General features: G+C 36.9%; 11 protein-coding genes and 1 long non-coding RNA gene across 22 annotated transcripts; 5 read left to right on the top strand and 7 right to left on the bottom strand.

Annotated features, from left to right (window-relative positions):
* Window positions 1–669: 669 nt before the first annotated feature.
* Window positions 670–5,545, bottom strand: LOC103835320 (mitogen-activated protein kinase kinase 5). The gene has a single exon (XM_033281112.1). The coding sequence runs from the start codon at window positions 2,952–2,954 to the stop codon at window positions 1,959–1,961; it is 996 nt and encodes a 331-aa protein (XP_033137003.1). The 5' UTR covers window positions 2,955–5,545; the 3' UTR covers window positions 670–1,958.
* Window positions 5,546–5,774: 229 nt separating this feature from the next.
* LOC103835330 (RNA-binding protein with multiple splicing) lies at window positions 5,775–10,135 on the top strand. Of its 3 annotated transcripts, XR_004451833.1 has the most exons (10): window positions 5,775–6,052; window positions 6,311–6,490; window positions 6,567–6,642; window positions 6,779–6,908; window positions 7,041–7,155; window positions 7,436–7,527; window positions 7,638–7,707; window positions 7,802–7,884; window positions 7,990–8,215; window positions 8,472–8,686. XR_004451833.1 is itself a non-coding variant. In XM_009111488.3 (9 exons), the coding sequence occupies exons 1-9, from the start codon at window positions 5,891–5,893 to the stop codon at window positions 8,090–8,092; spliced, it is 1,011 nt and encodes a 336-aa protein (XP_009109736.2). In that variant the 5' UTR covers window positions 5,775–5,890; the 3' UTR covers window positions 8,093–8,412. The 3 variants fall into 3 exon arrangements, 2 of the variants coding, with proteins under 2 accessions (XP_009109736.2, XP_033136999.1); XM_009111488.3 differs by lacking the exon at window positions 8,472–8,686 and having other exon boundaries at window positions 7,990–8,412; XM_033281108.1 differs by lacking the exons at window positions 7,802–7,884; window positions 7,990–8,215; window positions 8,472–8,686 and adding an exon at window positions 10,015–10,135 and having other exon boundaries at window positions 7,638–7,730.
* LOC103836504 (ATP synthase subunit epsilon, mitochondrial) lies at window positions 9,217–9,907 on the bottom strand. The gene is made up of 2 exons (XM_033281124.1): window positions 9,644–9,907; window positions 9,217–9,446 (listed from the first exon to the last, which is right to left on the bottom strand). The coding sequence occupies exons 1-2, from the start codon at window positions 9,825–9,827 to the stop codon at window positions 9,418–9,420; spliced, it is 213 nt and encodes a 70-aa protein (XP_033137015.1). The 5' UTR covers window positions 9,828–9,907; the 3' UTR covers window positions 9,217–9,417.
* Window positions 10,136–10,542: 407 nt separating the features above from the next.
* Window positions 10,543–12,133, bottom strand: LOC103835340 (glutamyl-tRNA reductase-binding protein, chloroplastic). Its single transcript, XM_009111499.3, has 5 exons — window positions 11,702–12,133; window positions 11,510–11,590; window positions 11,280–11,384; window positions 11,060–11,209; window positions 10,543–10,966 (listed from the first exon to the last, which is right to left on the bottom strand). Exons 1-5 carry the CDS (start codon window positions 12,083–12,085, stop codon window positions 10,718–10,720), a joined length of 969 nt encoding a protein of 322 aa, XP_009109747.1. The 5' UTR covers window positions 12,086–12,133; the 3' UTR covers window positions 10,543–10,717.
* Window positions 12,134–14,043: 1,910 nt separating this feature from the next.
* Window positions 14,044–16,413, top strand: LOC103835351 (protein MANNAN SYNTHESIS-RELATED 1). The gene is made up of 6 exons (XM_009111508.2): window positions 14,044–14,400; window positions 14,654–14,804; window positions 14,892–14,962; window positions 15,079–15,164; window positions 15,247–15,826; window positions 15,909–16,413. Exons 1-6 carry the CDS (start codon window positions 14,299–14,301, stop codon window positions 16,185–16,187), a joined length of 1,269 nt encoding a protein of 422 aa, XP_009109756.2. The 5' UTR covers window positions 14,044–14,298; the 3' UTR covers window positions 16,188–16,413.
* Window positions 16,414–16,578: 165 nt separating this feature from the next.
* Window positions 16,579–23,445, bottom strand: LOC103835362 (calcium-transporting ATPase 9, plasma membrane-type). The gene is made up of 32 exons (XM_009111519.3): window positions 22,504–23,445; window positions 22,303–22,419; window positions 22,169–22,211; window positions 21,966–22,084; window positions 21,755–21,886; window positions 21,578–21,667; window positions 21,413–21,482; window positions 21,236–21,306; window positions 20,993–21,154; window positions 20,850–20,921; window positions 20,693–20,776; window positions 20,526–20,608; window positions 20,336–20,444; window positions 20,208–20,263; window positions 20,079–20,121; window positions 19,915–19,998; window positions 19,699–19,836; window positions 19,561–19,626; window positions 19,382–19,480; window positions 19,179–19,289; window positions 18,880–19,047; window positions 18,748–18,807; window positions 18,507–18,671; window positions 18,317–18,433; window positions 18,130–18,228; window positions 17,917–18,054; window positions 17,726–17,826; window positions 17,603–17,648; window positions 17,365–17,502; window positions 17,176–17,283; window positions 17,012–17,103; window positions 16,579–16,937 (listed from the first exon to the last, which is right to left on the bottom strand). Exons 1-32 carry the CDS (start codon window positions 22,690–22,692, stop codon window positions 16,832–16,834), a joined length of 3,276 nt encoding a protein of 1,091 aa, XP_009109767.2. The 5' UTR covers window positions 22,693–23,445; the 3' UTR covers window positions 16,579–16,831.
* Window positions 23,445–26,363, bottom strand: LOC103835371 (GATA transcription factor 24). 2 transcript variants are annotated; one of them, XM_018654220.2, is made up of 8 exons: window positions 26,055–26,363; window positions 25,188–25,475; window positions 25,015–25,107; window positions 24,796–24,929; window positions 24,569–24,700; window positions 24,062–24,167; window positions 23,889–23,960; window positions 23,445–23,768 (listed from the first exon to the last, which is right to left on the bottom strand). In XM_018654220.2, exons 2-8 carry the CDS (start codon window positions 25,470–25,472, stop codon window positions 23,718–23,720), a joined length of 873 nt encoding a protein of 290 aa, XP_018509736.2. In that variant the 5' UTR covers window positions 25,473–25,475; window positions 26,055–26,363; the 3' UTR covers window positions 23,445–23,717. The 2 variants fall into 2 exon arrangements, with proteins under 2 accessions (XP_018509736.2, XP_009109780.2); XM_009111532.3 differs by having other exon boundaries at window positions 23,562–23,768; window positions 25,021–25,107; window positions 26,055–26,292.
* Window positions 26,364–27,686: 1,323 nt separating this feature from the next.
* Window positions 27,687–30,407, top strand: LOC103835389. The gene is made up of 10 exons (XR_004451836.1): window positions 27,687–28,006; window positions 28,108–28,710; window positions 28,794–28,859; window positions 28,956–28,996; window positions 29,094–29,174; window positions 29,253–29,369; window positions 29,445–29,599; window positions 29,694–29,808; window positions 29,889–30,039; window positions 30,111–30,407. It is a non-coding gene; the product is annotated as an uncharacterized LOC103835389 (long non-coding RNA).
* Window positions 30,408–35,095: 4,688 nt separating this feature from the next.
* Window positions 35,096–37,476, top strand: LOC103835405. 2 transcript variants are annotated; one of them, XM_009111570.3, is made up of 9 exons: window positions 35,096–35,537; window positions 35,663–35,869; window positions 35,969–36,071; window positions 36,208–36,287; window positions 36,373–36,450; window positions 36,534–36,625; window positions 36,707–36,818; window positions 36,927–37,052; window positions 37,146–37,476. In XM_009111570.3, the coding sequence occupies exons 1-9, from the start codon at window positions 35,280–35,282 to the stop codon at window positions 37,260–37,262; spliced, it is 1,173 nt and encodes a 390-aa protein (XP_009109818.1). In that variant the 5' UTR covers window positions 35,096–35,279; the 3' UTR covers window positions 37,263–37,476. The 2 variants fall into 2 exon arrangements, with proteins under 2 accessions (XP_009109818.1, XP_009109827.1); XM_009111579.3 differs by having other exon boundaries at window positions 35,112–35,537; window positions 35,714–35,869.
* A 29-nt stretch (window positions 37,477–37,505) lies between these two features.
* LOC103835439 (kelch repeat-containing protein At3g27220) lies at window positions 37,506–39,540 on the bottom strand. Its single transcript, XM_009111618.3, has 7 exons — window positions 39,299–39,540; window positions 39,032–39,205; window positions 38,731–38,960; window positions 38,478–38,648; window positions 38,283–38,388; window positions 37,984–38,190; window positions 37,506–37,894 (listed from the first exon to the last, which is right to left on the bottom strand). Exons 1-7 carry the CDS (start codon window positions 39,470–39,472, stop codon window positions 37,724–37,726), a joined length of 1,233 nt encoding a protein of 410 aa, XP_009109866.2. The 5' UTR covers window positions 39,473–39,540; the 3' UTR covers window positions 37,506–37,723.
* Window positions 39,431–42,501, top strand: LOC103835420 (phosphoribosylaminoimidazole-succinocarboxamide synthase, chloroplastic). The gene is made up of 14 exons (XM_018654493.2): window positions 39,431–39,607; window positions 39,727–39,786; window positions 39,883–40,217; window positions 40,308–40,409; window positions 40,505–40,634; window positions 40,723–40,815; window positions 40,909–40,997; window positions 41,085–41,165; window positions 41,308–41,397; window positions 41,510–41,599; window positions 41,698–41,748; window positions 41,833–41,879; window positions 42,087–42,144; window positions 42,251–42,501. The coding sequence occupies exons 3-14, from the start codon at window positions 39,888–39,890 to the stop codon at window positions 42,314–42,316; spliced, it is 1,227 nt and encodes a 408-aa protein (XP_018510009.1). The 5' UTR covers window positions 39,431–39,607; window positions 39,727–39,786; window positions 39,883–39,887; the 3' UTR covers window positions 42,317–42,501.
* A 93-nt stretch (window positions 42,502–42,594) lies between these two features.
* Window positions 42,595–46,813, bottom strand: LOC103835449 (zinc finger CCCH domain-containing protein 55). 7 transcript variants are annotated; one of them, XM_009111667.3, is made up of 9 exons: window positions 44,822–46,813; window positions 44,247–44,417; window positions 43,992–44,171; window positions 43,828–43,922; window positions 43,502–43,750; window positions 43,270–43,381; window positions 43,057–43,189; window positions 42,927–42,970; window positions 42,595–42,835 (listed from the first exon to the last, which is right to left on the bottom strand). In XM_009111667.3, the coding sequence occupies exons 1-7, from the start codon at window positions 45,577–45,579 to the stop codon at window positions 43,063–43,065; spliced, it is 1,692 nt and encodes a 563-aa protein (XP_009109915.1). In that variant the 5' UTR covers window positions 45,580–46,813; the 3' UTR covers window positions 42,595–42,835; window positions 42,927–42,970; window positions 43,057–43,062. The 7 variants fall into 7 exon arrangements, with proteins under 7 accessions (XP_009109915.1, XP_009109900.1, XP_009109893.1 ...); XM_009111652.3 differs by having other exon boundaries at window positions 43,502–43,753; window positions 44,822–46,812; XM_009111645.3 differs by having other exon boundaries at window positions 43,828–43,925; window positions 44,822–46,811.
* Between the last annotated feature and the right edge of the window lie 5,132 nt (window positions 46,814–51,945).

The raw sequence follows: 51,945 nt of genomic DNA on the forward strand, positions 1-51,945 counted from the left end.
TTCAGCAACTGTTATGTGATCTCCACGTCACTGTTACATGTCCAACAAAGCTTTACTGTGACAACAAGTCTGCGATCCACATAGCTATGAATCCAGTTTTTCATGAGCGGACGAAACACATTGAGGTCGATTGTCATACTGTTCGTGATCAACTCAAAGCTGGTAAGCTCAAGACCTTTCATGTCTCCACCGGCAATCAACTTGCAGACATCCTCACTAAACCACTCCACCCTGGTCCTTTCCATTCTTTTCTCTCGAGAATATCTTTGTCAAGTCTTTATCAACCTCAAGATTCACTGATAAAGACTTGAGAGGGGCGTATTAGTATAGTCCGGTTCAATTCCCGGTTTATTATATTGGTTAAGTTTCCGTTTGCTTAACCGAGTAACTATATATAGAACATAAGCATGTACATTTCAGTCTACGAGAAATAACAAACTTTCATTTTATCCTTTTCTCTGATTCATCTTCTCAGCTCAAGCTCAAATCATCATCTTCATCATCTCTGATTCTAAACGTTAATATATACCACAAGCAGCAGAAAAGATTTTGAGGACGGAACTCCGAGCTAAATTGGAAACCAAGGACCCTAAACAGATACAAGAGACTTTTGAATGCATGTGTGTGCTTGAACATTAGTCATTAATTCAGAAGTAGTTAAGATGCAAAATCCGATTTGGTTTCAAGACATCAATCCTGTAAAGTCAAGGGCGCTTCTATAGTTTATTAATTAGTAGTACTATAAAGTTTTAGTTACGCGCTAGTTTCCATGTCTTGTTTGTACTCCATCTGTTTCTAAAAGGTCCATATTTTAGTTTTTTCACACATTTTAATAAAACACATTAAATTTGCATAATTTTTTGTGTTATCTTCTTTCCACAATTTTAAGCCAATAAAAAATAAATCAGTGCAATTAAGATTTTTGAAGTTTGCAATTAGTTAATAAAACATGCATTGAAAATGTAAAAAATTGAATATTTTAGAAACAAAATTTTTCTCCAGAATATGTATTTTAAGGAACGAAAGGAGTATTTGGAAGTATGGAATAACCTAAAGCTAAAACTACCTTCAACAACGTAACATTCCTATTATCATTTCACGATCCTCCTAAAAGAAGAATTACAACTATTTCAGATCAATAGAAGATTAAGGAGCAGAAACATACCCACTGTTGTGGTTAGAAGTCGAGATCAAATAAAGCCCCAACAGGTTCGTCTAGGTTATGCCAACAGAAAAGTTCATCTCTACTATCCCATATCTGTACTGAGAGAGTTTAAAACAACAAAGACTAGTTCTAGAAACTAAAATATAGAAGCAGTCATATACAAGTTCACAAATCATTAAGCTGAGAGTATAAGAAGGGGAAGGAAAGGGCATCACACCAAAAAGTGGAATATGGTAAAAGAGAGCAATATAAATGTAAAAACCTTTTGTTCACTTTTATGACCAACATAATAAACATGAAGTAGACTGTCGTAGTAGATACAGGTTGAGAAGCTAGAAACCTGAACTGGACACTTAAATTAGATTAGATTCCTAATCGCACTAAGGCAAGATTAGAAGAAACTAGGTGAAAGCTGAGGTCAAAAGACAAGCTTTCAACTTTTCCTCAATTATTATACAATCAACACCATAAAACGACAAAGCAAAAAAGAAGAAGAAAGCAGAACTGAAACAAAAGAAGAAGCTTTATTAATTAATGATAGTTTAAAACAAATGATAGTGTTACAAAAAAAAAAAAAAAAAAAAAAAAAAACAAATGAAAGATGTGAAACAATAATAATAATAAAGCTACTACAGGCCATGCAAACTCAATCTTCATCATTCATGACAAGACTCAAAACTGTGTCTCTTCCCTAATCAAATCATTACCCTAATCACAATCACCACAAAACTTATGTAAGCAAAAGAATATAGGAAAAAAAGAAGATGATAAGGGCAAAACGGGAAAGCAAAAACTAAGACCCCGGAGCTCTGGTTGATTTGAGTATGAAAGGATGCTGCAGAAGCTGTTGCGCAGACCATCTCTTGGGAGGATCACTCTGCAAACAACAAGACACAAAGTGACGAAACTCCTCAGACGCCGTGGCCGGAGCTTCAGGCGGCTGAGACATACAAATGGCGCACATTAGACTCGCCCAGTCACCTTGTCTACTCACAGCAAAAGGAAACCTCCCCAAGTAAAACTCCAAAATGCTAACACCAAGACTCCACACATCTCCAGCGTAACCGTTGTAACGTCCATGATTCAGGTCGGTATTAATCCTCTCGGGGCTCATGTAAGCAATGGTACCAACCGAGGAGTTACAAGGATCCATGGTCTGCGCCAAGATCCTACTCACTCCAAAATCAGCGATCTTAACGTTCTTCTCCGAGTCGATCAAAAGATTCGACGGCTTGATGTCGCGGTGGACGATATGGTGACGGTGGAGATAAGCCAAACCGCTGAGAATCTGCCGAGACATGTCCGAGAGCTCCTCCTCTCGTGACACGTGCACTCCCTCTAGACATCCTCCGTCCATGAACTCGAGCAAGACTTGAATCTCCCCGTTGTGGTCGAACATGTCGTGGCATTTCACTACGTTGGCGTGATCGACGCTTCGCAAGATCTCTATCTCGCGGCAGATCTGGCGCCTCACGTTGTCTTCGTGGTTACCGTAGATGACCTTGAGAGCGAAGGGTTTCGAAGTCGGACGGTGGATCACTTTGTAAACCGTTCCTCCCGCGCCGCTTCCGATGCGGTTGACACGTTCTAGCTCGGACAAGCTTTTCGCGGCGGAGACGTTGGGGGAGATGGCGGAGCCTGACGTGGGCGCGGAGGTTGTGGAGGGAGGAGGAGGGAGGGGGAGAGGCACAGCGAGGGCTACGTCGCGGTGTGGGAGTGGTAGGCTGAGGTCAGGACGTTTGCGGAAGCGGTTCTTCATCGGAGAAGGAGGGGGCTGAATCGGGTTCATGGTGTCTCTCTTTATATATATAGTCGCCGTGTAGGGTTTGATTCCTGCTTTTGGAGTCAGATCATATCGAAAAAGAAAGAGGAAGATGAATGAAGAAGAAAAGTTTTGGTTTCCAAAAATGGAAGACGAGAGATCATATAGGCGCGTGTGGAACAATCGCGGGATCGGCTGTGTGGTTCTGTGTTGTAACACGTTGACATGTTTTTGTTGTTCGGTCTGTTATTGGCGTGTCAGTGGGTTTTTTTTCCAAAGCAAGACATGCTCATCAAACCAAATAAAACAATCATTATCATCATCATGGTGGGTTCATTATCCACGTCTTCGAAACTATAGATTGAATTGTTTGTGTAATCCATAGAGTCCCATAGCTGATTGATTTGTTTTTGTTGCGGGGATATGTAGCATAACGAAGCATATTTTGAATGCATTTTTATATTATACAAAAATAAAGTGAAATTGAATCCAAGTGTTTTTAAAATAACATTTTTTATCTCTATAATGTTATTTGAGAAATCAGTTTAATATGTACCGTGTTCACGTTAATTCTCACAATGACTTATTATATTGGTAACTTTAACGAATTAATACTATTTTTTAATTATCATTATCAAAATTTCTATTTTAGTTTTTATGAATATTTTTAAATAAAAAGGGAAAATATCTGTAAACTATTTTTATTTTCGTTTTTAATATATGTATAAATATAATCATATCAATATCATAAAGAAATATAGAATAAAAAAAAATTTAGTATCAAAAGGAACTATCTTAAAAGTAAAAATACATAGCAATTTGTTATATTTAAAACATGTAATTTGACAATAAGAAATTTCATTTTATATAAATCTCATAAGCTATATTTTACTAATTTCCATTACTAATATTATCTATATATATTTTCGTTTTTCTTAATGTTTTTTATAAAATCATATATCATATTGGAATTTAGTATCAAAAATAATCTTAAAAAAATACTGATTTTTGATATTTAAAACATGTGATTTAAAAAAATGAATTTCCTTTTATACAAATCTCACTTTCATAAAAATTTATGGATTCTTTTTGTTTAAGAACATTTTCTACGATTGTTAATAACGTTAGTTAAATATTTTTCATTTAAAATATAATACTTTTTTCATAAGAAAAATTCAATTTAGTTACTAAATCAGTATTTACGTTAATACAATAAAGAAATTTATTTTCTTTTGATTATAAATTTTCTAAAATAATATTTATTTTTTGGATAGTTATTCAATCTCTTGTTTTTTAAAAATTCTATCACAATTTCATATAATTTTTCTTTTCATAACTATTGATTCTCAAGCCTAATACTACGTGAGTGTGTTTCAATATCTATAAAAATAAACAAGTAATTATCTCAAGAACCTCTGCTCCAAATGCGGAGGAGTGTTAGTTAGGAAATTCCAATATCCTAAGTATATTCTTGTGTATATCTTTACGTAGTTATGATACGGTAGATATCAATAGATATGAATCCTTGTATAAATACATTCTTGTGATCAGTGAGATAATCATCGAAACATTCACACTTTCAAAGCATTCACTGCTCCTTCTTAGAACATGTGTGGCCATGTCATAGCTAGGCCTAGTCATATCAGCAACTCGAGGTCTCACCAAAGGAGACTTTCAATATTTCTAAGTCCCGGAGACTTACTTGTTCACATACTCTGCCTCATTTGAGTCCCTAAGTCTAGATAAGCTTATCCAGATGTTTGATCTCTCTGAGCACCAAGTTCAGAGCATCATCAGCAATATGATGGCCAATAAATAGTTCCACAACGTTTTTTCATAAAGAAATTACATCTCATTAAAGAAGACAAATTAATTATATGTTTTGGTTCCTTCTACTTTATATGTATCTTTTTAAAAATTGTTTGAGATTGGATCCTAATCAAAGAAACATATAATTGTGTTGGCTCTGTACTGAATGATTCATAATACTCAGTCACCATGTGAATAAAGAATAACCTTTTCAATCTTAATATATGAAACAACTGCTGCAATAGAGATACCTTAAAACTTCAGACGTCAATAAGTGAGTGCACCTCTTCTAATGACACTTCATACAATATAAGTATATAACATCATCAGAATGAAAACATACAAAACTGAGACTTTGTTCGACTGGGAAGAGAACTTTAACCAACAAGCATGTTTTTTCTGTTAAGTGATTTCAGTGAAACACATATACAGAGCCGATTTTCTTATTGCATTATAATGTTCAAGAATATATTGAAAGAATTATGGTTTAAAGACTGGATAATTCATGTACAGTATAACCTCTTTAAATTAATATTCTATAAATTAATATACACTAAAAATCTCTATAAAATAATATAATTTTATAGTCTCAAATTGAATTTTTGGTTCAATTAGTATATCGATAAATTAATAATCTCTATATAAATTAATAAAAAACTAGTTCCAACATTATTAATAGAGGTTTCACTGTAATATGTATTTCAGATGGTTTGGAATCTGATGATTCATACATGAACACACGTAAATATGAAAGTATACACATGTATCTCACCTTGATGTTTTCAGGAACATGCTAATCCTAAGATTATGAAGCTTTTTAATAGATTTAAGATCAAAACATCATTTGCTATATATATATCCAACATCAATATCATTATATTCACATTCACTCTAATCACTTAATCAGTAAGAACGGATAACTCGAGATTTTTTTTGAAATTTGTTTCGATTTTTGCCGAATAAAAGAACAAATTTTCAATTCAGCCCACTAGGCCCATCACGTGCGTAGCATGTGACTTACTTAGAAAAACAAGTCTAGGCACACTTGTCCTTCGTTAATTCTTCCACCCAGCAAATCGCTCGCTCTCTCTCTCTCTCTCTCTCTCTCTCTCTCTCTTCTCTTAGGGTTTCCTTTCTCTCTCTCCATCGCTCGCATGGCCGGCGCCGGAATCCACCCTTACCACCAGCAGTGGCCGCCTACAGGAGCTCCGCCTCCCCCGTCCGCAGTATCATCAGCTCCTCCACCACATCCCCCTCCTGTACATCATCATCACCCTCCTCCCCCTGGTTTAGCTGATCGTTCTCCTTATGACGAGGTCACAACTCTCTCTATCTATATATATACATGTCAGTATTGTTTTTTTGTGATATGTTGTTAAAGACAATATTTCTTGATGTTGTTAAGACCAGCTTTCTTGATCTTGTTTCAAGTTGAGATTTTTCTTTAATTCGCGTGCTGTTATTTATTTCAATGTCTGCATATGATGGACATGGTTTATGTATTACTTGTTTTATCGATTGATTTGATTTGGGATATGTAGATTCTTACACGAGTTTGAATCTGTTGTGTTCAGCTCCGGACAATCTTCATCGCGGGTCTTCCCGATGATGTGAAAGAGAGAGAGCTTCTGAACCTCTTAAGATGGTTGCCAGGCTACGAGGCATCTCAGGTGAACTTCAAGGGAGAGAAGCCCATGGGTTTTGCTCTCTTCTCCACTGCACAGTTTGCATTGGCTGCCAGAGATGCCCTTCAGGTCTGTTTTACTTGTTCACTCTAATCCTTGCCCCTTTTCTCAGTTTATGATGATTTATGTTGTTTTTGGCATGTAGCATCTGGTGTTTGATGCGGAGTCAAAGTCTGTGTTACATGCAGAGATGGCCAAGAAGAACCTCTTTGTTAAAAGAGGTTAGCTTAAACTTTTATTATCTCAAGCAGGGTTCATGTTGCTGAAGCTTGTTTGATACTGTTTTGTGCATTTATATGAGGATTTTGTATACTCTCATGTTTCACCTTTGAAACCCCTCTGTTGTTATTCTGTTAGGAATCGTTGGGGATTCAAATGCTTATGATCAAAGTAAGCGTCTAAGAACTGGTGGTGACTGCACACACTCTGTTTATAGTCCGTCTCCCTTCCACCCTCCACCACCTCAAGTTTGGGGTCCACCTCATGGGTGAGGCATTTTATTCTTCTTCATTTATATAATTAATTTGAGATGTTATGTAAAACCTGGGAAGACGCTTTTATTTTGGTATATTGTTTTCTGTTTAGTTGTTTATTTGACAACAAATACAATTTGATTCAGGTATTTGTCACCCGCAGCTCCACCATATGATCCCTATGGAGGTTACCATGCTCCCCCTGTACCAATGCCTCCGTCTGCACCTATAGCAGCTCCTAGTTCTTATGTTCCTGTCCAGGTGAAGTTGCTCTTCTTTCATCACTTTACTTTTATAGTTTTGCTACTTTCTACGTGGAATCCATGTGGCACTCGCCTAATATTTTCGTTCTACCTATCTTGCATACTTTACTCGCTGGTGTAATCAACTGTTACCAATTCTACATACATTGTGGACTGCTCTGAGTTTGCTATAGCTTCTTATTGTTTGATAAATGTTTTACCAGTTTTTGAGGTTTTCTAACCTTAGGTTTGCTGATCTTATATCTCATTCTGTTTTCTATCCTTCCTTTTTAATGCAGAATGTTAAGGATAACCCTCCTTGCAATACCCTATTTATTGGTAATCTCGGGGAGAATATACACGAAGAAGAATTGAGGAGCCTGTTGAGCGCGTGAGTATCTGTTTGCTTTGATGGCACTCCTTCAGTACATTGCTTTCTTTGAGATCTTCACTTGTCTATTACTGTCTTGTCAAGTGTTCAACTGTACTTTCATCTTGCAGGCAGCCTGGTTTCAAGCAAATGAAGGTTCTTAGACAGGAAAGGCACACAGTTTGCTTTATTGAATTCGAGGTTACTTCTTCTCACCTGTACCTATCTGTGTGTGTACGCACTTGAGAACATTTTACAGCATATTGCTAAACGGTTCTGTTATGATTTTTGTCAGGATGTGAATAGTGCCACAAACGTTCACCATAATTTGCAAGGCGCTGTCATTCCAAGCTCTGGTTCAGTTGGCATGAGGATCCAATATCCTTTTTAACAAATCACTTACTGTTACCGTTTCTCTTATATTCCAATATATGCTCAGCTGCCTTTTCTAGTTCAGTTTGTTTCTTCTTAACCCAATGATACATTTTCCAAGAATCCATATGGGAAAAGGAAGGAAGGTGGCGGCCATTCTTTCTTTCCTTCACCGAGCGCTAATGGAGCTCAAGGAGCCCTGACGTATCAGTAGGCAGGCCTTGAAGGGGGGATGTACTCTCTTCTCTATCTTCCAACAACTGCACGAATAGGATGCATCTTGCAGGCAGTCTGCATTTGCATCCATTTCATCATCGACATTTATAAGCATCAGCATGTGATGGATTCATATAGTGTCGACCTCATCAACATATAACATATTAGCTTTGCTACATGCATTTTCAAGTGTGGTTTTTAAATCTCTAGGAGTTGGGTTTACCTTTGTTTGTCTTCTTGATGCTTTAACGCATTTACGTTGTGGGATCCATTTTCATTATGTTTACGCATTTACTTTGTGAAACTCCATTGTCACTACATTAGATCGTAGCATGTTGACATTCATCAAACATCGTTTCACTGCATGGCAAAAAACATTGCTTGTTGCCATGTGATGGATGAATATAATGTGTCATCATCAACATATAACATGGGCAGCTCGTATTAGCTTTGCTACATGCATCCTCATGTGTGGTTTTAAAAGTCTGTAGGAGTTTGGGTTTGCCATTTGGTTGTCTTGTTGCTTCTTTAACGCATTTGCTTTGTGGGATTCATATGACCAATCCATCCCAATGAAACTCTCATTTGATATGTTAGCTAGGCATTAACATAACATGAAGACATTCAGATACTTAGTTTTACGCATGGCCTATCACATCAATGACATAACGTTACATTTTGTTGAATGCGGCTCTAATGATCTTCTCTCACGTCGGTGTCATTCTTCATCTTTTCCCATCTTGATCATTCTCTCTTCCATTAGTTATATAGATAAAATTTAGTTGAGATAGGCACTCCATAACATTGTAGATTTATAGTTGAGCAAATATATATAATATCCACCCCCAGGTCTGGCTTGGCCTTACGCAGGGACAGTCAGGTTGGAATAGTATTTCACGGTCAAAGGTGAGGTATTACTTATCTTGTGGCATCCAGGTTAACAGAGCTCGACACAGGACAGGACTTCCTAAGAACCAGCGTGGAGTCTTATCTATCATATTTGTCCAAAGAACCCATCTCTTCTCTTACTGATGTCAGTGCCCTGTTTTTTTTTTCCATTGTGATCTTTCAGAACTCAAAAATGGCCTTTGTTTTCTTATCAGATTTTGGGAAACTCGCAACTTAATCAAAGTCTTTGATTTTGAACCAATTTAGTATACTGCAAAAAAAAACAGAAGCCCCATGTTCATCATTATTGATTGGAAAGTATTTTTCGTTACAGACAAAGGAAACAAAACAGACGTTCTTGCATTCCTTTTTACTCATCCATCACGAGAAGCAATACATCATAAAACTTGGAAACCATATCTTGCATTCAAAGTCTCAAACTTCAGGTGCATCTGAGCGCAAAACTGTTAACAAAGAACACGAAAAAAACATGCGTTCAACAAAAATAAGTGCCTTGTCTAAAGATTGAGCACATAAGACCTAAAGCTATCATTGTAATTGGTTTTAATTAAAGTCAAAACATTTATCATCTCCCAAGTAATCTTGCACACAAAGAAGAAGCTAGATCAAACTGGAAGGAGAGTGAAGAAGAAGAAGAAACCTGGTTTCTGAGGCTTTCCGTCAGCCCATTTGGAGAGGGAGAAGTGAACCTTCTCGCGATTCATTGATTCCGCCTTGAAAGGTTCCTTTAGACATTTCCTCACCAGATTCGCGCATATGTTTGAGTACGTTATGTACGTCATCCCCGCCGCTCTCCAGAACGGAACCGCCGCGCTCGATGCCATTTGCTCTTTCTTTCTTTTTTTTTTTAATCGATCGAAAGCTATCTCAGAGACTTGCTGCAACTGAGAGAAGAAGAAACCTAAATGATTCTCAGTCAACCCCCTCAAAATCAGTGTTGGCCCATTGGGCCCTTTCTGAATTAGCCCATGTAATTGAGTCTCTGACCCGTGACTAGCCATGTGAAGTTACATCTTTACTCAAAAGGTTTACACTGGCTTTTTGAGTTTTGAGACAAAATTACGTGAACATTTTTATTTACTTCTTTTTAAGAAACATAAGAGAGAAGGCATATATGAAGTTCTTCAAGACTTTTTTAAAACAAATTTAGAAAAATTTAACTATTACATAATCCCTTGTTTGATAATAGGTTCCCAACAGACCTGGTAGTAGAAAACAATGATGATACTTATAACAAATACTCACAACAACAAAAATGATGATATACTCATTAACATTTAATAGGGTTCAGGTGCAATATTTTGGCATCAACTAGTAAACAAACAATGGGTCCAACAACAAAACTGAATAGAAACATTGTTGTCGCCTTCTGCAACATCTTCAAAAGGACTGGGACTTGCATTTTTATGATCTAATGAAACAGTTATCTTAGCCTACACACCTGACAGCTATTGAAAAAAACATGTATATGATCCCTAATCACAGAGATTGATCGCCCTAGATATGTATAGTCGTCTTACTCGCAATGCAATAATAATCTTTGTCAAGGAAAAATATAGGAAGAGGAAAACTGAAACAGGTACTAAACAAAATATATTAAGTGAGCACACGGCCCCTATTACTCAGAACATATACTATTCCAAGAGATACAACAGAGGCAATTTCTAATTTTGGCATCAACTGGTAAACAACAAAAAGAAGTCAAATAGTATCGTTATTGTCCTCCCTTGTGTGATGATCCAACTACTTGCTTCAGTAATTTAACCTTGTTGAAATCTGCAGGGCAGTAGCTTTTCTCTACTTCCCAAGCAAGCTGTGACATTCCATTAAAGGATGATTTTGCTCCCTTTTCATCTGTTACTTCCATTGGAAACGGAATCCTCACGTCATATACACCTCGTGGAGACCATACTCGAAGGTCGAATCCAAGCCTATCCATCCATATCATCTTTGTCTCTGAAACCTAACATTAGGCAGACCAAGTATAGTTCATAAACATCTAATGTGATTGTGCATTCTTAAACTAGTATCTGCATAGCATGTCGAGTTTACTAACCACAAAGTCCAGGTCAACGTATACGTTGCAGAAACGGAAGATGTCCTCCATGTTGTTGGCATTAATCTGGTTGACAATGTCTTCTGCAACATCACGTAGAGGATCAGGACTCGCTTTTTTATAATCTGATGACGCCACCCAAACACCATCCTGCAAAATTTTGTTTTAATATATTTGTTATTAAAAGTTTGGATCACAACAAAGAGACAAGGGTGTGTACCTCCATAAAGTCTTCAATTTGGAGTACACGGTCAACTGCAACAACATATAAACTGTCTTCCTCAACTTCTTCCCCAAACTTCTTCCTCCATGTAGCACTAACACGCTACCACAAAAACATAAAGACTTGGGTTCAGGTCAATCAAGAAACCTTATAGTCTCTCATAAAGAGAGAAAGAATCATACAAAGAGGTGGTGTTGTGCTCTTTGGAGTGAGAGTGATTACAGTACCTTAAGAGCATTATCGTCTCCAGGTCGAGCAATGCTACCTTGAATCGTACACTGAGGAGTCCTCAATCCACATTGCTCCAACTGATACACCAAAACACAATTCCACATCATTCTTCAAACCAAAGGATCAAACTTTCTCACTTTTATAGAAGAAAGGATCAAACTTTCACATTTTTACAGATGATGATTGACCTGAACATGAAGGGAAGACCTTTTGTCGGGAGAGAAACTGCGACTGAGGCAAAGAACAGGGGTGCCGTCTTGTTCAACGGCGAAGCGAACTCCGACGCCGAGGGGCCAGCCGTCGTGGGTCAAGGTGGAGAGAGTTCCGACGGAGGAAAGCTCCATGATGCTCCTCGAAACCTCCGCCGGGAAGGGCTTGTGGTTTGTAGAGAGATGATGGTTGGTGGCCGTCGACGGAGTGTCTGAAGCGGTGGAAACGGAGCATCGGAGGGAGATTGGAGGAGATGGGTATCGTTTTGGAGTGACGAAGCCGCGTTTGTCGATGGGTTTCGTGAAATTCGGAGATGGGAGGAGGTTGAAGAGAGCGGAGGATTGGGTTTGGAGGAGCTTCATCTTTTGATTGCAGAGACAATGGACTCTTGTGTTGGAAAAGAAAAAGATAAAACTTCAGAAGAAAATAAATAAATATAACAAACCGGAATCGTAATCGATGAAAACCAAATTAATTACAGAATTTTATCCGGTTAGAGTTAAAGAGAGAAATTCATATCTGACCAGACATTATACCCTATAATTGATTTCACATTTATCTTTTCAATTCAAAATTGCTTTTGTGTGCAACTATTTAGTGTAGATAACCGTATAATCAGTGTTGGTTTAGTATAGGTTAGTTTCTGGTTAATATATGCTCACTATGTAAGGGAAAATGTTGTATTTTTACCTCGATTGATTGGTGAATTTTTCCCTATCGATCGATCTTTCTTAGGTGTTTTGTGGTCGTTTTCTTCAGTTATTCGACCAAGATTTTGGGCTAACCAGAAGATAAACCACACTAAACCAACATTGATTATACGATTATCTACACTAATAGCAACAAAATAGAAGTATAAAATTATAAATCTGTTTGGATGACTAAATCTTATAAACCAAAAGTCATGTTGAGAAAATTGTTGTTGTTTATTCTCTTAGTTACACTAACTTAAGATGAGAGATTCACGAGACATGATTTAGGTCGGGATAAAAACTTATAATAATGCCATTCAGCCGGAAGAATGGTGCGATTAACAATAACTATTCTTAGAAAACAAAGAACAAATAAATGCAACTTTTTTTTTGTAATAAATAAATGCAACTTTGGTTACAGGGAAATGTGGTTTTAGGGCTAAGAAAGGAAAACTTCAAACGAAGATTGGTCTAATGGGGTTTCTCGGACTATGTAGCGTGAAAATAGGGTTATGTTCATCATCTTTATTGGCATCTTTTTTTGTCAATTAGTGTTGCTTAGATGTGTTCCGAAATCATATGTAACGGTAGATGAGTTGTTAGTTATTATTGGCTCTGTCGTCTATTATTCTCGAGTGGTGTAGTTGCATCACACTGCGTTACGCTACCATTCAACATTCAACAATCAAGTGTTCATCTGTGATCCCCTCCCACAAACTTAGAAGACAAGGAAAGCAAAATATACAGAGTCATGCATAATTGTAATCATTTATCAACATGTGTAATGTATCTTTCCCACTAGTTTTTGGTTCTTTGGGTAAACCGGTATTCGACAGATGAACATACAAAATTGACCATTGTTGTACTAATGATGTGGTAGGCCGCCGATATAAACAATGTGTACGTGATTAGCAAAAGTCGAGAATTTGAACTCGTATACGTATACGTGGCCTCTAACGGAAGCTGTATCATTACAATTGCTTTCGAGTCTTTCTCAACAACAACAAAAATGCTTCCGAGTAACATAATTACCAAATTAGTCACGTCAACCCAATAACACGATTATAATTTGTTTTAAACCTATCTGTAATCCCGTGCTTTATCATTTGCTCATAATTAATTTGTCTGTTAAAGTAACTACTCTTATTTTATTTTATTTTCACTGAACTTTAATTACTCTTATTTTATTGGCAAGGGAATTTTAGGATATTCTTAAAACTTACTTTATCATCAACGATATAAGATTAAATATATATTCTGTATCATTAGTGAGATTATTTTCTTGGTATGACTAAGTGATATAAGTATGTGATTTCAAACTTTATATCAATGATTTGAGAGTTAAATTTGTTAATATCTACAACTATTTTAGCTAAAATAAATTTTTGACTCGCATTTTTTTTTAACATTATAGTTTATCTGATTAAAGGATCCATTTTACTTACTAGCTCCTCAGTAGCATTCTCTAAACTGTAGGATAAAGATAGTAAGTAATGTTTAAAAACAAAACAATCAGCATGTTTTGGTCTAATTGGTTTGGTACCGGTTTTATGAAACCACCGGTTAAAAATTATACCAAAATTCACGTCAATAAAAAAGTGTCGGTGGCTGAGACCATGCCCAATGCTTTTGTTAGCGTAAGACTTCAACTTCAACAATCAATAGTGACAACAACACTCGCCTAGAGATAAACTTTCACTACAAAAGTAATCACAAGGGGGAAGTGAGATTTCATATTTGAGGAAGATACCTTGTCTCTATCTGCCCCCACACCACACTCTCTTTGTTGGACTTTCCTTTTCTTTTTCTTTTCCTTTTCCTTCCTTCCTTCTCTCTGTTTCAACTCTGTTTTCACGATCCAGTTTTGTAAGAAAGTACTAGAAATGGGTGTGGATTTGAGGCAAGTGGTTGCTGGTATTCTCACCATCACCATGTTTGTGATGCTCGGACAGATGCTTCATCGAGATTACTATGATTCTCTTCAGGTATCTTCTCTGCCGACAACTTTTGTCTTTCAAGCAGATCTAATTCATTTGATCAGTTGCACTTTCTTGATTTGTGCGTTAAAGGGTTTTCTTGAAAAACAAAACTTTCCATTTTTAGATAAAAATGTAGATTTGCATGAATCAAGTCAAGAGTCAACAGTGAAGTCTTTCAGCTGATCATTGATTTTCATCTCTTTTAATTTGGTGTAAACTAATAGTGCATGAAACTGAACCTTTTCTTCTCTACTCACAGGAGAAAGCTCAGGGAGATGCACATGATATCGAATTCGAAGGATCAAGAGTATCTGTGAAAGATAGTCTTGTGGGAGCCTTAGAAGGAAATAAAGGACCTTGGATGGATGATAACAATGACCTTAATCCTTGTTGGCCAACATTACTATCCGGTATGTGTTTGTTTTATAATCAGACTCTTTCTTATTTCCATTTGTGTAGTTGATTCTGGACTATTTACTAAGGACTAAATGTTGCAGATGAAGCGGTATCATCAAAAGGGTATGTTACATTCTCTCTAACGAATGGTCCTGAGTACCATATCTCTCAGGTATGCTTTATGAAAAGTTTGATTCTCAGTTTGTTAAGTCAACCATGGTTTTATTCAGATGTGTTGTGATCTTCTTCTGTTTGTGTTTGTGTGGTTAATTCTAATTTCATGTTTAGATCACTGATGCTGTAATGGTGGCAAAGCATCTTGGAGCCACACTAGTGCTTCCTGATATAAGAGGAAGCAAACCTGGTGATGAAAGGTTATAAGAGTTGTTTGTCTATGGTCATGATGACATTTATGGTTTTATAATTTGTTTCTAAGATCATTGTATGGCTTATCAGGAGTTTTGAAGACATTTATGATGCTGATAACATAATCAAAAGCTTGGAAAACGTCATCAAAGTCGTCAAACAATTGCCTGAACAAGTATCTCTAAGAGACATCGCCATTGTTAAAGTCCCTACAAGAGTTACAGAAGACTACATCAAAGAACACATTGAACCCATCTTCAAGTCCAAAGGAAACATTCGAGTCGCTACATACTTCCCTTCTGTCAACCTGAGGAAATCCTCACAAGACGGCGAAACCGATCCTGTGGCTTGTTTGGCAATGTTTGGTTCCTTGGAGTTGCAACCTGAGCTGAACGCAGTAGTTGAGTCCATGATTGAGAGGTTAAGGACTCACAGCAGGAAATCAGATGGCCGTTTCATAGCTGTTGACCTTAGAATCGAAGCACTCGAGAAGAAAAATTGTCATTCAACTGGTGTGGGAGGGTCCAAGACTTGTTACAACGCACAAGAGATTGCTGTGTTCTTGAGGAAGCTTGGATTTGCTGGTGACACAACCATCTATCTGACTCAGCCTAGATGGGACAGTAGCCTCAATATCCTTAAGGATATCTTCCCAAAAACGTTTACAAAGGTGTGTAAGAAAACAAACATTCTTTACTCCAAAAAGTTCTCTTACCATGTTGCTAATGTTTTTGTCACTTAACAAATGGCAGGAGGCAGTAATGCCAGCAAGTAAGAGATCAAAGTACCTTGAATCAGAGAGTTCTGAGTATGAAAATGTTATTGACTTCTACATAAGCTCAAGAAGCGATGTGTTTGTTCCAGCCATATCTGGTTTGTTCTATGCAAACACAGTTGGGAAAAGGATAGCTTTGGGTAAGCCTCAAGTGCTAGTTCCAGCAGAGATCTCTGAGACTTCTTCCCTTGCTACAGATTTCATCTCTCCTTACATCTCAAAGAAGAACCACTTGGCTTATTCATGCTTTTGCTGAACCTTGTCACCTTTTCTAAAGTGATCTCTCCAAACATGGGCTTTCTCAGTTTTCACCAAGTGTAAGCTATATTTAATTTGATGTTTTCTCTGTTTTTCTTTATTTAAGGTTGCCTTGTGTAGGAAAGAAAACAATTGAGGTTTACAATTTGATTTTGTTGGCTTATATCCTTTTGCATTTTATATATTTTGTTCAATAGTATGAAACACACAATATTTGTTTGTAAGATTGATTTTAGTGTGGAGGGTTTCTGATGAAGGAAGAATAACCATGTGATCTTTTACTATGTCCATTGGTCCTTAAATCTAGTGATGCCATGTGAAAAGTAGATTGAGCTTGTTTACAGACAGAGAGCAAAGAGTTGTGGTTGGTATGAACACAGAGAATCCTCCATGTTAAACAACACTTTTTGAAAACCCAAAGACTGAGCCAAACTCCCATTAGTACAACCCCAAATCAAATTCAATTCAAAGTTGCACCTTTACATCATACAAAAAAAAATCTGAAAAAAGGGACAAAAGAATTGGATACATTTGTAATATACTATTACCATTTAAAAGAAAGAAAGAAAGGTTTAGCCATTGTCACTTGTTATTGCTTCTGTAGTTGCAGTATGAGGAAGATGAATATCTCTAGTAATGTGTTTATGCACTTCTTGAGGCTCTGTATTTACGGAAGGGTTTCTTGAAGTAGACGCTCATCGGAGTCCTGGGTACAGGAATCAGCTTCCCAACAACTGCTAGTGGCCAGCTGCAGAGAGACAACAAATTAGTGATATTTATGGTTTCTACATTTCATTTCAAGTTGGAAAAAAATGGACATACCTGACAAGTCCAATAACAATAGAAGCAAGCCATAGCTGCCAACTCAGTGCAACTGTATGAGCAAACTCTCCAAGGAAAGTAACAATGATTATCTGCATTTCAACCACAAGAGTTTACTATCATATGCTATCAAGTGTCAAAAGACTTTTGTGTTATTGTCTTACCTGAAGTACAAAAGTGACTCCAACAATTGCAACAAAGAGAGGGTTCTTAGATACTCCACTGAAAACATTCATTTCATCAGGTTTCCTTGCGTTGAACTCGTTGAATATCTGAAAGACTTGCATGATTAAACCCAATTCCATATGATTTAAAGAATAAAGGAGACGATAAAGAGGAGATGGTTTGCTTACTTGACACATAACAAATGCATTGAATATCATAGTGTTCTTCACTTCCACAGCATGTGCATGGTTGCTGTCTTGGCTCAAGCCAAGCACGCTCAAGCCTGCAAAGTTAAGAACTAGGAGGACAGCCACTTGGTAAAATGACTGCAACATCCCCCAAAATTATAATTTCAGCAATATGCACTCTACAAAATGTTTTAGTAATAAATCAACATCAAGATAGTTTTTTCACTGAACAAGTCACCTGCACAAGCAAGTTTCTCCACATGATGTTTGTTATTAGAGGTTCCCTGCAAATCAAGAACCATACATATAAACCACAATATATCTAATTTTGTTTCACTAAAATTTTCATGATGTTATATACCTTCTTCCAACAGGGGTTCTGTGCATAAGATGATCTGTTGGTGGCTCTGTAGCCAGTGCAAGTGCTCCAAGAGTATCCATAATAAGGTTGACCCAAAGCAGCTGTATCAATGAACCACCATTGTATTTCTTCTGTACGCCATCTTCAAAGTATCTTAAAATTTCTACCATCCAGGGGGAAGGTTAACTAACCTGTACAGCCTTTAGAGGAACGTCACCGGAAGACATTGCTGCTACAACATTGATTATAAGAGCTGCAACATTCACAGTAAGCTGGAACTGTATGAACTTCTGAATATTTGCATACACAGAACGGCCCCAACGAACAACCTGAAACAGTACAAGAATTGGCATTATAAGAAAAAGGCATAAAGAATAGCTATGGAGGTATACACTAAGACAAACCTTTACTACTGAAGCAAAATTGTCATCCAAAATGATAATGTCTGAACTCTCTTTAGCAACTTCTGTTCCTGATATGCCCATAGAGAGACCTATGTCTGCCTATAACACAAAGCAAAAAAAGATAAGTCAGATTTGGAAGTGGAACACAAAACCTAATATAGCCTGTATCATCACCAGTGATTCTAACCTCGTGGAGTGCAGGAGCATCATTAGTACCATCACCAGTGACAGCAACAACATCTCCGTTTTTCCTTAGTGCTTGAACAAGTAAAAGCTTGTCATTAGGAGAGGACCTACCCATCACCTGCATTTTACCCCCCAAGTTAATATTTGAACTATAGCATCAGTAAGGTCACATGATCCTTGAATGTTCATACCGTGATTCTCTTGGCTACTTGTTCTCTCTCTTTCTCAGATAGCTCACGGAACACTTTTCCTTCAATGATAGTAGGCTCAACAGCTTCTGTATCTGAAGCAAGTATACCACACTCCAAAGCAATTGCTTTTGCTGTCTGAAGATTGTCACCAGTCACCATACGTACCTAGATAACACTCATGTAAACATCAATACCATATTATAGCAACATTTAACTGCCGTTATAGAGGCAAGGAGCCTACCTTAACACCAGCACTGGTGCAAATTCTCACTGCTTCTCTGACACCAGGACGACAAGGATCCTATACAGAGTAAAAATCGTCACATAGTGAACACATAAAACAAACCTCAAGTTAGCTTTTCAGCATGCCTACCTTTATACCAACGATAGCAAGCAAAGTCAACTCATCTTCTGGTAAACTCCATTTATCCAAGTCCTCCTGTTCCTTGGGAACTTTGTTCAGCTCTTGTGTTCTGCATGCAATAGCCACACATCGCAGGCTATTTTTCGCCATGGCATCAATAGCAAGTCTGAAAAACTCCTGTAAAAGTAATTTCCAGAACAGAAATGTTATTGATGTTTGAGATGAGACCAAAGTATAGGAAAATGTTTTAGTCCTCCTAAGCTAGAGTGCCTTTCAAGTGAAAATTTATAGATTTTGTGTCACCTAACCTTCTGGCTATCAATGGGCTGCAGAGTACCATTTGAGTCCATGTATTGTGTACAGCAACCCAGAACTATCTCCGCTGCTCCCTTCCAGTGAATGAAAACTTCAGAATCACCCTGCAGTGAGTTAATATATAATCTTGATCAGCTCCATATGATACTTTGGAGACTTTCCTCATTGAATGGCGATGAGAAGGACAAGAAATTACTCTAAGAACAGCAACACCTCCACGCTTTTTTTCAGAGTTGAAAGGAAAAGCATGGATGATAGCAGACTCCGACCTGATGGTATCAAACTTCATCCCCAACTGTAACGATAGCTTTCTTTAAATATATATATGCACATACATAAGAAATATATGTCAAAGAGTAAGCAAACATGTGATACCTTGTACGCCCAAGACAGAATAGCCTTCTCTGTAGGAGATCCAGAAATCTCCACCTCTCCACCATCCTACAGTAAATTACAACATGAGCACTAACCATCCATCATTTGATATCCTCAGTATGAGCTTAGAGACACCACCTTGGGATGAAAAACGTTGCCTGTAGTGTTCTGTGCCACTCCTTCACTTATTAAGGCAACAAGTTTAGGGTGGAGCCCAGAGGGGTTGTCTGCTACATCCATCTTTGATCCTCCAGCATAAGTCTCAACCACGGTCATCTGTAATTTTTTGGAAAGTGGTAAAATTAGCTATCTACAAACATCATTGATGCTGAGTTTTTTTTACTGGATACTGACCTGATTCAAAGTCAAAGTTCCAGTTTTGTCACTGCAGATTGTTGTTGCTGAGCCCATGGTTTCACATGCTGAAAGCCTCCTAACCTGTTAGCAAATGAAAGGTGGTCAGACAACAATCAAGAAGAAATAGCTAAAGCTAGAGAAGAATTATATTTGATTCTTACCAAAGCTTTGTCTGCCATCATTTTTCGCATTGAGTAAGCCAAACTATTCACATGGAGTCAAGAAAAGTGTATCAATAACTACAATGTAGTTAGATACTTTCTGAGTGGATTATATTAAATAAAACTTACGTGAGGGTAACTGCTAGGGGAAGTCCTTCAGGCACTGCCACAACCACAATAGTGACCTAGACAAATGCTAGAGTTATTTGAAATGTCTTTATGTATAACATAATGACGAATGCAGAATGAATACTTACTGCGATTGTAAATATCTTTACACAATCATCTACAATGTCACTGATACTAGTCGTCCCTTTAACAAACTGGGTTGCTCCACTAGAATCTTGGGTAGTTCCGGTAAAATATCTGAAAAAAAAAACAACTCAAGATTATAGCTCTCAACATGCCATGAAGTTGTAAGCCAAAACTTTTGTTCACCAATATTACCTCACAAGAAGAGCTACAAGTACAACAAGAGCCACCGTGAGCCCCACTATACCGATGAAGGTTGCAAGACCATTTAGCCGCACCTGTTACAAGATTACCAAAAAGGAATGGTTAGGCTTCTTCAAGACATTGTGGAGACCATAAACAAAGTCATCAAAATAAAATACCTGCAAGGGGGTTTCTTCACCAGTATCCTCTGAGATACTTGCCATCAACAATCCCCATTCAGTGTTGATTCCAACACCAGTAACCTGTTAAAAGAGTCCGAATGAATAACTACTAGAAAAGAAGTCAGGCAAAAGGACAAAGGCCTCAAAGATTTACCAGCATACTACCGACTCCGTCAGCTACTTTACAGCCAGACATTAGAAAAGGAGATTTTTGATCCTTGTTGACCTGCAACAATGGCAAATGTTAGCAAGTATAAAGAGAAAATGAGGCACATAATTGAACAAGGATGAGCTCACAATCTTGCTTTCACCGGTCATGCTAGATTCATCAATAGCAAGAGAATGACCACTAATTAGCACTCCGTCCGCAGGGACCTGGTCACCTATTCTAAGAGGTATAACATCTCCCACAACAACATCATAGATTGAAATCTTCACTGTTCTCCCTCCTCTCATGACCTGTAAGAGTTTTCATGCATCAAACTGTCAGCTCCAAACCATATAATTTGCAAACAATCTATAAAATGTTAAAGCAAGCACCTCTAGTTGTATATTCCGTTTTTCATCATTGAGGTTTTGAAACTGAAGAGATTGGCGATAGTCACTAACAGCTGAAAGAATCAAAAGATAAAGCTTTAAAGAAAGAATCATCCTCAAAGGATCAAGAACGTAAATAAAAGATGTAGGCAATACATAGACGAAAAAGAATGGTCATACCTGTAACAATAATAACAAGCAAAACTGCAAAAGCAATGCTTCCACCATCAAGCCAACCTTCTTTCAAACCCTGATGTAAGTAGTAACCAAAAGAGATTTAAGCAGACTAGAAAATGAGTTAGTTGGTAATTTGGAACATTAAAAAAGGAAAAGAGAAACATATACTTCTGTCTTTATTCCCAATGCCAATGATGTTACAGCGGCTATGATCAAGATGATGAGAGTCAAATCCTGCCATGCTTCCCAGAGGAACATCTATTGGACAAGAGAAAGTTATAAACGTATGAGTTATGAAAAAAAAGTTAAGGAAAGAGTGTTAAAGAAACCAACACAAATGCTTACATAGAAGCTCTTCCCCTTCTTCTTAGGATAAGTGTTGGATCCAAATGCATTCTTCCTATCTATCACTTCTTTCTCATCTTCCTCGATTCCTTGTTCCAGATTTGACTTCAACTTCTCTGCAACACCTTTGACCTAAAAAGGTAGTAGTTAAGTAATCATGAAGCCTTGCCATTTATAGCATACAAATGAATGAATGCAATATGAGACTAACCCCTCCATGTTGCTGCAAACTGGACATGTTTTGGTTCCTGGTCATTGACACAAGTTTCTCAAGGTCAATGTCGAAGTTACCAGTTGAAGCTGATGGAGTTGATGATGATGATGCAATCGCTGAAATCACAAAAAAGAAAGAATGATTATTTGAGGAAACAAAAATAGAATCTGATCTGACTCATCTGGAAGAGAGTCACATACCACCAATTTGTTGTTCTCCAGCCAACTTAAAAAGCAATGCTGCCTGATTCAATAAAGCAATTTACTGATGTATGAGATCAAGAAACATGGTGATGAAATCAAAAAAGTTTCATCAAAAATAAGAATATATATACCCTAATGACTTGAGCATGAGCTCTGATCATCCTTCTACGACTCTCATAGTGTTCTTCTTTATTGAGATCCAAAGTGTATCGAAACCGACGTGATGCGTTCAGTACAAGTGCCGCTTGCTGCACAAAATGTAATTAATAAAGATCGAATCTCTCTCAAGCCACGCAACCATTTTTAAGGAAAGAGAATCAGGATGACATTACCCTCCAGCGACGGAGAGATTGGGCGGAGGCGTTCTTGGTGTTATCAAGGTCGAAAGGATCATCAGGATCGTGTTCAAGCTGTTCGTGGTGCTCATCTTGTGTTCTGGCTGATCCTCCAGCTTCCACGTCGTCGTGTCGTCCTGACATTGACGTGGGGAGCAACCCATTGCTCGAAGACGTAGTGCTCATCCTCCCTTCCTTGCTCTCTCACCCCACCTCTTTCTCCCTCCTCTTTTCAAGAAAACCACAAAAGAAAGGAGAAAATAGAAACAACCTTCTTCTTCTGATAAAGGTCAGGTCGTTCGTTATTAGTTTGGCAAGAGAGAAAGCCAAACTAGTGAGAAGGAGAAGGCAACAAAAACCTAAAAAAATATCTCTCTCTCTTAAGCTTTTTCTCTGTCAATCACAGAGAAAAATAAAAAGAGAAACTAACTTCAACAACAACAACAAAACTCAAAAACAAAAGAGACACAGAGAGACAGAACTCAATTGAATGACGACATTGTCTATATTTGGTCTGGTTTTCGCAAAAATAGCGGAAAGTTCGTTTTTCTTTTTATGGGAAAGAGAAGCACATGAATGAAGAAGAAGAAGGATATTTTCCCGGGGGAAAGAACATGGTACCATTATATATACTAACGTGGCTTATCTTTATACAATCTCACATTTCATTTACCATTCTTTGTTCTCAGATCTAACTACATAAAAAAAAATATTATTTCTAAGCTCTATTTGACTGAAAAGAAAAAAACATTTTATCAAATTAACTTAATAAGAAAACTTATCAAGAAAATATAAAAATGATAAAGAGGATAGTGAAGTTGGAGAGAAAGTTCGTCCATGACAATGACATGGTGAACGTGTGTACGACGTAAATATCTCTTGGGTTGCACGACATATAAGTATAACCAAATCGTTGTTTAAATTATCTACTAATTAAATATAAAAATGTTTTATTGTGTGTCAATAAAATTTAAAAAGCTACAAGAAGTTCACTGTTTCTACCTGAGGAAAAAGATAAATAAAAAGACTTGTGAAACAAATCAAACATACAGAAGAGACTGAGCAAATATGTTTTATTTGTATCTCTTCTCATGAGTGATCTTTCTAAAAATTATACAACAACAGATTATGAGTGTCCCAAAGAACCCTCATCAACCAAACTCACATCGTTTTTTATTGCGTACAATGGGTTTGTTAACTCACTTACTCTCTCACTGTGAGTTGCTAATGTCCCCAGCTAGCTCAGCCTCAAGAATTGATTCCTGCAACAATGTGATCGAGAAAAAAAAGTTGGTATCTTAAAGAGCAATTCACTCTCGAAACTTATCCAATTCCTTTCAAGCGATATAGTACAGAAGAAAAAACTGATGTTTCTCACTCACATCAATTTTATTTGCAGGCAGATTCTGGGCTGTTGGAGGAGGAGGGGCCTTGGATAAGTCCCTAAGTGCCCCCTGAAATTATCAAAGACAATGTTACTGTTTTGTTTATAAGTGATCACTGAGACAACCAAGTGTTAATAGAAAATGAATAACGAAAGTGTTATTTAGCTTACCTTGTTTGCCCACATTAGTCCACATGCATTACAAAGTGTTCTTGGCCCTTCAGGTCCACGTCGCATCATTGGAGTTGACTTCTCACTGGTTCCACAGTGCCGACATCTTTTTAACATGTTCACAACCGTTAGAAGATGGCAAAAAGATCAGACATGAGCTTTTGTCAACCAAGTACACACCAAGCTATAAATAACTTCACCATCTATAAAGACTTAAAAAGGTGACAACCGTTCTAATAACTCCAGGTTTGAAATGGGTGATGCTTTGATAATAACTATATGATTCAGAGTTGAAGCATCTCCCAAAAAGTTTATGCAAGTGAAAAAGAAACTCCCAAAAACAAAAACAAAAACAAAAACAAAAACAAAAACAAAAACAAAAACAAAAACAAAAACAAAAACAAAAACAGCAAACAGCAAACAAATCAAATTATTTCTATGTTTTAGTGTTGGTTGAAGCTAATCTAATAACAGTTGTAAAGAGTTTACAGAAGTTATTCAACTTACAAAGCCTCTGGCTTCTGAGCCTCAGTCCCTTCCAAGGCCCAGCTCTGGCCTGATCCCCAATCCGATCCATTGGATGCAGAATCCTCATTGCTTGACTTGGCAGATGTAAACTGACCTTTCTTACGTTGCATTCTGCATGCGGAAAACCAAAACCTTTTATAGTTACAAAACAGTGTATCTCAAAAGATGGGGATATAAACAAACCCTATTTGTTGATTTAGACTCACCTCAATGCTACCTCCTTCCTGACAGTGTAGCGAATTGTCTTATCAAAATTCCTCCCTTTTCTTTTCTCCCTGAATCTGAGCAACGAGGCTTGCCGCTGCGGGGCACTAAACCTTTGAGGAGTACCAGATAGACCCTGGTACATACATTTGTCAGGCGATAAAATCGAGTAGTAAAACTTATATCCTCCCATATATGGTATTAAACAAGTCTTTTATTACCAGTACCCTATTGTTCTGATGAGGTGATCCTACGTTTGTCGGGACTGTATTTGGTACTTCCCTTCCTCCAAGTAACAAAAGCACAGCTTGAACCTGCAGTAACAAATATCAACGAGAGCTTTATTACACAGAAAAAAAAAACACCAACCAGCTGCTAGAAGAAGGGAAGTCACCTTCTCAGGCAAGACACGGTCAAAAACATAAACTTGTCCCTGAAAGGACAAGGTCAACTGATCTCCATTTTCACTGCCACGGTCCACAACCTCACCGCGATGATCAGATGTGTTGCCAAGGTGAGAAGGAATGTCTGCCTCCAGTCCCTCGTTCATCACATCATCAGCGTGCTGCTCATCCATCATACCGTGATGATCATACTGCACGTGCATCGAGTGATTTGGATCTTGAACTCCACCGCCATTGTGCATTCCACCGTTGTTTCCATGAAGGTCATCATCCATGGTCTTTTTTTATTCATCAAGTGTCACCCCCAAAAAGACATTCAAAGAAAAAAAAAACAGAACATTATTTAAGACTCTTTTTTCAGAATTAAAAAGCTAGACTAAATTGGGGGTAGGTAAATAAAAATCACATTAAGTGACATCATTAACGGTTTGTCACAAACTGTCCCTACTGAAACCGATTTGGAGTTTTATGATATAAAGTAGTATGATTCTTATTTCCAGAAATGAAAATTGGTCTCTTGAAAAGTTATTACAGAATATATAATTAAAACTTGGAGATAATCAATCTCACATAACAAGAGTTAAAACACCTTAAACCCTAACAATTAATTTTATCCAATTCCAGCAATAAAAGCCACACATTAATCAGATCGGATTGGAAAAAAAAAAGTCTCAACCTTTGAGAAAAGAAGATCAAAACTTTAGCAATTGCAAATCATAAAAATACAATTGCTGCCAACTAAAAAAACCCAAGAAAATATAGGCAATTAATTCCACCATACAGTATCCTCTTTGAGAATTGAATTTTGACTTCGACAAGCAACAAAAAAAAAAGAAGCTTAGGTAAAAAAAGGGAACCTGTTGTTTCAGAGGAAGGCAAGCAAGAAGTGTGGAGGGAGGATGGTGAAGTGGGAGCAATTCACACGGTTAAACGGAGGATTTGATTATCCAAGGCGATGCCGGGAAGGGGGCAAGCGAGGAGAGGCGAGCGGAAAAGGTCCCTCTTTTTATTGATTTTTTTAATTTTGTTTTTGATTTTTTTATCCCTTGTCTAATCACTAATGATTGATATATTTTTTTTTAAAACATTTGGAAAATTATAAACGCTCAGTCATTTATCGACTAATGGGCATTGTAGTCGAATGTCGTTATCTTATGTCGGCTTAAGCCTGTTGAGAGAAATCACCAAAATCTCTCCTAATCAGCTCAGCCCAAGTCAATATCAGCCCATTATTAGAAGCCCATTTGACCTAATCTTGAAGCTAGGTTTTCTTTTCCATCAAAAGTCTTATATACTGATTAGAAAGATTATTAATAAATCATTCATACAATTAAGTTTTTTTTTTGCTAAAAATGTAATTATCATTTCAAGAAATGAAAGATGAGGGTTACAAATAGTTGTTAGCCAAATATAAGACCTTTGGAACTAGTTCCATGGCAAAAAAGAAATGGAAACAAAGACAATCATACTTCTTCGGATTAACTTGGTAACAAACATGAGAGAAATAACCGATACAAACTTGAAGAACTAGAATGAAAGATAAAGCCGATATTGACATGTGGGGAGAATCACGACCAACTAAGCGAGTAAGAAGCTGATATATTCAGCATGTTACATGTAGCAAAAGACTCATTCCTCTGAAACATCATAGAAGTCTGCTCGAAGACCACCCTCTAGTATGAGTTGGAATGCTTGTACGAAACCAAAATCTGATCATGCATAAAATAACAATAACCACTGACGTTTGATAGTGCTCAACTTCCACACCTCACTCATCTTCAAAGTCGGCTTAACAACGAAAGGGGCAGCATCACCACTTCGAGGCCTCACTATTTCCTCTTGAAGCTTTGTGAACCGTGAGCACAATAAAACGAAGATATTCCTTAACCAAAACTTCTTAACCTGCAATCAAATCAAATCCAAGCAACAAGCAATGCCAAATCTGAAGGAGGATGGGAGATAGGCTAGCAAGTATTAAGGCCATGTAAACTTGAATTTAGTGAGACAACATCAAGCCTCCACACCATGGTCAGAGAATCTGGGGCCATGAGATATCCAAGAATAGCCCACACCAAATAGACCCTCCTAATTAGATGACAAATAGTGATTGAAGTTTTCACTGGAAACATGCGACGAATCACATGAACTCAGGAGCAGCCACTGATTCCGTAAAGGAGATGAAAAAAATGACATATTCGTAGCTACAACAACGTACCTCGTCGCCTCTCTTGTCGTCAACGATGAATTCACCAAACACCACAATCGATAAGAATGAGGTGTCGAGATTGAAACGGAGAAAAGAGCGCATCACCAAGTAAATCAAGCACCAAGTTGAACTTGGCGAGAGCAGTGGAGCCCTCTCACAGCGTCGAAACGGCACCAAAGAAGTACGATGTAGTCAATCGGAGAAGATGAGACTTTAGAGTTTGAGAGCAAAATTTTGAGAGTGCGTGGATGCCCAATGATTCATACAATCTATTTATATAAAATAGAGTTTGCTCTCTCCTTATAGAGCCACCTAGGATGCCACATCAGAAATTCTAGCTCTGTGAAATCGACATCTGTCATCTCTCACCAAAACTCACCGTATCACCTGTTATTCACAGTTTTGCATTTGTCGCAAGCGTCTCTTCTAATTCTTCTTCTGTTTCTCTACTCTTGATCATTCATTCCTCTTCGTTAAATCTTATATGCGTGAGCCATAATACTCTTCCAACTTCCTCTCTTTCTCCAATAATATAAACATGTCTGTCGAAGATTTTACCGAATCAAATTCTACAACATCCATTCACCAAAAATCAATCGACAGGTATGAAATTGGCTCAAACGTCCGAAAAGTCTCCGGTTGCTTTATATTTCAACGATGGTTCATCGGAGTCGGAATTAAACTTCCATTTGACATATTTCTAGGAGGCTATGTTATTGGGGTTTCGGTGTGTTATTGGGCTTCATATTGCCTTACAAGAAAACCAGCCCAGATTGCGTGAATCACTAATGTTCTTGATCCTCATCGTTTCCTGATTTAGGGTTCCACTATAGTCGTCGATATCCACCATTAGAGACGTGATGTAGGGTTCCACCACGATCATCTAAATCGGCCATTAGAGAGACTGAGATGCAGAAGTCTGTGTGACGAATCTGTTGGTTGGGTTTCGATCAGTCCTTTCGCCTTCTTTCCATCCATCACAGTAAACGAGATAGTAAACATCAGTGTTTGTTTGATTTTCTTAATTTCTAGATTATTTTTAGATTACAAGTTTATATTATGGGATGGATAATGTGAGGAAACCTGTTGTGAATCCTTTTAGCTCGGATTTACCCGGGGATGACGACTTACTAATATGCCTCAACTAAAGACAATGTAAGTCAAAACTCTCTCTTGCCACATCTATTTGGCTCTAATGATTGGATCAAGATCTCACACTAAAATATGTTTTGTTTCTGAGATTTAAGCTTAAACATGTTAAGTGGTCCAATTCCAGATACATTTATGAATCTGGATTATACCTTTACGTAAGTCTTCAAATTATCAAAGTTTTGTTGATGATTTAACCCGTGGCTTGGGAAAAAAAAACTAATTCTTTTTGGTGCTTTAGGTTCTTGAGTAATAACTACTTAACAAGTGAAGTTCCTCTATTTGTCCTCAACAGTAGAGCCATGCTGTAAGCAAATAACTACTTACATCCGGGTTCCTGTCTACGACAAGACATAGTATGTATAATCAAGTGCTTATTGTGTCGTTTCTTGATCTGTTTCAGGGTGATTGTTGCTACAAACATTAACCAAAAAATGGTTGGAGGTATTGAGTTGCTTCAGATTATTGAGTATTATCTGATCTTATATACATAGATTGCTAGACATCTTTAATACACTGCTCAAACTGTCATTATGTATAGGCCGTTTGTTCCTTAATTCCATGTCGGGAATACACATTTACTTAGACAATGAAACAAATGCAGGAGAACCTGTATTTACAGGTAAGTTAATTGGTTATTTTATATAGATGTGTCTTCATGCATGTAACCTGACTGAGCACTGTGTATATATATATATAGGTTGGTCGCCAGAGACACTGGTCTTCCATCGGCCGCACCACTCCTGAGAGGGTATGCAAAGGTTGAGCCCCTACAATAGCTGAGCTCAATAGTTTTGTCATCACTGCACCGTCTCAGGTAAAGTAGCTACCCGTGTTGTTTTAATATTTGAATGGTGTGATTCTGTCTATAAACCTGATATCTAACATGCAGAATATTGAGTTCATATGCACTGAGAGTTACTCGCGTCGACCTAGAGAAAGGATGGTGTTACGTCGCTTGCTCTGAATGCACCAAAAGCTGCAGCGCACTGACTCCTCATTTGCATGTGTGCGATGCGACAATGCTCATGCTGTTGGTGCTCTCCGGTATGTAACATTGTTTATATACAATTTTGTTTCTCTTCGTATGTGTATTCATAAGAATCAATATTGTTATTTTGAGAAATGCTTATTTTCTCAGCTACAGAATAGAGATGGACATTGCTGATGATACTGCTAAAGGTTTTTTTGTTTGTTTTGATGATGTAATGACAAAATAACGTAACCTCAAAGCAAGTCAAGCTGGTCAAATGTTGGTAAGTTTGAAGTTTGCCTCTTATTGTCTTTATCATCTACTATTTTCTAACACATTTACGATATTTCCTCCGACAAATAGGCTGAAAAAGGTGTGAACCCTGAGGACTCTCGGATGCCTCTGTTTATTACATACATGGAAGGAAAGACACACGGCGAGCCATCAGACATTCACCATCACACGCATTTTTGATGAACGTGATCGTGTGCCCCTCCCTGACTTCGTTGACAATGTAAGTTTAATGGTGCTTATATGTTACACTCTTTGACTATGTGTTTATTTATAACCATCTGACTGTAACAGGGAGGGTACGATAATGATGGTGGCGACATGCCAGGTGATAATCCAATTCCTTAGTGGTGAAGCAGCTTTGAATGGTGGTACGGATACAAATGGTGATGTGTCAAACAAGGTGGCCAATCCAGCTTCGCAGGTTGTCAAGATCTTTGAGCGAAGTACTCTGTATTTAGATAATGCTTATGCATTAGCTTTCCTTTCCACGTTTTCGTTTTCTCTACTTTTGACTTTCACCACTTAGTGGTTCTATGTTTGAGTCAAACAAACTTCTTATTTCCTATTAAAAATATCTTTAAGCTTCATGATCCGATTCCAAACCATGTGCCTAAATTGACCTCGATGAATACTCTAGAGTTCGAGAAATGGCTTTAGGCTTTATGATCTGACTCCAAACAATGTGCCTAAATTTGACCACTATCAATACACGTAGGGTTTGAATTACGTAAACTCATTTTTCATTTGTTTGAATTAGCAAAACGTGTTTATATAAATAGATATATAGATATTTATTTATTTATTGTGTACAATCTTATTATCGATTGGAGTTTGTATATTATGTTTAATTAACCAATTTCTTCTTGGCATTTAGGTAGTAGATGTGTACATTCTTTCGTGTATTCTGAATAAGGTGTCATTTTTATTAGGCCTCACCAATATTTTCACGTTTCATAATTCAACTTCTTACGTTTCATGAGAATTCAAACTATTTTCTGGTTAATATTAATGAAAACTCAACTGTAAGTATGGCAATTTGTTTTGGGGAAATAGAGCATTAGCAAAGCATCAAACAACGACAAAAATTACGTCAACATATTTTTGTATTATCTTTTATACTTTCTGTACGGCACACTGATAATACTATATAGTATGTATTATCAACCTTTCCTCCAAAGTCTATACGGCTTAGAGCATTAGCATTAGGATTAAGATTATACTCTACATTATCCGATCAATATTTAGAAGAATAGTATTTAGAAAAACATTTACCAAATACTAATATTCTCCTAATGTTCTCTGGCCAATACTCTCATCTAAAGTTTTTAGAATAGCATTTGTATTTATAATTTATAAAATTAAGAAAATATATAATTAATTTATTTATTTTATTTAATAATATCTTAAAATTATTTTTATATCCAGAAAATAAAATTTTTAATTTCTAAATAAAATGTATGTTACAATTAAATTATATTTTAAATGTGAAATCTTATTTTTAAAAATAGATATTTTAATTGTAATTTTGTTTTTTTTAAATATTTCCGATATAAACATAATTGAAATTATTAAATAAAATAAATAAATTATATTTCTTTTAATTTTATATATTAATATATTTATATATATATTAGAAATAAATTCATTAGAAATTAATATATTATATATTATTTACTAATTTTTATAATAATTTTAAATAGCATATTCATACTACTTTACCAATCATTCTATTAAACAGTTTAACAAAAGCATACAATTTCTGCAACATACTGCTTCTATAGCATATTCTTATTGTTTTATCTTCTGCTCTACCAATCAAGACCATAGTATATTTACATTACTTTCTTAAACATAAACATTAAGTTCGCTAAAATTTTTAAAAATGATGTGATGGCACCATGAAAAAAATACTTATCAATACGCCATGGTATATTTAGTCATCAAATACAATAACATATATAGAATTTAACTAATATGTATATTTTAAAATATAACAATTTATATTGAATATTTACTCTAACTATTTACATAATTTTTAAAATAGCATCCCGCCCGTAGGGCGGGCTGGTCCTAGTAAGTTATATAACAAAAGTTAGTTACGAAATATATGAATTAGTGAATCGTTTTTGGGGCTGGTTCATTATTTGTCCTCTTTATGTATGGAGTTAACTTGATTAATGTTATGATTGGTGTTTTAACTTTAATGGTTTTACAGGCTTTAATTTATTTCTAAAGTTTTTAATATCAGTTTTTTACCAATATGATTTTAAGTTTTCTAAAGTTTTAAAAGCATGTCTAAACAATCTCAAAACCTAAATAACTAACTTTACTCTTTAAAGTGATATATATTTTCAAAGCCACAAATTCAGGCTTTCAGCTATTTCTAAAGCTACTTCTATTCTTAAAATTTTTTAAAGTTGTAACAGTCATACTTAAATCAAAAACCTTAATTGTCATAAACAATCTGACCTCTTATTTTAAAAAATTCCCAAGAAATATAATCCCATGCTCCATGTGGCAATTGGCAATAAACGTTTTCACGTTGGTTTCTAAAGTTGAACCTTGTGTAGTTGTTGTGTTGATCCCCAAAATAATATAAACGCCATGGTGATCAACTCAACCAGCTCTTCTTTAACTGGTGTGTATTCATTCCTATCTGCATCAAAGTTACATATTTGAACGAATTAAAGATTATTTATATAACAATATAATAAATTATTACTTTAAGATTATTTATATAACAATAAAATGAGATTTCACCACAGAAAAAAATAATAAAATGAGATTTGTTGTTGTGGTAGCGTTAGAAAAGTAATATTTGGTATTTTATGATTTTATCTTAAGAAAATCTATTATATAATAGGAGAGTTTCTCTCCCCCTAATGCGACACGTCAGCGGTCTGTGGGTCCCACTTTTTAAAAGTTTGAAAAAGAGTCAAATATGTGGCTCGAACCCAGGTTATTGAAATATAAACATCCACAATTATACCACTGCACTAAAGGATACTTCGTACATTGATGGCCGAAACTAATATATATTATAAAGGTCGGAAACTAATATAACATTGTGGACCCCAGCTCTTTTTTTTTTTAAATTGATGGGTAACGAATGGACTTCGACAAAAAGTGGGCTTTGGGCTTATTGATTTTCTGTTTATTAGGCTTTGTACCAGCCCAAAATGGTGATACGGACAAAGCTAAGAAGATTAGGGAAGCCGTCATCTTCACCATCTCCTTCGTCGCTTACGATTTCCCTTCCGGCAATCAGCTATTATGGTCGATCATTAAGGCTCTACGCACGTTTTGCGCCTACCAAACGCTTAGTTTCTCCTCTAACGCCTTCAGAACTCTCATATATATAGAATCCCTCGAGGTATAAGCTCCATCTTGTCTCAAACTTTTCTTTCTCAGTTTTCCGTTCGCTTTACTTTCTCACATCCATCGCGAAAATGACTTATCTAGCTGCTCCAGCCGCTTCAGCCACCATTGCCGCCGTTTCCTACTCCACCTTCAACTCTCTCCGCCTTAGAAGGTCCATTCAGTCCATTGTTGGTCGGCTCATCCGATTCTAGGATTCCAGGAACATTAACAAGAATGGAGAGTTTATGGGCATCACCATTCTCCTCCTTGATGAACTGGTGATGATTGTTTCTAACTTATTTTTTATAACTTTAACTCTGCTTTGCTTATTCTTTATTCATATATGAAACATGTCTTCATGTTTTTGTTTTGGTTTTGTCTATGGATTTTGTTATGAACAACTAATGATTTTTCTCTGTTTTTCTTACAGGATTCTGTGATCCACGGTTTCATCCCTGCAATCTCCAAACAAAACAGGAAAACTGAATGAATTATGTTTTTAGCAACCGAATCTAAAAGAAATAAAAGACATCTTACTTAACAAATTAAAACCTTTTCTTTTGCAGATTCCGACGACGACGAAGCACCCGAGGACCAACGACAATGGAATGATGCGGACGAAGCCTAACTGATGTAAGTAAACTCCTCTTCAATAACGCATCACACTATTATCGCTCCCCAATCTCACAAACTTAAGCTCTAATCATGCCAGGGATCCCACAGGTGATGCTGTCCCGACGACGGAGAAAAAAAAAGAAAGATAACCTAACATTTTTTTATTTTCAGTTTTTAAGTTCAAATCATGTTTTAGACATAGAGCCCAACATAATTTGAGCCCAAATATTTTAAACCCAAACATTTTAAACCCACAATTACTTTTTCATAATGTAAAAACGTCAACCTTCGTTTATGTTTTGTTAAACTATTTTAATCTTTATGTTTTGTTAAACTATTTCACACAGGGGGCAGATCTCCTTAGAAGGGGAGCCACTCGCCACGATGCTTCCAGTTTCACCATTCTTGAAACTCTTATGAACCACAAAGCCAATATAAGAGCTCTGTTTCAATCCAACGGCTGGATTTTGTCACAGACCACCGCTAAGCCTGAAGAGGGAAGAGAAGTGGAGTGCTGCGTTTTGGAAGATGGTTACTTGGAGTTTACAAGATGAAGATGGAACCCGTGACGAGGAAGACGAGGAGAAGTGTTACTTGGAATATCCTAACGTTGAGGATGTAGACAATGTGTGATCTTAGCGATGAAGATTAGTGTAGCTTTAATATATGCTACTACGGTCCTTGAGCTCTCTAACAAGTGCTAGCAAACAATGTGTATTTTGAAAAAATAAAATAATTTTGTAATGCAAGTAGTTTGAAACTTTGAGTATTTATTCAAACAACGGATATATACAGAGTTGATAACTTGATATGGACCCCCAAATAAGTTGGTACTGCACTGTCACAATATCTGTCTTTTTAATTTCATATACCTGACGTAAGCTTCTTCGTCTTCTTCTCTTTCCCTTTCCGTTGTTCCACGCTCTCTGTTTCATGTTTAGGTCTTTTTCACATTCTCTATATTTTACCTTAATTATACTTTTTGAATTTTCCTTCCGTTTTGGGAGATGTCTCTAACTTGAGTTAATCGTCAAAAGCTAGGATCAATTTTGTTATCTTATTTCTGATAAATTTTAATCTTTAATTTGCATAAATCTTAAACAACACCAACATCCCGTAAATCATACCGCCTCACCGATATCCAAAGTAACCAACCCCGCGCTTGCGCGGGGTCTCAGCACCTAGTAAAACTAACAAGCCAGAAGGTACGCACTGTTTTTGTTTTTTGTTTTTTGTTTCATGTCGTTTTGATACAAAAATTGACCATTTTTTTATTTAAAAACTGTGTAATCTAATCATCAATCTTTATCTTATACAAAAAAAAAACACTTAAAAGACAAAAATATTTTCTCTTTTGATATATATAATAATGTTGTTTCAAACCCTACGCTGGAAAGTCCTTATTCCACCAATAAGCTCTAACTTTATTTCAACAGTGAAAGAAAAGATCCGTAACTCTTTCATTCTCTTCTCTCCGTGGAATCTATGAGCATGGAAGCTCTCTCTACTTCATCACACATCTCCAATTTGCCCCAGATCAAGCCTCTTTTAAAATCTTCGCGACCTTCTTCCCAGTCTCCGTGTTGGTTATGTAATCCGCGAATCCCCAATCTGAGAATCAGCGATGGATCAAGCCACGTGGGGCTTCGGATACAAGCTCTCTCACATAACAACGACACACCAAGTGATGAAGGTGACGCCGCCGAAAGTAGTGGGCTTGGCGATATCTTCTCTCTGTCACAGGTACATACTCTGTTTTGATTCTCATGGAAAGTTCAGTTTTTTTTGTTGTGGGTTAGCTTAAAGATGCTTACTTTGTCATTGATACGAATCTCAGATTGGTTTCTTATTATGTTGTTGTTGTGAAGGAAAAGATTGAGACTTTACTTTCTCATAGTAGTGTGATGATCGATGTGCAGACATCTCTTGCACTTCCTCAGGGCTGTGCTGGTGGTAATAGTGGTGGAAATCGAGCTGGACTTTATAGAACTCCGATATCTGGTGGAGTTCAGAATGCAACATCAGCTCATGCCTTGCCTCCGCCTGCTTTGGCTGTACGGAACTTGCTTGAGCAGGTATAAAGATTCCTCCTTTTAAGGTCACCTTCTTCTTGTTTCTTACTTGGAGGGATGAGAAAGTTGATTGGTGTTGGTTTTTCCGTTAAATGATCCAAGGCTAGGTTTGCTCATCTATGCACAGTCATGTCTAAGATGCACCATCGCAGGGAAGGTTACCCTTTTGGCTCTTTGGTGGACTTTGCATCTGATCGTATGGGCCGTAAGTCTCTCAATCTTTCTTGTTTTTTTCAATTGCTCATAACTCTGCAGCTGCTTCTTTCTTTGTATGCTGAGTCTTGGGGTTGAGATTATAGTGCACATTGTCTTGAATGGATTATTACTTCTTGTTTCCCCAGATCCAATATTTTTATTTTCACCATTGGCCATCCACACAAGAAATCTCTTGGCTGAACCTAGATGCAGTCTCGTTGTTCAGGTAACATTGGCTACTGTGTTTAAACTACAAAAGCAAAAGGTTCTCTCTTTTTCTTTTTGGTCTGTAACGGGGATTTGGCGGGCAGATACCTGGATGGAGTGGCTTGTCGAATGCAAGAGTGACATTATTTGGTGATGTGTACCCATTGTCCGAAGATGAACAGGTGGGGATAGCTAACTAATTGCTAATTTCACCTGCTTAAACATCTGTATGTGCTGATTAATATCTCTGGTTGTGACTTGGTAGGAGTGGGCACATAAGCAATATAGTGCAAAGCACCATCACGGACCTTCCGAGCAGTGGGGAAACTTTCACTATTTTAGAATGCACAACATAAGGTTTGTCTTCCAAAACTTGTAAGATGATTGTTTGTCTCTTTGTCTACTTATACACTCCATACTCAATGTGAATATTGGCAGTGATATATACTTTATTGGAGGTTTTGGCACTGTCGCTTGGGTCGATGTCAAAGAGTATGAGGCTTTACAGCCAGATAAGATTGCTGTTGATGGTGGTGAGCAGAACCTCAAGGTGCTTCATTTCAAATCCCTCTCAGTTGCTTTAAGATAATCTCCAACCATTCTTGTCTTTTGGTAAATTGAAGTAGGGTCTTACTTTTCCCTCTTTAACTTGTGATAGGAACTAAATGCCATATTCTCAAAGCCGCTTAGGGAGCTACTGTCTATCGAATCAGAGGTAGACGATGCTGCTCTCATCTCTATAGATAGCAAAGGGATAGATGTACGGGTTCGTCAAGGTGCTCAGGTAAAGTAAACAGTGTTGTTGGCTTGTTGATTTTTATACCTTCATGGTCTTCCACTTAGCTTTTCTTTTCTTCGTGTGTTTTGGGTTTTGTAGTTCAATATACAGAGGCTAGCATTTGAGGAAGGTCATGGTGTTGAAACGCTAGAAGAAGCTAAAGCTGCACTATGGAAAGTGATGGAGAATGTGAAGCTAAACTATTTGCAGAAATGACAAATCCCATTTTCTCTCTCTAGAGGGGTCTTTAGAATTAAAATGTTGTTTGATTCCTCTCTCCCACTTTCTGAACTAGCTGAAATTTTGTAGTTTCTTCTGTTTTTACCCTCCTTTTATAGAGCAACAAAACATGTCACTGTGTAATATTTTTGCAAATTGACACAAACATATCTCGAATTACATGCTTTTGAGAAGAGAAAATGTTCATTTATTAATGAGAAACAGAAGACAATAGTGAGATAAAGAAAGAACACAGTTGTTTGTTGAAAACTTTGACATCTTCTACATAAGTTTTGTGTCTATCTATAGTTTACAATATACAAACTCCCCCATCCACATAGAAAATAGATAAAGCAATTGTTTTCTGGAGTGGAATGAGTAAGGTTCAAAGAATATAACTTCAAAAAAAAGAATGTTGTGACTTTGCATTACAAAGGGAGATTGGTTCTTCGTCTATCTCATGGATACAGTATCAGTTTGGTTCTCCACATCTCTGCAACTACCTTACGCGGTGCCGGATCATCAGGACCTTTGTCTCGTTGCCCCGAGGTGAAGTATAACTGCCCGTCCCAGTAACCAACCAGCGTCGTCTTCACACGGTATGGCAACTTCCCAATCACATACCATTTCTGCAGAGCAAACAAAGTACTCAGCACACTTAGTAACTAGCTAAAAGTGTTATTCTAAAGCATGCAAGGACATGGGTTTCTTTTTTTACCATTGTATTCAGGTTAAACTGGAGGATTTCACCAACGAGAACCATCTTCTTGGTTTCAGGATGCTTCTCTGTGGTGCCTCCAACGATTACAATGGAGTTGTTAACCACTTTCCAAGCAAACTCAATATGTGAATCCGGTTTTGGCAACGATGGCATAACTTTCCACTTCATTTCCTCATCCAGCATGTAAACATCACTGAATACCACCTTGAGAACCACCAAGGTAAAGGAAAAGGACACACACAACAATAAAAGAGAAGTCATGATGATGATATTCACTTCAACAGGTGATACCCTACCTCTAAACGACGTGAGCATTTGAAAATGGGAGATCCTGGTTTAGCCATGAAATCACCTTCTTGACCACCAATCACAAAAAGCCGATCATCCACTACCACACACGCTCTACAGTGACAAGAACAGTCAAACTCATATGAAATGGTATGAAGTTATCAGCAGCAACAGTTTCCAATGGAGTTGTGAAAATAATAAACCTGTGAGGTCCTCCACGAGGGATTGGAATTTCACTTCTCCACTCTTTTTCCAATGCTTTCCCTTCTTTAACAGCGATACTCCAGTGTTCAAGTCCTGGTGTATGTCGATTCTCTTTGCTCCCACCCATCACGTGGAGTCTACCTCTCCATAGCTGAGTAGCTGGAGCATACCTAAAATGTATAAATAAACTTTTTCACTCTCAGTTTCTCTTTAAAATCTAACATGATGATAACAACAGAGAATAGCAATCACCTAGGAACTGGTAAAGGAATGAAGTCACTCCACGTATTCGTATCAGTATCAAGCACAAATGTTTTAGCAGTAGGGCCTCTGCACTGAGGACCATATTGACCAGTGACAATGTAGATGTAACGCCCATCAGTTACCATCCCTAAATGAGAATGTGCCATCTCTTTAGGCATATCAAATCTCCCTCCCCATTTATTATCCACAAAATTGTATATATCAACATGAGAATGCACCTGAGTATCAAAAGCAACTCATTATCATTGGTCTGCTAGTAGTAAACCAAAGGATCTAAGGCTTTACTTACAAGATTAATGTTGCCGTAACCAGCAAATACATAGAGAAGATTCCTAATCTGAATAGCAGCTCCGTCGAGACGAGGCACAGGCGCAGCTGCCATCTTCTCCCATTGGAGCTGAGGAGCATCCAAATCTTGAAACGTTGCAGAAAGCTTCCTTTCCTTAGTTTTAGTGTCTTTCTCCTAAAAGCAGCACGCAACAAGAAAGTGTTAATCTTCTCTTTTGTCTGAGATCTAATTGTATGAGAGAGAGACAACAAGAAAGCAAACACTAACATTGGATTCAGGAGGGAGTTGTCCGATGACGGAGGATGGAAGATAAGTTCCGGCAGGGGAGAAGCGATGAGAAGAAGCCCAAAGGAAGTCTGCAATGAGTCCCACCGCTAAAAGCGCGAGGCATGACACTAACACAAGCCGACCATAACTCTGTTTCCCCGCTTGTCTCGCCATCTCTCTCTCTCTAATTTGGCATCTCCCTTCACGAACTTCAAAGAAAGGTTAAACCTTTAGATTCAGGCGAACACACACAGATGTTGAAAGATGGTATAGAGGTGACAGATCTTGATCTCCGAGAGAACGCAGAAGGCAAAGCCGAGTTCTTTTTTCGCTTTATATATTTATTTATTTATTTTAAAAATTAAAATGAGGCGAATGTATTACAAAACAGGGTTTAACAGAGTTGTCGGCTTCTCTGTGCTTATCAGAACAGAATCCGCCGCGCTTCTGTTTTCTTGAGTGAAGGGTTTCGCTTATTTTCGTAAAAGGTTCTGCCTTTCTTCCTTTCTCACATGTTCTTAGCTGTATAATCGGTTTCAATCTTGTACAACTGTTTAAAGGTTTTGGTTTGTTATCTGTTGCAGTTGAGATGGCTCAGTGTGTGAGGTCAACACTAACTCCTTCGAGAACACCCCAGAGCTTTTTTACTAGGACGGTGTCCGCAAAAACCCAAGCTTTTGCATCAGTCTCCTTCCTCAGAACACTGCCTGAGTTCAAGAGATACCCAAAACAGTGTTCAGTGGTTATGTCTTGCCAGGGAAAGGACCAAAGGCAGCAGCAGTTGTCTCTTGACGATCTAGTCACGAGTAACCGTAAAGGAGAGGTTCTTGGCACTATCAAAGACTCGCTTTCTAACTGTCTCTCAGATACCAATTTGCTAGAGACTGTTCCTGGTCTCAAATCTAGAATCAAGGGCAAGGTTTGTGGTGTCTTTCCCTTTTTTTACCAAAGTATATTTTAGCAAAAGTGATAGTTGAGTTGAGGAACAAATTTGATTTTTTTTTTGCAGGTCAGAGATATATATGATGCTGGTGATTATCTGGTACTTATCACGACTGATCGGTTGAGTGCCTTTGACAGAAACCTTGCTTCGATTCCCTTCAAAGGCCAGGTTTTGTAAACTCAAGTTGGATAAATAGCTCAAGTTGGATAAATAGCTCAATGTTGCAGAAAGATAATAAGTTTGTGCTGCTGCTTAACTTTCAGGTTCTTAATGAGACCAGTTTGTGGTGGTTCAATAACACACAGCACATAACTCCAAATGCAATCGTTTCATCTCCTGATAGGAATGTTGTTATTGCAAAGAAATGCTCGGTTTTTCCAATAGAGTTTGTGGGTTAGTATGTTAGTCAGATTGCTTCTCTATGCAGCCTTTGTTTGCTTTAGTTCTCAACTGTTTTTTTAATATGTTCTATTGTTTGTAGTGAGAGGATATGTGACTGGAAGTACCGACACCTCTTTATGGACGGTATACAAGAAAGGTGTTAGGAACTATTGTGGAAATGCACTCTCAGATGGTAGATTATCTTTTGTTGTCATTTATAAGTTAACTTCTTCTTTTTGTTACATCTCAGACGATCATTTGATAAATTGATTACTGAACTTTTCAGGATTGGTTAAAAACCAGAAGCTTCCAGCTAATATACTTACTCCAACAACTAAGGCTGAAGATCATGATGTGCCTATTTCTCCAACTGAGGTTCTGCTTAGCTGTAACACGAGAAGAAGTCTACCCAAAGATGTTTAGTTCTGTGTTGCTTTCTTATCCGAAGATTGATTATTGCAGATAGTTGAAGGTGGATTCATGACTCAAGCTGAATTTGACGAAGCAAGCTTGAAGGCTTTGAGCTTGTTTGAGTTTGGTCAGGTTGGTTACAACTTATCCGTGTAAAGTCATAGATAGCAATGGTTTTAAGAATCTTATAAATTTTGCTTGCTCCAATGGTAAATCTTGTGCTTTGTTGGGAGGTCTTTTAAATTCTAAATAAATATATTATGGGTTTCTTCAGCGTGTGGCAAAGGAGCATGGACTGATACTGGTGGACACAAAATATGAGTTTGGAAAAAGTAGTGATGGCTCCATCTTGTTGATTGATGAGGTGAGTCTTATTCTTTCCGTGTAATCTCTCTTTGAATATAGACAAATCTATACAACTGCCAAATTCGCTGATTATAGTCATCTCTATCTACCTGAACACACATTGTATATAGATTCATACGCCGGATTCAAGCAGATACTGGCTTGCTGGTTCTTATGAAGAACGCTTCCGGAAAGGTCTTGAGCCTGAAAATGTTGATAAGGTGAGTGTTATTTTTCCTGTTTTACTCTTCCCACATAGTTCAAGTCACGGTTTGTCACATGTTCACTCTTCTTCTTTTTTTTTTTAATGTCGAAACAGGAGTTCCTAAGGCTGTGGTTTAAAGAGAATTGCAATCCATATGAAGACGAGGTATGCTTACATCTTCATAATGTAAATTCCAGCATTATATGAGAAACTCTACTAAATGGTCTAAATGTGTTGCATATGTGTCAGGTCCTCCCGGCTGCTCCAGCAGAACTCGTAACTGAATTAGCTTGGCGGTATGTTGTTTAGTCTGTAAACTAAGATTATAAACTTACTTGACAACATATTTTTTAATATGATAAGAAACACTGATTGAACATATATATAAGCTGTAGAGAGAGTCTATGACTTGTCATTTTAAACATTTGCTCGACTCTGTTAGACTTTTTGGTAGCAGTATTTGGATTTTAAAGAGCTGATGAGAGAACCCGTGACTATGGCAGGTACATTTTCTTGTATGAGACGATCACTGGATCAAGAATTGACATTCTTCCAACACAGGTATGATCACGTTCACTTCTCTCTCACTTGTGTTGTGATTTTTTTTTATAGATTTGAGGTTATATCGGCTTTAGAAGTAAATATTGATCCGTAGCTCTATCAACAGGAACCAATACATGATAGAATCTCAAGAAACACAAGCCAAGCACTTTCATCTCTCCGTCAACTTTAGTCTTTTGATAGAGAGCATGCAGCCACCAAGGAAGGCAGAGAGTATAATAACTCTATTCCGTTTTCTTGTTGCATTTATATGCCAAGATTGTTTGTTCTTGTAACGAGAAGTTTGAACTGAGAAATTTCAACCAACCAAGAATAAAATAACTTGATTGGGTAAGATGCGCGCCCTTAAAGAATTAATTTGTTTTCGCTGTTGGCGCATTGGTATTTACTTTACTCAGGTAACGTAAAGAACCAAGGCTTGTATAATCCGGTAAGAGGTAAACATTCATCAATGAAAAGACAAAAGCTTAGAACTTTTTTAAGGTTTGAGTCGCAGTATCGTTCTTCCTATCGATGCTCTCTATCTGAGGTTAGTACTAAGTTGTAATCCTATTGCAACAACCACCTTTTTTCCGAGACATGTAAAAATCCTATCTTTCTTTCTGTTCCATATGTTATAAAACCGGCTTTAGCTTCTTCTACATATACAAAATTCTTCTACTTCCTCCTTTTTATCAGTCTCTCTGCTTTTCTGCAACCAAAGATATTAAAACCATATCAGTTTTAACATTTTTGAAAGGAAGAGCTTCAAGTTGCAGTATGACTTTGACGAATGCATATACCTTTTCCACGCATTCACTTTGTTTCTTTTTCGCCATTATTGACCCTGAAAAGTTACAAGAAGAGAATTGGCAAAGGCACTGACTGATATGCTACAACGCCATGGACTACTTAAAAAGAACTTTCACATACCAATAGCTAGGATGTTTGAATTGTTGAGGTGGCACAGTTCTCTTTCTCAGACTCCGGCTGTTGGGTTTCAGCGGTCTTTGATGGGGAAGCAAAGAAGCAATCAGGCAGAGCGTTCTCCAGACTTGTCTCGTTCCTATGTTAATAAAAGAGCACGGATAAGCTGAGAACTGAGAAGACACTTAAAAGCCCTACAAAATAGAGAATCAATCATACCCGTTGTTGAGATGGTTACTGTAACCACCTTCTTGGCTGTTGTTATTATCAGTATCAGTCAGAAAAGCATGGTTTACTTCAGACTGAAAACGCCCTGAAACACCATTACCTGCTAAGAGAGAACACATGGGAAAGAAAACGGTGAATATAAGCTATAGAAAGACACGTTCCATGTGTGTGTGTGTGTGTGTGTGAGAGAGAGAGAGAGAGAGAGAGAGAGAGAGAGACTAACCTTGTATGACTTCTTCACCAGAGTTTTCAGATCGAAAGAGCATGCTTTGATTAGCACTGCGAGAGGGGAAATGAACAGGAGAGCCAATGGAGAGACTGCGCTGGTGATGGTGAAACAACTCGCTATCCATGTCTGGCAAATGCAGATTAAGCAACCTTCTCCTTTGGAATTCAAATGCTTGTTGCAGCTCAGCTTCCTCAGCTTTTCTCCTCATCATCATCTCCTGTGTGTTAGAGAACATCCTCGGCGCTGCTAGCAAACAAAAAAAACAAGAAACTCAGCTCTGATAAACCATATCCACATGGAGAACTAAGAATACAACTAACCGAGGTGGCAATCAAAGAGATCCAATCCAGATGGACTTGAACCAGGAGAAAAGTTCCCTCTCTCCATCTGCTGCAGCAATTGTTGCTGCTGCCTCCTACTATTGTTTGACAAAAAAGTATCATAAGAAAAGAGAACACAAAAGAGAAGAATGTGAGAAACATACTTTTCAAGGATTCTTCCTTTCTCCTTGTAGGGTTTGACGAGCACACGCGAGTCGCAGATGAAATGAGGGTTTCCTCTAGCCAATATGGTTCTCACAGTTTCAGAGTGGACAAAAGTGACAAACCCAAACATCCGTTTCTGCTGGTATGGTATCCTAACATCTTGCACTCCTCCAAAATTTCTACAATAACAACAAACATTACTAAAATATCCCCCAAACTTTTTGATAATTCAAACGCATAGAAGCGAAAGATACCCAAAGTAGTTGGAGACATCTTCATCTGTGAAGGAACTATCAGCTGGAAACGTCAAGTAAATCTGTTTAGATGCAGAGTTGGACTTATCTCCCATCATCCCCATAAACTCATCCCTTTCATGTCTCCCTGGACTACCGAACCAGTAACCCTCATCCCCAAACTGTCCTGATCTGCAAAAAAAACAAACACCACCAAAAAAAAAAAGAAAATTAAGAATTAACACCACAACATCAAGTGTTATGAAGACTTTTTGCAATTGTATGACCCAAATTACTTCACTATACTTGAATAATAAAACTGGCAAACAACTAAATAAACCAAAACCATAGCCTATGTAACAAATCATTAGCATGTAAATGTAAACACACAAAAGTACAAAAGAAAACCATATGAAGAAAACTACATTTTTATCACAGTGGCAATTATTGGCATCTCAAGCACCTTAAAGATTCACTAAAAGTAAATTATAAATGCACAAAGATTCAAACTTTCAATGATCCAAAGTCTTTACTAACCAAATATGTGTATAAATATACATTATATTAGGCACAAAAGAAGCTCATTTCATGATTACCTGTACCCGTTACGCGAATGCAAGAGAAAGTTAATATCTTTACTATCATACGACATTGGAGAACCGCCACTAGCCGCCAAGAACTGAGCAGCGGCCATTCTCTGCCGCTGAGCAAGTTTCATCCTCGCTATCTCCTCTTGCTGTCTGCTCACGTAATCCGGCGAGCCAAACCCACCAGGAAGAGAATCAAAATCATCCCCTAAACCACCACCGTGAGCAAACCGACTGTAACCGCCGCCGCCGCCAAACCCGGTCTCACAAACATCACTCGCTGAGAAACTCCTCTTGTGCAAATGGGCATCGCCATTGTCGAACAGATCCGCAGATTCGTCGTTGTTGTTGAGAAAGGACAAGTAGTCACCGAGTTGCTGCTCATCGAGTACGTCGCCGTTTCCACCATCTGAAGCGAAAAGAGACGAACTTTCTTGAAACTGGCTCGAACCCACGTTGGCGTTCACCGAAGGAGACAGAGGGTTTCTCGAGAACTCCATAAACCCATTCGTCCTGGGGGAATGACGGTGGATGTTAATGGGTCTGGAGATAGAAGAAGAAGAAGATCCGTTTGAGGAGAGACCCAAAGCGGATTTAGCCTTGAGACAGACCGAGTGTAAGAGAGTGTCGGGTCCTAGAGCGAGACGCATCAAGTCTGTGTTACCCAAGTCTTGTAAGAGCAAGTAGCCAATGATCTTGGAGGCGAAGTCTGGTTCTAAAGTTCTGATCTTTGTGAAGAGTATCGAAGTGGGATCTCCAGGATCCATGGCGAGATTGAAAAGGTTCTTTCTTTTTGAGGGAGGAAGGGAGAGAGAGATTTTGAAGAAGGAGAAGAGGCTCTTTTTATTGTGGGAGAGTAGTGGGTTTTGTTTGGAGATTTTAGTATATGCTTTTGTCTTGTAATGAGCATTTATTAAACAAAAATCGGAGAAGAGAAAAACAACTTTTGTAATTATGTTTCTTTCTTTTCGGGTTCTGTTTTTGAAATCGGGTTTAGCAGGAAATATAATAAGGGTAATTAATTTGTTTCCTTATTTTGCTTAACAAATTGTTATTTAAGATCTTATTCAATATTTTTTTAACAAACCAAAGGTTACTCCCATTGGATGTGGTAGATCCTCATATTTTTGTTATGGTCAACTATAATTTTATGAATATTCTTTTGTGATTTGTTCACATACCTTGCCAAAATATATTGTTATTTGTTTTGTTAAATACAGTTAATGTTTTTAAGTTCATTAAATTTATCGTTACCATATTACTGGTTTGTAATGTTCAATTAAATTTATACGATATTTAGATCATTTCATTTTATTAAAATTAATACAATTCAAAATATTTTCTATTTTATTTTATGCATTCTTATTTTTTACTATATGCTCATAATTTTACAAATGCCTGAAGTTGGTAACTGGAGTTTTTTATTTTAAAAATAGCATTTCATTATTAAGGGTGGAGCACAAAGAAATCAATCCCTTGCAGTGCATAACATTGTATGCGTTAGTTTTGAATTTCACAAAGGGTTGTCTGCCATATATACTATGATGACACCCATATAACTCTAAGACAATTACAAATTAAATAGTACTATTCGATAGAAAACATAAAATTTATCCCTTACCATTATTTCTTTATACCGCAAAAATCTGGAACCGAGCTGCTTCGTTAACCGCGCTTACTTCTCCCCTGACTCACTAAACCCCGCGCGTGACATAAATTATTTCTCAAATAAAATATTCCACTACATCAAGTGCACCTAGTTGTAAATACTCCGGTCAGATCTTTGCCGTTAAAGGTGAAAAAGTACCTAATAAAATATTGCTTTACGGGGACACGTGAGGTTCTCAATAGTCATAGTCAATTTGACCAGAGTTCGTAGCCAGAGAAACCAGACATCAGACAATAATGAAACAAAAGTTAATGCTCTTTATGGAAAACAAGAATTCTCAATTTTGCCATTTATTTTTCCCATTTTTATACAATTTTATGTTATTAAAAAGAAACAGTATTTAAGCCACACTCATTTGAGAATAATCTTTCTCTTCGCCAGAGAGAGAGAAAGAGAGAAAGTAAGAAAGAGAAAGGGGATCTGTAATCGGGTCCGGTGACTGGCGGCGCGTGAGCGCGCGTGCCGTCACCGGAGCCCTCTAGCCACCAGCAAAGCTGTTGATTTCTGCTTCGGTCTTGTCTCCTTTCCCAACCGCCTTGCCCGAGCTCTGGAACAAGGCCATCCATGGCGGACCTGTCTCTGGCGTAAGGGCGCGGATGTGGTGAGGTAGGCGCGGTGAGGTTTTTCGTTCGGTTTCTTTGGTTTGTCTCCGGGAGGTGGAGGCTTCTTCAGCTCCGTCGACGCCGGTTCCTGTCCCCGCGAGGTGGAGGCTTCCGCAGCTCTGACGTCGTCGGTCTAGATCTCGGGGGGTGAAAGTGTTTCGTTGCTTTGCCTTGCCGTTTTTGGTCCCTAGGTTTCGTTTTAGGGTTTGTTTTCTCTCTTTTTAGTTTCACGGTTCTGGATTGGTTGGATGGGTGGAGATCTCGTAGGTGGGTGATCGAAGCTCGACCGCGGTTAAAGGTGTTGGGTCGCGCGAAGCTTCTATCTCGGTGATGGGGTTGAACGGTGTCGGATGAGATCTCGAATTTTCGATTGACGCTCTCCGAGTTTAGATTCACCTGAGTGGAAAGCGTTTGCGGCGGTGATGGTTCTGAGTGGGTGATTTCCGATTCCTAAGGGTGAATCGATGGTTGGTGTAACTGGTGGCGTTTCGAAGGGAGGCGTCGTCGGAGCCGCAGCGTTTGTCCGCGCGGCGGCGGAGCTCCTTCGGGATCATTGGGTCTCGCAGATGGGCCTTGGGCCATGCTTGTGATTTGTTTTCTTTGGGCCCGTTTCCTTGGGTTTTTTGTAATATGTGTTATGGGCTTTTTGCCCTTTAATGGAAATTTCAATTGAGAAAAAAAAAAAAAAAAGAAACAGTATTTCAACTACATAAGATTTCATAAACTGTATCAAAAATTTCTGGAAATGGATAACATAATGTGGCAATGAAAAGTATCTAACGATTTTTAATTAAATATGACTATTAAGTTTTAGTATCCTAGGTGTATGCATGAGTAGCTGTCATATCATGAATGCCAGAAATAAAAAAGAAGAAGAAATGAATCATGTTATATACTTTATGCTTTTGGACAATTTTGTTCCCTAATCTATTTTCCATGTAAGCTGAAATCATTTATTTCCAGATTCATATATAGAAATTTGATCGTCACACAAAGTCCAATTAAAGCCCATTATATCCCCCACAAAAATGAGAACCATGTTCCCGGAAAACGTATAAAAATTGTGCTGCGGCCCTACGATGTTAGTTTACTCCCCTTGTTGATCTGCCTGCATTGCAAACAATATGAGTTTAGTGATCCTTGGTGTTAACCTAGGAGAAGTGTTTCATTTTTGAATGATTAGGAAGCGTGGACCCAAAGGTCTGGGTCTATACATCTTCTTAGACTAAAGCATAAAACCATATTAAATTAACTATTTTTAGGAGAGAAGATTTCTCGTAAAAACATTTATAATGGTACTCTACTTTTATTATAAAATAGATTTTAGAGTAAATATGAATCCAAAGATCCAGATCCATATATCTTAGACTAAAGCATAAAACATATTAAATTAACTATTTTAAAGAGAAAAGATTTCTCATAAAAGCATTTCTCCAAAAACCTTATATTAATTAGAGTTGGACAATATTTATATATATATTTATTTATTTTTCAATAATATGTAAAATTTATTCTAACAAGAAAATTTGGAATGCTAAAGGGAGTATACAAGAACGACTTTCTCGAGTTAGAGTTCGAGCCTCTATTCCCGGGTGCGCCAAAACTGACAGGAGAAGAAGTGATAAACAAGGTATTCAAAATGGTGGGACTTAGCTGCTGTTGCAGCAATCCTTATGTGTTACAGGCTTCTCTTCTTCGTGGTCTTAAAGCTAACGGAGAGAGCAGGGACCAGCTTTGAAGGCGATACAGGCGAAAATAAATATGACGAACCTCGACAAGAGAATGCCGGTCTCTGTCTGTGTCATTGTCAATGTCTTCAAGGAGACATCTGCCTCTCCGTTCACTTTCATCTTATGAAGGCCTTAACTCTCCAGCCCACTACTAAAAAGGACTTATATAATGTATAATTAGTTTGTTCTGCAGCCTTTTCATCATGATCTCATAAACTGCTCAATAAGCTTTCTCATTGTTGGAGAATAAAATGAAAATGATAACCAAGTTTTATTCTTGTAATCACTACCCAGATGTCCACTAAACTTTAAAAATTATTGATGAGTTCTAAGATAGTTTCTCACCCTTATATTAATGACACTAAATACAAAAAGTAAAAAGAAAATAAGAATTAGTGCCATAAATATCTCTGCATAGAAAATATTTTCTGACAATTAAGAAACTCAAATGCAAGGCGTATTCCTTCTATTGATTTGCTTTTCTTTTATTTTAAATTTTAATTATGAAATTAAATAATATTATTATATATATATATATTAGATACTTATTGTAAGATACCTACCAATAATAATGCTCTAAGTTCAGGCTTTATGTAGAACAGTGTTGCTAGCATTGAGAGAAAACACAAATATATTATACCAAATTGAAGATTCTAATACCAATATTCTTTCAAATGAGGTTTAAAAATGAAAATCTTATCACATAAATAGGTAATATTTAAATGGCCAAAAAATCTTATGAGAACTGCTAAGAAAACAACATTCGAAGAATTTTCATTACATAGTTTACTAATATGTGTGGGATAATTAAGAGGAAAATTGTACGTCACCGACCAGGTAAATGTAGCTATCTCACTGGAAGACTTTGAATCAGTCCTCGACTCGACCCACATATTCTTGCGAACGTTATCAAATATTTGCATATAAAACTGGTTGGATCGTTCTTTTAAATGCATTAAGAATAACTGAAAGCAATCTCTAAGAAAGAGAAGGGCTATCAAACATTAATTCTAATACTAATATAATACAATATAGTTTTACCAAAAAAATAATACAATATAGTTTTAAAATTTAGCTTTTATATAAGAATTATGCCCGTCCAATATTTTACGTTTTTCCTTACATGGGGATGGATTGGATCAGATGGAACGCAAAAGACCATGAGAACGTGCAGAGATAAACGACCGAAACTCAGTACTCTATCAATAACATATCAAGTTTTTACTCGAAAATTTATGAAGCATGCTGTTTGTTACGTAAAAGCATCTATGACGCATACATATTTAGGATTATCAAACGTAAACGTACTTCTGAAGTTATGAATATAATTATACACATGTCATTTAGATTCATATACGAGAAGGAAACACAATGTGAGATAATCTATTTTCTAAGGAAACACAATACGAAAGCTAAATGGTGATTACACATTTCATTATAAAAAGTCAACTGTTGAAGATGACCTATATGCATATATACCAAACACTAGGTCAAGATCAAGATACTCAACACGCTACAAAAGTGTTCAGACCTTTTTTAGACAAGACAAAGATAGCAAACTATCCGTCAAAAAGTGTTTTTATATATAACTGGCTTCTTGCCATTTATTTACCCTCATAGTGAGCAAATTAAAGTTGAGTAGCATCTGAATCGGTAGTCCTCTCGCAAAAGTAAGAAGAACAAGGAATTCACATGCCGCTAAAAAGTTTATCACCAGTCACTAAAGTGTAAACTTTCTCATTGGCATTTTAAAACTATAATATTCCAAGGTTTCCCACAATTTTTAAAGGCACTTTATCAAGTTCTAAATATACTAAAAAACATATTTGCTGCAAGCAAACTAAAAAGAGAATATACGACAAAAAAAAAGGGAATATAAAGTCAACTTGGTTTGAATATTATTATGAAAACTACCGTCCAAAAACTTCATAATCAACAAACCAGGATTTGCATGATAAAATCTAAAGCGTAACTCATTGGAGTTATGGAATACAGAAAACCACTTGTCGTAATCCTGATTCACTAGATGTAGTGGAACCGAAACCCCACGATCGCATAACCGCGTTGAGTTGAGACTGAAGGACCAGAAATAATAAGGTGATGATTGTTTGGATAGTTTTTAGATTTTGGTTTTTGGTTTTTGACTTTTAGTTTTTAGATTTTGGTTTTTAGTTTTTGGCTTTTGATTTTGCAATAGATTTTAGTTTTTGGAAAAACATGAATGGTGATTTTAGTTTAAGCTTTTGGTTTTCGTTTTAAAAATTATTAATATATTTATTTTAAATTTTGATTTTGTTGTACTTTTAGTTTCTAAAAAGTTTCAGATGATGATTTTTTAGTTTTTACTTTTCCTATATTTCTTTTTGAAGTTGAAATAAAAATTAATAATAAAATATATTTTTGTTAATACTAAAATATTACTTACTGTGAAAACAACAAATAACACAAAATATTACCACTTAAAATAAATTTATTTATTTAATAAATTATTTTAAAAGAAAAAATGCAATTTAAAAGAGAAAATAATGCAAACTAAATAGATGAACCACAACTCATATATATATCACAATGCATAGTTCATGCAATTCAAATAAAACAATAAATTATTAAAATTTAAACAAAATTAAAATAGTTATATTTTAAAATATTATAAAAATATCAATAGTTAGATTTTCAAATTATTATATAATTTCACACATATTAAACAGTATACAATTGACAGTTAGTTTATTATTCAAACATACTAAATAAAAGTTAAATATATTTTTAGAATTTTGGAAAACTGAATAAAATTATAAATCTATTTTGAATTTTGAATTAAAAATTAAAAAATTTATTATCTTTTTGGGCTTTAAAAAATTTTATTAATGATTTTTTTGTCAGTTATTTTTTTTTATATAATTAACTTATAAGTTAATTTCTTTTTTTAACAAAATAAAAAATTAGTAAAAAATTATACCACATATTTTAGTAGAAAGTACCAATAGTTAGCAAATGATTCTTACTAAACATTATTTGTGTATAGAAATTATCTTCTTTATTTTTTTCTTATATGAAAGCATAAATATAATTATTATTTTTAAAAAATTAAAAAACTCACGTGTGTTTTGAAAAAACCATGAAAATTTGGTT

The sequence above is a fragment of the Brassica rapa genome, chromosome A01 (genome assembly GCF_000309985.2).
Source record: "Brassica rapa cultivar Chiifu-401-42 chromosome A01, CAAS_Brap_v3.01, whole genome shotgun sequence".
Classification (NCBI taxonomy): domain Eukaryota; kingdom Viridiplantae; phylum Streptophyta; class Magnoliopsida; order Brassicales; family Brassicaceae; genus Brassica; species Brassica rapa.

Coding starts and splice junctions, on each gene's coding strand:
- LOC103835320 (XM_033281112.1), bottom strand. CDS start 2,954: ATGAACCCGATTCAGCCCCCTCCTTCTCCGATGAAGAACCGCTTCCGC.
- LOC103835330 (XM_009111488.3), top strand. CDS start 5,891: ATGGCCGGCGCCGGAATCCACCCTTACCACCAGCAGTGGCCGCCTACA. Junction 6,909..7,040: donor GTTTGGGGTCCACCTCATGG/GTGAGGCATTTT, acceptor AATTTGATTCAG/GTATTTGTCACCCGCAGCTC. Junction 7,156..7,435: donor GTTCTTATGTTCCTGTCCAG/GTGAAGTTGCTC, acceptor TTTTTAATGCAG/AATGTTAAGGATAACCCTCC.
- LOC103836504 (XM_033281124.1), bottom strand. CDS start 9,827: ATGGCATCGAGCGCGGCGGTTCCGTTCTGGAGAGCGGCGGGGATGACG. Junction 9,447..9,643: donor CGGAAAGCCTCAGAAACCAG/GTTTCTTCTTCT, acceptor CTTTGTTAACAG/TTTTGCGCTCAGATGCACCT.
- LOC103835340 (XM_009111499.3), bottom strand. CDS start 12,085: ATGAAGCTCCTCCAAACCCAATCCTCCGCTCTCTTCAACCTCCTCCCA. Junction 11,385..11,509: donor GAGACGATAATGCTCTTAAG/GTACTGTAATCA, acceptor TTTTTGTGGTAG/CGTGTTAGTGCTACATGGAG. Junction 10,967..11,059: donor ACGTTGACCTGGACTTTGTG/GTTAGTAAACTC, acceptor GCCTAATGTTAG/GTTTCAGAGACAAAGATGAT.
- LOC103835351 (XM_009111508.2), top strand. CDS start 14,299: ATGGGTGTGGATTTGAGGCAAGTGGTTGCTGGTATTCTCACCATCACC. Junction 14,401..14,653: donor ATTACTATGATTCTCTTCAG/GTATCTTCTCTG, acceptor CTCTACTCACAG/GAGAAAGCTCAGGGAGATGC. Junction 14,805..14,891: donor TTGGCCAACATTACTATCCG/GTATGTGTTTGT, acceptor TAAATGTTGCAG/ATGAAGCGGTATCATCAAAA.
- LOC103835362 (XM_009111519.3), bottom strand. CDS start 22,692: ATGAGCACTACGTCTTCGAGCAATGGGTTGCTCCCCACGTCAATGTCA. Junction 20,445..20,525: donor CTTGTAGCTCTTCTTGTGAG/GTAATATTGGTG, acceptor TTTTTTTTTCAG/ATATTTTACCGGAACTACCC. Junction 18,672..18,747: donor GCACCAGTGCTGGTGTTAAG/GTAGGCTCCTTG, acceptor AGTGTTATCTAG/GTACGTATGGTGACTGGTGA.
- LOC103835371 (XM_018654220.2), bottom strand. CDS start 25,472: ATGGATGATGACCTTCATGGAAACAACGGTGGAATGCACAATGGCGGT. Junction 24,701..24,795: donor AGGAAGGAGGTAGCATTGAG/GTGAGTCTAAAT, acceptor TTCCGCATGCAG/AATGCAACGTAAGAAAGGTC. Junction 23,769..23,888: donor TGCCTGCAAATAAAATTGAT/GTGAGTGAGAAA, acceptor ACATTGTTGCAG/GAATCAATTCTTGAGGCTGA.
- LOC103835405 (XM_009111570.3), top strand. CDS start 35,280: ATGAGCATGGAAGCTCTCTCTACTTCATCACACATCTCCAATTTGCCC. Junction 35,538..35,662: donor ATATCTTCTCTCTGTCACAG/GTACATACTCTG, acceptor GTTGTTGTGAAG/GAAAAGATTGAGACTTTACT. Junction 36,451..36,533: donor CATTGTCCGAAGATGAACAG/GTGGGGATAGCT, acceptor GTGACTTGGTAG/GAGTGGGCACATAAGCAATA.
- LOC103835439 (XM_009111618.3), bottom strand. CDS start 39,472: ATGGCGAGACAAGCGGGGAAACAGAGTTATGGTCGGCTTGTGTTAGTG. Junction 38,961..39,031: donor GTTACGGCAACATTAATCTT/GTAAGTAAAGCC, acceptor TTTGATACTCAG/GTGCATTCTCATGTTGATAT. Junction 38,649..38,730: donor ATTCCTTTACCAGTTCCTAG/GTGATTGCTATT, acceptor TATACATTTTAG/GTATGCTCCAGCTACTCAGC.
- LOC103835420 (XM_018654493.2), top strand. CDS start 39,888: ATGGCTCAGTGTGTGAGGTCAACACTAACTCCTTCGAGAACACCCCAG. Junction 40,218..40,307: donor AATCTAGAATCAAGGGCAAG/GTTTGTGGTGTC, acceptor TTTTTTTTGCAG/GTCAGAGATATATATGATGC. Junction 40,998..41,084: donor TGCCTATTTCTCCAACTGAG/GTTCTGCTTAGC, acceptor TGATTATTGCAG/ATAGTTGAAGGTGGATTCAT.
- LOC103835449 (XM_009111628.3), bottom strand. CDS start 45,579: ATGGATCCTGGAGATCCCACTTCGATACTCTTCACAAAGATCAGAACT. Junction 43,926..43,991: donor AAAGGAAGAATCCTTGAAAA/GTATGTTTCTCA, acceptor GTCAAACAATAG/TAGGAGGCAGCAGCAACAAT. Junction 43,382..43,501: donor TGGTGAAGAAGTCATACAAG/GTTAGTCTCTCT, acceptor GTTCTCTCTTAG/CAGGTAATGGTGTTTCAGGG.